At 34.9% G+C, this 72,089-nt stretch overlaps 2 protein-coding genes across 10 annotated transcripts; both read left to right on the forward strand.

Moving 5' to 3' along the window:
* The first annotated feature begins 3,659 nt into the window (after window positions 1–3,659).
* LOC134855671 (uncharacterized) lies at window positions 3,660–35,724 on the forward strand. Of its 3 annotated transcripts, XM_063872242.1 has the most exons (5): window positions 4,475–4,993; window positions 29,206–29,348; window positions 29,915–30,116; window positions 32,185–32,303; window positions 35,312–35,724. In XM_063872242.1, exons 1-5 carry the CDS (start codon window positions 4,891–4,893, stop codon window positions 35,456–35,458), a joined length of 714 nt encoding a protein of 237 aa, XP_063728312.1. In that variant the 5' UTR covers window positions 4,475–4,890; the 3' UTR covers window positions 35,459–35,724. The 3 variants fall into 3 exon arrangements, 1 of the variants encoding a protein (XP_063728312.1); XR_010164531.1 differs by lacking the exons at window positions 29,206–29,348; window positions 32,185–32,303; window positions 35,312–35,724 and having other exon boundaries at window positions 3,660–4,993; window positions 29,915–30,027; XR_010164530.1 differs by lacking the exons at window positions 29,915–30,116; window positions 32,185–32,303; window positions 35,312–35,724 and having other exon boundaries at window positions 3,660–4,993; window positions 29,206–29,317.
* A 1,270-nt stretch (window positions 35,725–36,994) lies between these two features.
* On the forward strand, window positions 36,995–61,577 carry LOC134855625 (uncharacterized). Of its 7 annotated transcripts, XR_010164518.1 has the most exons (26): window positions 36,995–38,382; window positions 39,628–39,786; window positions 40,141–40,333; window positions 43,212–43,481; window positions 44,762–45,018; window positions 45,221–45,758; window positions 45,961–46,102; window positions 46,838–47,011; window positions 47,788–48,000; window positions 48,324–48,631; window positions 49,039–49,152; window positions 49,591–49,751; window positions 49,964–50,074; window positions 50,888–51,133; window positions 51,473–51,604; window positions 51,757–51,833; window positions 52,059–52,282; window positions 52,534–52,845; window positions 53,538–54,038; window positions 55,683–55,809; window positions 56,171–56,344; window positions 57,266–57,571; window positions 58,603–59,037; window positions 59,357–59,472; window positions 59,876–59,967; window positions 60,323–60,436. XR_010164518.1 is itself a non-coding variant. In XM_063872169.1 (25 exons), exons 1-25 carry the CDS (start codon window positions 38,260–38,262, stop codon window positions 60,922–60,924), a joined length of 5,991 nt encoding a protein of 1,996 aa, XP_063728239.1. In that variant the 5' UTR covers window positions 36,995–38,259; the 3' UTR covers window positions 60,925–61,577. The 7 variants fall into 7 exon arrangements, 6 of the variants coding, with proteins under 6 accessions (XP_063728239.1, XP_063728241.1, XP_063728243.1 ...); XM_063872169.1 differs by lacking the exon at window positions 59,357–59,472 and having other exon boundaries at window positions 60,323–61,577; XM_063872171.1 differs by lacking the exons at window positions 49,964–50,074; window positions 59,357–59,472 and adding an exon at window positions 50,401–50,460 and having other exon boundaries at window positions 60,323–61,577.
* The last annotated feature ends 10,512 nt before the right edge of the window (window positions 61,578–72,089 follow it).

Consider the following 72,089-nt stretch of genomic DNA (forward strand, 5'->3'; position numbering starts at 1 on the left):
ATCAGCATTTTATTGGAATCGACATTTCAAGCCCAATCTGCACATGTAAAAACTTGTTCATATGAAAAATTGGTTTCTCATTTTTTACCATTCGACATCGGATAATTTTTGGAGTTTTTGAAGAAAAAGCAAAAATATGTCACTTTTGTTTGAAATTTTAAAAAGTTATGTAAAGCGTTGTAAAGACGAGTAACATTCTTTTTGATTATAAATTACTTAAAGTAATAAGTATTCATGAGAAATTGAGAAAACTAAAACTAACAATCGAAAAAAAGCGAAAAATTGGGTTTGCAAGCTCTGCTTTTGGCTTTTTTTCCTTAAAAAAAGAAGAGAAAAGAGTTCAGGTTTTTTACCATTAGATGTTTTTTGCTTATTTATATTTTAGCGAGGTAAAAAAGTAGCAACATATTTTTTTAAAAATATTTTTTGTAAGTTAGCAAAAAAATCTGTTTATTTTGCGCAAAACCAAAAGGTTTTCATCATGCAGGAGTGCGTGCAGTGTGAATATGTGTAACGGAAATCAAGTCAAAGCATGAAAAAAAGTAACAGTGAGCTTCTATGGAACAATTATATTTTAAGCTAAAAAAAGGCTGCTTATTTCCTTCGAAGTTTGTGAACCTTAAATCGAATTCAGTTCCCCCGATGACAATGCCCCAGATTGTTAAGAAGTGGTGCATAAACCTTGTGTCGAATCGCTGATTTTCATGACCGATATGATATCATTAAATAGAAAATTAGTTTGAGATTATCTATACTTGAAAGATTTCTGAATTAAAAAATTTGCATGAAAAAAATGCTTATGATAAGTATTTTTTGCTCCAAAAAATTAAGATTTTGGTTACCAATAAGATCTTATTTAATTGTAAACGTGGGGGAATTCACAATATCTCCTGGCCGGTATTGCTCGCTGTTTCACCGCCGCAATATGTTCCCTTTGGCAACGAGGTCAGCGGGGCAACCGATTCCCAGTACTGTTCACGTTCCCAAAAGGGTTGATTTGGTGGTTGGCTGCTCTGTAGTGTACTTTGCTGCTCGCCCCGTGATTCGTGCTCTTCCGACTGTATCCCACCCGTCAATCAATAATCGATCGCAACAATAAATCCAATAATAAGAATGAATTAAGAAATGAATATAACCAAATACAGAGTAGCCTATAATTGGCTGAAATATAAATTAATCATTCAATTAAAGAAAGGGGTTCGCGATTACTATTATTTAAACCAACTGCCTCCTGCAGTTCAATTAACACCTTACTACTAACTAACGTTCTCCTCGAGAACTTCTTTCAATATCAATCGTTCAACAGCGATTCTGCTATCCTCTAGATAGCCTGACCATTATTCACTAACTAATCTAGATTCTTATTAACAAGTCTTCCAACTCGTTCTTACTTTACTTTGAGAATCAAGCAACTACCTTAGCTTGTAGCCCAAATTGTTCTCTAACTAACTGAGAACCAACTATTCGATTCGCTGGCAATAATTCTTCTGACTCCTACAGGCTCTCCGGTACCCTCCAATTCCTTATCTTTCTTTACACTTAGTTTTAGTTAAGTCACGTCATTCCCTATCAGTCCTGACATCCGCTTAAATCACTCGTTCGCACATGTTTTAAGATGATATCCCTCCACCTGTCAACTCTGCCACGTGCCAACTTCGGTTTCTTTTATCAATCTTTTCACGCTTATTAGACACCCGGTATGCGGTAGCTGTCACAATTTGACCAAGCAAACAAATGTCATACGATTCTAATCAACCAATTCCTGAACTCTGTCCACTTCAGCTTTCGAATTCAACTCAACCTCCAAACCATGCTATGTCTACTCAGTAATCCTCCCAAGGTCTTTATTTTAATTATCCCGTTAACGTTCCGACCTCCCAAGTGTAGTGGGAGGCCCTTTTCATGGGTAGCTAACCAATTCCAGGCATCCAAATTTTCTATCCGTACTCTAGTCCAATCCCGACCTTCTAGCTATCAGGGGAACGTAATTCGTCTATTAGGGGTCAAATCAAAAAGTCACCTCCGGAGAGCCAAGTAAATTTCCCGTCCGTTCATACTATTTAGGAAACTTAACTCTCATGCTATGCTTCTATTACTACCAATTTCCTCTGGGACTACTTTTCTTTTACACTGATTGGTACTCTCTTAATAGCGCATTCGCCAAGCTAAATTGACCCCATTTTTTACCAAGTCCACTTTGAATTAAATCCACTACTCCAAGGTTGCAATGTAAAAGCTATCTCTATCAGCTTCTGCTCTAGTTCCCGATATATAAGTTTTCCTCCAATTTTTAGCAAGGTGACCAATTCTCATTTCCAGGGATTGGGATGGGTAATACGCCTTTTTCCGGTGTTAATCCCGAGGTTTTCTATACATATTTAATCCTAAACGCCCACCGGGGTCAACTGGGGTCAAACTTCCATATTTGGGTTCAGAATCCCATGGGGGTCCTAACTACCAAGTTTCATTCATATCCCATTAATATTTCACAAGTTATACCATTTCTAAGGTCCATTATCACTTTCTCCGGGAAAAGGCTATTAACACCGGATGGAGTCACCGGAGGGTTTTCACTGGCTAGGGGTCTTTTTTTGGTGTCCGTTGTAGTATCTGATGCCGCCATAAAATCGATATTCCCTCGCTCATTATTTTGCGTAAATTGCCTATTTCAGGTTTAAGGGGTGGTTTTCTAAAGTGCTAATAACTTCCGGTTCAACGGCTGGATTTGGCTCAAATTACAACACAAGACGTATCTTGCCACTACCTAAGGTATCCCAAAGTTTTAGCTTCCTGCGTTCCTTGGAGGCCGAGAAACGACTTCCGGAAGTTGGGGGTGGGTTTGTTTACTTAGGGCATAAAACCGGAAGTGGGGGTCTTAGGGGTCTGGGGTTCCAAACTTGAGCTTCCCTTAACTAGGCCTCCAACATACTAGGATTTGAGTCTATTCCATTCGCTAGTTACCGAGATCTGATAGGGCCATTTACACTTCCGGAGACCGTTGTCACTTGCCCCCCCCCCCCAAGGGTCTGAGGGGTCCCGATTTTTGTATGCCCGAGTCAAATCATCTCTAGTATCGCTCCTCTGAATTTCATAACATTAAATGCTTTCTTATATTCGAATTTGGGTGGGGGGTTTCGCCGATTTTGTCAAATTTTGTTTTTCGGCATAGGAGGGACGATATCTTCGAAGATTGAACTATTTCGAACTTTACCCTTTGTTCGCTCTACTGCTTAACTTAATGACGAATCATTCTTACGCTCAGGTTACTATAGCATGTAATACAGTAGAATCACCAATTCTACATTAATTATAAACTGGAAAAATTATGGAAAAAAATGGGTAGTATCAATTTTGAAATTGTATGATAGGCATTTTCTCCCTTGAATGCTTGCATGGAATTGTTTGTTAAACCTTTTTTGTATGGAGTTGTATGATAAGCATTTTTTGTGTGGATGTCAACCCGGGTACACTTCATGCATGGGTTACATTGCGACAGCTTCAGATCATTAACGTCCAAAGCAAGTAATACAATAAAGTACCGATGTAAAAAACTTGTCATGAGACTTTAACCAAAGCCATTGATTAAATTTTCAAAAACTTTGAAGTTTTTTTTATCTTCAATGGTTTAAAAGCTTAGTTTTTTCTTTTTTTTCAGATTGAAAACATGGATTCTGACGATGACATTGTTGAAGTACAGCCGAAATATGCCACCTCTTCATTAAGTTCAGCAGCCAACATTAAGCCTCAAACGACATTCCAAATCATTTCAACACCAGGTGCAACATCTAGAAATCTAATCTCGGTTTCGAACGCCCAAGGAAATAACATCATATCATCAATTGTGGTTCCAAGTAGAAATATGCCACCAAATGTATCTGTTGCATCACCAAATTTATCGATTGCGTCATCTAGTGGAGCAGTTATATCATCTAATTCCTCGGTTATGCAATCAGGCATCTCTTTGTCGAACAATGTTTCATCATTGACTCCAGTGTCTGGAGCTGGTTTTCCACTGAAACTTAAACCAATCCCAATACCAATGACACTTTCGAATCCAGTACCAGTAATCGGACTCCCGGGATCATCGCAGGACTTGGTCACTGGGAACCCTGGAGCTCCTGGAACTAGTGGATACAAACAAGTAGCGTCCACAAACCAGTACCAAGGGATGTTCGGAAAGGAAATAAGAAGTTTAATGTATGGTTTGGGAGATAGTAAAACGCCTTATATAGAAAGTGTTGAGTTAGTCGAACAACTTGTGATCAAATTTGTAGTTGATTTGCTGAACAAATCACAAGACGTGAGTTCGAGACCGGGTAATAGAGTTGCAATTGAAGATATAGTGTTTGTGCTGAGGAAAGATCGGACAAAGTTTGCGCGTGTGAGGGAATTGTTGACGGTTAACGATGAATTGAAGAAAGCTAAAAAGGCCATCTCAGATTTGGATTCTGTTCCTGCTACCTAGTGTTACTCTATATTTTATTCGGTGGAACTGAGGTGTTGATTACTTATTACAGACTTTCAAAAATGACCATTGTCTTGTTTATTTTGATCACTATAATTTGGTTTAAGCGAAAAGTTGCTTAAAATATTGAAAGGGTACCGGAAAAGCTCATATTCGAAATGATTTAAACATGTTTTATTGTGACTGTTCATAGCTGATTTGCGTTAATTTAATTAATTGGTAAGAAAATCACAGCAGTGGACAATTGTAACCGACTTTAGCCAGCAATGAAAGTTGATCACGCCATGTGATATGCTGGTTTTCATTTTCGTGTTTAAAAATAGTTAAGAAGATCTGTACGTGTTAGCTCTTTCATTGGTAATCTGGTGTAATTTACTTAGTTTTTAATTTTGCTTCATTATTCTTTACACTTCTGCGACTCTGAAATGTCTCAGTTTTATATCTCAAGTGTTACCTCTTATCTTCCCATCTTTGTAGTAGTCTTATTGTCTACCTGGATTTCGAATATATCCTCACAAGATATGACAGGTTTGTAAAAAAATGTGTTTCTAATGTGAATGAATGTGTAGAATTTGAGCTGGTCTTTAGTAGCTTATAAACACTATGTCATTACTTATTGTTTATTTTTGTTCCGACCATTGAAAATGGGGAGGAACTTTGTTTTCAGGTGTTTTTTTTTGTTTTCCACGCAAAATCAGGTACCACAAATAATGATCGGACAGGGTTATGTGGTACGTCATATTAAAGTCCTTACAGTCGTGATTTGAACCTTATAAAAAATTTTTGAAAAAGTTTTCCCGGTGTTGAGACAAACCGGTTTGATGTTTTGATTTTTCGTCTTGTGTCGAGCGAATAAAGCGAGCGAGCAATCTTTCAATGGCTTAAAGCTAACAACGCTTAATTTAAAACGTAAAAACTTAGTTTTACTTGGATAACGTTAGTTTACTTTGAGTATTTTAATGCCATTTTGATGCAAAAGTTTCAATAATTCAAAAAAACTGCAAAAAAAAACGTGAATATTTTTTCGAAGATTTTAAAAAATTTATCCTTTTGTTTTTTCTAGTAATTTGTCTACAAAAATTGTTTTTATATTTGCGTATTTTAGTATGGCTGTCGAATATGCCTAATCCCCAGTTTTTCAGCTCCTTTAATTACACCACGCCTAAAAAAAGACAATAATTTGAAAAAACTATCATTGTTCTTGTTTATTATTGTTTTTTTGGTGACTGGACAAAGTATCTCATACCAGTCTATACCAGTCTTTTTTTGTTAAAAGGTGTAAATGATTCCTTTGTATACGAATGAATGTAAGCAGCTGTCCAATGTTTCCGATCTCCAATTTTGCTTATAAACTGTAGAAGAATTTATTACTCGAAAGGTAAGGTTTTACATTTGCACACATTTTGATTACCCTTGCTCAAAGCAAGAGTATTGCAATCGCGTAATAAACTTTTCCCGTACAGAAGTTGGTGTATAGGAATCATCTCCTGGACTCAATCATCTACTGGGCCTTTCTGTTGCAACAAACATATTTTGAGCATTTTTTAAATATCCGGTCTTATCTAAAATTTTGGTGCAATAGGTTTCGATTTATTTTATATCGACTTAGTGGCCATTTATTGCGTAGTTTGAGGGTGAATTTTTTTTTGCATGCGTATCTTCTCAGGGGAATTGGGACTTGAAATCTTTTCTTTGTTAATTTTTTTTGGGTTTCTGCTTAGTCATTTTCGGCTTTGTTACCGCTTGGTAACTATAAATTCAAACTCAATCCACCATCTGGCGCATATAGCGTAGAGCCAACACAATTGCTTGAGACGGCAAAGTATTGTGGTTTGAATCCGGCCGGGAACGTTTTTTTTATAAACTAGAGTTTGTGCTTTTTCGGACTATCGTTGTCTGCTTATTTTGTCGGCTTAGTTTTTGTAGCCCGACTTGTTTTTGAAGGTTCAGCTCTTTTCCAAGTTGCTGTAACACCCGTGATTGAGACGACAAATCCCAAGTGTTCGATTCCAGTCGAGACCTGTTTTTTGCGAACCGGAAATTTTCGGCTAATGTAGAATATTGTCTGTCTATTGTTGTCGGGTTAATTCTGCAGAAAAAATACGAAATTTTGCCTTGTTTCTGGGATCATAACATAGATCTAAGTTGTTAAAATGGATAGGGTAGGCAAAAGGTACGATAAGTACCCACTTGGAGCGTATCTGGCTATATTAGAATAAAAATTGCACGTAGTTCCTGCGCAAGAGCTCTGAAGATTCCGCGACCACTGGCCAAGTGGGTTAGGCACATGTCTCTCAACACGAGGGACATGCGTTCGAATCCCGTTTTGCAAATGCAACTTCAAAAACGGCTTATTTTATATAGCTTTTTATATGCTGCACTAGCTCGCTATACTCGCTCGAAGTAAAACTATAAATAAATTAAAAGGAAGCTCTTTTTTATTTTTAATCAATCGCTACCTACTGTAACGACTTAAATGCTACACGCTCTTTTTTTAATGATTTTTTTGTGATACCTAAATTTTGGAGGAAACAAGTAAGAAGATAATGAAAATCCACTTTTCTTAATCGGTCGGAACAAAATTAGCATGGGTTTAACAACAGGGTACTAGACGTTTTTTCCCGTAAATAACTTTGTTCAAAAGACTCATGTAAACTCATCTTTTATACGCCCCTGTTAGCAACATAGTTACTGCAACAGACAAATTTGGACATTTTAAACAGCATTTTATATATATTCTGCATTTTAAACATCCGTCTGGAACCTGATCTAAACTACATTTTATGATTGGATAAATTAAATGTTTTACCAATGTAAAGTATTTAATATTAACCAATCACGATCCATCTAACTAACAACCCACTTATTTGTAAGTGCTGAAGTTACTTGTAATTTCAGCACCAGAGAGATTTGAATTTAACTTAGAAATTAGTTGGACTCTCCCGAGCACTTCAGCAGCCGCAATAAACCAGTATACCCTAGATCTATTGAGCCTAGCAGAGACTAGTTAAACAACCTGAGACTAGATAGTATAAGAGTAAGATTAGGATCGGTATTAGACTAAGAAGTTGCACGAATCTATCCGGCCGAAAATAAGATAGCGTGACGAGCAGACGGTGTACCCTATCCGAAATTACTCTATGAGTTATACACTCCAGTCCTAACTCATCTGGTGCGACCATAAGTCTCGAACAAGACCTTACTAGATTAGAATTAACAAAAATTAGATTAGAAATTAGACAAAAACATTTACAAAATGTTATACGACAATAATTTAATTGAAATGTCTCTCCGACTCAATAGATCAGAGCCAATATTCCGAACCATAACAGAACTACCCGGAATTGGAAGAAGACCTCGAACCAAAGACGACATACGACAAAGTAGAAACTTGCCGTATAGTTATATGATAGTTCGGCAAAAGCCAGAACAAACTTTTATATTTCGAATACTACTTGCAATGAATTTAGATTTCCATTTGCAAACATAAAACCTTGAAGTTACTCTTCAAAATCATTTCAGGCGCTAAACAAAATTAATATTATACAATAACGATTGATAAAAAGATCTTAGATCGTTTTCCTAAAACTCTGCAGTATTATACAAAACATGTTTGAAAAATATTTATTGGAAAATAAAAATTAGTAGCATGACAATAAATGGTTAGTAATCATAAATCATCCTGTTGTTCCAGCTTCATCACCTAAAACATAACAGCAATCATCAACTCACTAACATCATAAAACACTGACTCTTTCCTTTACACAAATTTAAAACTTTATTAAAACTTAAAGTCACTTAATTCAAAATCAGATCATCAAGGCTTATCCTTGGATCTTAAATCATTTTCTACTTAATTAAATTTCAAACTTGATCATCAAGGCTTATCCTTGGATCAAACAGAACAACTTTGTTCTCCCCCACCCACTTAATTAGTGTCTAACGACCTCAAACGTCGATTCACTATCCAACCTTCTCTAAAAACCCAGGACTAATAGAAATTTTTAAACAAAACTAATCATTCAAATTAGGATAAATAGTGAAGAACTTCGGTTATTCATCCTTCACTTGACCCCCCCCTCTTACCAGACCCAGGATAAATCTTAGACTTAGTAAGTTTAAAATAGTATCTAACGAACTACTCGCGTTCTAATTATACCTGAACCTTGTGGATCGATTTACTATTCTCCAACCCTTGAACACAATCACTACCCCTAAGTAAGATTAAGTAAGTTAACACCTTAGCTTATACTAGTCACGAGAAAGTAAAAATCATTCTTCGGAATCGATATACTTTTCTCTCCAACCCTGAACAAATAGACCCAGGTTAAGCTAACCAAAAAATCGTAAGGACTAACAGTTTAAGTAATTAGAATTCACTTAACAACTTTTTGCATCCGTCATCCTAAACCTTATGTCATTTAAAAACCTAGGAAATAAACAAACAATCGTTTTACACAATTGTGAAATAGATAACAAAAAATACGATCTTGTAATCACACCTCATACACAAACAGTTGGATACATTCGCACAAAACGACAAACACTAAAGAGGAAAATAATAACTAAACAAAGACAAATAACACGAAAAAGATTTTCAAAAAATCGAAACGCATTTTCAGAATCAGAAACCAACAGTTTAGACGAACTTTACAAACTAAAAGAATCAATAGATAAAAATTGCCCACTTCACGATCAAATATATTTTTCTGACTCAGAAACAACTTCAAATTCATCACAAAGAGGAAAAAGAAGAATAAAAAAACAGTACAAACACAAACCAGTACATTTATACAATTGGAATCAACCAATTCGACACATTAATAATTACATATTAACAGTCATCGAACGGAAAAATGAGTTCAACACACACCCCAGGTGACGAAACTCCAGATGATGATGAAATCTTTCCTTTTATAGTAGATGCAGATACTGATAGAGGACAACACATATTTTGTCAAAATTTACTCGTAAATTTATTTGAACCCGGAATCAGTCCATGTAAAACAGAGTTCCCCGATGTAAAAATCAAAAGACAAATCATAGATCACTATCTAAAAGATATATGCAACATAACACAACAGTATGGAATCTACTCTATAGAATTCACTTCCCCAAACCATAATAATAGAACATATACTATTCAAACAGACGATCTTGATTTAGAATTTTCAAAAGTTTTTTCAGAATATATAAAAAGCATCCAATACCATAACTCACAAAGAGCAAACTCCATTTTCACCAATGAAGTTTTCGCAATAATATATAGTTATATTTCGATATTAGAAAATGAACTCCCATTAACAAATGTCTCACCGACAGAAACATCTAAACATTTAAGAGTACGACATGAAATCACACTACTCTCTAGTTATTTAAACATCATTAAAGAAAATTTCACGAAAGATGACGTTTCACAACATACCAAACACGATTTACAAAAAATTTTGGCATGGTTCATAATAGATTATTTCACACACAATATTGATTTAATTGCACAAGCAAGAAAAAATTTTAGACCCCAAAATTCAAACGATGATACCGCTATCACAGAACAATCAGATTATGTTTGGGACCCCGAATGGTCTCATCCCGCATTTATAAGCTTTCCACAATCAATTTCAAGTCAAGCAATAGGTACAATATCTTACATAAGAGATTATGTAAGAGTAATACCATTAACAATTGATGCAACACCATTAAACTATAATACATTTTTACCCGATACACAAAATAATAGTTTAAACTCTACAGTCATACACAACGAAAACCTCAATGGAACTAGGAATCTTACTCAACAAGATATACAGACACCATCACACTTCATAAATGAAGAAATTGTACACACAACAACTACACAACAAAGTATTTCACCAATACGCCCGAATTTAACAACACCAAGAAATACAAATCTTTCACAAACACAAGTAACCTTACAATCAACCGTTAAACCTTCGGTTGCTCCAAAATATTCACATATGGATTACCAAACATATAGACCCATGACAATACCATCAAAAACACGCAAAACATTCACTAGAAACAACTTTGCAGACCATAATTATAATTATACACATCCGTCAAAAACAAATTATCAACCACAAAGGAATTTTAATCAATATACAAAACCTCGAAACTGGGATAACCCAACGGCCCAATATAATTCCAAAAATTTTCAACCAAATCCTCCACAGGATCGCAGTGAAAATTACCCATTTTTTCAACAAAATAAAAACAAACAAACATCTTATCAAATGGATTATTTATCCTCAGATGATGATTTCTTACAACCAGATATATTTGCACCAAATACTCAAGAATATCGTAGACAAGGAATACAGAGAACACGTACAAATCATAGAAATTTTTCTCCACAACCAATAGATGCACAACATCAACAACCAATTCAACAACAAAATCTAATTAATACACAATCTTTTCAACCAATTCAACAACAAAATCCAATGACTGCACACTCGTATCAAGCATCACAAATGCAAAATGAGATACCACTCCCATATTATCTCCAACAACATGAAATAACAAGAAACCAACTTTCGAATTTTTCTCAAATGCCAAATGCAGCAGAATCATTACAAATGACAATGAATCCATACCTAATGGGTGGATCATCAATAACATCAAACAAACCTTTAATGGTTTTCACAGGAACAGACCCCGAATACTCTGTAGAAGATTATTTAAATGCAGTAACAGCAAACTTGATTTTAAACATTGGACCTGAACCAATTAATACGCCACTACATCAAAATTGGATACATCGACGCACAGCGTTAATACAAACAACCTTAGATGGCGCAGCCCAAAAATGGTTTTCAGTACTACCTCTAGAAATAAAATCAAACTGGAAAAGATTTACACAAGAATTTTCAAAAATGTTTGACTCCGAAAGAAACAAACAACAACAAAGAGTTTTATGTAATGAAATTCGCAGATTACCAAACGAAACCATCAAGCAAATAGCAGTACGAATCGAAACACTAGTTCGAAAAGCATATTCATTAAATACACATGACTATAAAAACACAAAGATGACAGAAATCTTAATGATGACCTTAACACCACAATTAAGGAAAATAGCAATAAAAAAGAGAGCATCCCATCCTTCTTCAATTCGAGAACCCGATTTAGATTTTAGAAAACTAGTAGACAAACTAGAACAAGCAGAAATCACGATGAAACTAGAAGAAACGGAAAATCTGAAATTACAATACGTTAACAAAATTGAAACGACTCCCACTAATATTAATAATATACAGGAATCAGAGACAGACCTCGTTGAAAAAATCACTGAAATACTCAATATTTACGAAAAGAACCCAAACTTTAAAGGCAAACCATCTTTCAAAAAATGGTGTAATTATTGCCGACGATACGGACATAGTATTTCCGAATGTAGACAAAAACAGCAAGATAGTCAAAATAAACCTCAAAAATACAAAGAACCAAATAAATCATTCTATCAATACATGAAAAAAGATCAAAATTTACCGAACAAAACAGTTCACAGCAACAACAGTTCAGGAAAACCACTCCCGAACAATACAAATTATACAAGAAATCAATCCCCATATAACTCAAGTTATAGAGGAAGATCACCAGAACGAAGAAACACGTATAATTCATCACAAAATCACTACAATAGACCAAATAGTCGAAATAACTACTCCAGATCAAATTCAAATACACAACGATTTGTTTCTAGATCTAATTCCCAATCAAGAAATAATTACTATCCAAACAATCAATCACGAAATTCATCATACAATAGGAATAGAAACTACTCCTATAATCGAAATAGAAGTTATTCAAACAACCGAAACCAGAATTATCCGAACAATCGATCAAGGAATAACTCATATAATAGATCGAACTATAACAGACCAAACAATAATTACCAAAACAGATCGCGAAATAATTCACAAAATCGACACCCAAGTTATAATAATCGTTATAGAAATTATTCCCAATCACCACACCGGAATAATAATAACTATAATAACTCTAATAATCGCCACAGAAGTAGTACACCTAAACATCAAAGACAAATCAATCAAGTACAATCTAACCCAGAAACAACATCAGACCCTCCAGGTATTGATGACACAGTAACTGATACGTTACAACTCAATCAAATAAACTGTACATCATCAGATTCAGAAAGTGATACTGAAAACACTCGTTCTATCAATATGATAAAAGTCGAAAATGACTATGAATCTGTCATATATGAACAACCCTTTCCATCACACATATATGAAAATCAATCAGAATTTCTTCAAAATTATTACACTACACCCATAAATTCCACACCAACAACGCAAGAAACAAATGCAAAAAATACTACAGAACAACCCAATCAAAATGTCAAAACAAAATGCTTGAATACAAACCACATCTACCAAAATATACAAAAAGAACAACCCAAAGAAAAAATCTGGACAATACCATTTCTCTTAGAAAGCCCAAGAAACAAAGAATTTCAACCACCAGACCTTGAAATCGATTTTTTAATTGATTCAGGAGCAGAATCAAACATAATAAACATTCCCACATGGAATGAAATAAAAACTTTACACCCAAAGCTAACACCTCTTGAAACCTCCAGTAAGCTAGCAACAGCACAAGGATCAACATTGATAAACTACGGAAAAATCCAATTATTTCTCCTCCCTACCAGAACAATGGAGCAAAGTAAAATTCTAAATAAGCCATTTAAACAAATATTCCATATCACTGATATTAAATATAATATCATTGGAATACCATTTATTTCGAAGTATATACCAACAATTAACATCCTAAATAGTAAAATATTAATCAAAGATAAATATACAAAAACAAAAGAAACATCCTTAACATTTTTTCAAAGATTAAATAAACAACCACCATTTTTTTCAAAATTTTATCCGATATTTAACCAACAAAGAAAACACCTGAAACCACTATCAGGAAACATCTATAATTTTTCAATCAAACAAGTTCACCAATATGATAAAGAACAAAACAAACAAAAATTTTATATGTCAGATTTTGAATTCAAACCTATTCATAAATTTTTCAAAATCACAATCTCTTCAATAAAATATTTAAAAAATTCGAATTCAGATATTATTTCCTTACATGTTTATAACAACACACCTTACCAAGTAACATTACCTTTAGGACTTTTAGGATATTGTGAAACCAACGCTACAATATCACCAATACACGAAAAAGCCTATCGCGTAAATAATATACTCCAATTACTAGATATTTGCCAATCTACAATTCTTAATGAAGAATTATCTATAAATAATATAATAAGTAACGAAAACAGAAATACGGATTATTTCACAAAAACTCCATATTTCAAACCTACATTCAACATAAGTAACTACACAGAAGACCAACAGAAATTTTTAACAATGTTTAATTTCCAACATTCACAAATAACACAAGACGAATTCGAAAAGTTAGCCAAACAGCTAATTAAATATTCATCAGTCTATGCAACATCAAAATTCGATGTTGGCAAAATCAGTTCATCACTACATCTCCCATTAAAACCAGACGCAGTTTTCAAAAAACAGAGAGCAAGTAAAGTACCAATTCACTTACATGATAAAGTAAACAGATTACTCGATATTTTAGAACAGTATAATATTATATCACCAGTTAATAAAGAAGAACAACCAAAAGGCAACACATTCATCAACCCCGTTATCATTCTAGCTAAAGGAGAATCATTAAAAATCGTTCTCGACGCTAGATACCTCAATTCACTCATAGATGAATCAAAATGTAATTGGCCCATCGAACCAATACAAGTTATTTTAACAAAAATAAATGGCAAATACTTCACAACCGCCGACATGAATAGTGCATACAATCAAATGCCACTAGATGAACAATCACGACGTTTAACACAATTTGTTATCGGAAACCAACAATATGAATTTAACCGCTTATTCTATGGAATATCCATAGGACCAGCAGCATTTTCAGCTTTTATGAGCAAAATTTTTAGACCACTAATACTTAAGAAAAACGCAATCACCTATCTAGACGATGTTTTTATGCAATCACAAACAAAAGACGAAATGTTCAATGTTTTAGAAAAATATCACCAAATACTTCAGAACGAAAATCTGAAGGCCGCCCCCGATAAATCACACTTCTTTTTGACAAGAGTTAAATTCTTAGGACATAATATAGAAAGAAAAACAATCACTCCATTGAAATCACGCATTGACGCTATTCAAAAACTTCAACCACCAACAAATAAAAAGAAAATCCAAGAATTCCTTGGAATGTTAAACTTTTTAAGTAAATATGTTTATAAAATGCAATTATATCTACGACCATTTTACAACATCCTTAGACAACAAAATAATTTTGAATGGAATACAGAACATCAAGCACGATTCGAAGAAATAAAGAAACTTTTAACTGAACAACTTTCAAACACAATTCCAGACCCTGATCAACCATTTTATGCAATGTGCGATGCTTCGAACTTTGGCATCGGCGCAGCACTATTACAATCACATAATGGTACAAATAAAATGAACCTGATATCAGCAAATTCCCGATTATTCACTCAAGCAGAGCTACGACTCTCAACTCTAATGAGAGAATGTACAGCCATAATATATACACTGACAGAATATGAATTTCTGATACTTGGATCACAACATCCCACAGTTTTATTCACAGACCACAAACCAATCATTTTTCTTTTCACACAGAAGTCTAACCCAAACCACCGAGTTTACAGATTTCAATTAATTCTAATGAAATTCCCAAACTTACATATAGTTTGGACTGCAGGAAAAAATCTTGCATTACCAGACACCTTAAGTCGAAATACACCACCTGAATTACTTACACGAAAAACAACAGTTGAAATACCCAAAAACATAAAATTCTACCTTGCAGAAAACGAAACATCACCCCGATTAGAATGCAAATATGCAGTTAAAACTGATATTGAACAATCACAAATAAATAATTTACAACATTTCCCACTTTATTTAGATTGTCAAAATAATCATTATGAAGTTGACCTACTTGGAACATCAACTTTCAAACCAATCCCATATTCTCAATGGATAAAAAATAACACCCAACAAAAACGAACAAAACAACACCAAACTAAAAAAGACCATTTTCCACTAATAGAAAAAGAAAATTTAACTGATAAAATAAATTTATCAGGACCACCAACAACCGATTCGAAATACACAATAAATCAAGTTTTTGATCTTCATGACCCATTAGATACAATACCCTTATCTAAATTCGAAATTGAAAACATTTTTCTCCCTCCAACAGAAACGATTACAATTTCAACACTAAAACAATATCAAAATCTTGACCCGATAATTAGACAACTAAAATCATGGCACAAATATAAAACTAAACCTATCAAAGCAGATTCAACCATTCTAGGAAACAAAACACTCCTCCGATACTTTCGCAAATTTAACAACACAACAATTAACGAAAATACAGACCTTTTAGAGTATAACCTAAATGAATCTACAGTTCCATGTCTCCCTTTAAGTATGATTCTTATAGCTTTTAATATTTCACATACACAAAATATTAAAGGACACTCTGGATCAGAAAAAACATATTCAAATTTTATACAAAATTTTTACTTCCCAAATGCACCAATCTGGATAAAAGTACTATGCAATGACTGTATAGTATGTCAACTAAATAAACCTTACCCAAATCAAAAACAAATAGCACAAAAACAAGATTTTAAAGGACAGAGTTTGTACTTTAATCACCGTATCTCATTTGATACTAAAGGCCCAATTTCACCCTCATCAGAAGGAAACTCCTACATTATGGTAATTGTTGACGCATTCACACACTATGTAGCACTTAACCCAGTACCACATTGTAATGCTTATTACGCATATACAACACTTTATGAACACTGGATAGCAAAATTTGGACTACCAGAAATTTTAGTCACAGACAATGGTACAGAATTCATAAATAATGAAATAATAACACTATGTCATTTATACAACATTAAACACAAACCACGTACATCTCATGCACCTTGGACAAACGGCTTAGTCGAAGGTATGAACCGTTCACTACAAGAATATCTTAGATGTATCATCAACGGAAATGATACAAAATATACCGAATGGTCAGCAGATGTAAAATTATTTCCCTTAGCATATAACTCACAAATTACGACAACACTAGGAATGTCACCATATGAAATGGTTTTTAACCAAAAGCCACGCAAACCAATAATGTTTACAGCAAATTCCCATAAAAACGCACAAGGTTATTGTCAACCAAATAAAGACTCAATTTGTTATAACCTACCTTTACATACACACGATGAAGATCATTTTCATCACCCACAAATTCTTAAATTAGCCTCCGGTACACACACCGAATGGATTTTAAATAGAGATAAGAAACACAATGAAATTTACCAAAAAATAACGAAAAAGTTATTACAAAGACAAAACATAAATGAACAAATCAATTCACGTTTTACACCAGCTTCCGATTTAAAAATTGGAACATTTGTTCTCATACCTAATTTTAATACTCAAAAAGGAATTTCTAAAAAATTACAACCCCTCCGAAAAGGACCCTACCAAATAATTGCAAGACCCACTGATGTCACATATAAAATTACCGACTCCAATAAAAAAGAAATCGTTCAGCACCGAAACAACCTATTACCTTACTACCCAAAAGAATACGCACTCCGCGAATTAACCCAATTATATTCCTTCACAGGATTAAAAATAGTTCAAAACGAACCACATCTGAAAAATACAGAACAAAATGATAACCCCACCGAAAATCAAAACACAAACCCAACCGCTACCAAAAACACTACAAAAAATCTAGACCATAAAGAATCCCAAAAGCAAAAAAAAATAGAAAAATGACAGAACAAATAATACCCCAAGAAGAAATAGACAAATCAGAACATAGAAAAACAACAAGACTCCGAAATCAACCACGTAAAAACTACAAAATGTTCATCCCCCAATCTAAAATAATAAAGAAAGTAGAATTTAAAAAGTAATTTTAAGAGTTTATACTTCACAATCTTGAAACCTCCGTAACATTTTTCATTTCAATTTTTCAAAATAACATGCTCACAAGTACGCAATAATTCTAGTTCAAAATAGACCAATAGGATTCATCCAATCCGCCACTTTCTCTAACTTAAACTAAGATCAATTAGACGAATAATCTAGAACTCCAGGCACATCTCTAACTGTAACTTTACAACCTCCAGGTCAAAAATAAGCAAACCACTCCAACTTGACAGCTAAAATAAATATCACCATAATACCGTACCCCTCCCTTATCAAATAACCCAAAGATCAACAATATTTCCCCAACTCAGACCACGAATACCCCCAAAACAAATTTGATAACTTAGCCTAAAGTAACAAAATGAAGATTTTAATTAGCCTAAAGTATAAAAATCTCACCATACCCCGGATCATTTGACAAACAAAAATAAAGAAAAAGACGACCTCCCGATCACCATAAAAATTGCCCCCAACAAATTTTTACAAAACTCAACCCACTTGTCAAAAAACTAATAAATAATTCGACCACACTAGAAAATCGCCTCAAACAGCAAAAAATATTCGACCAAGAGATCATTTCTTAAATGCTCTTCTCTCAAACAGTTGCTCAAATACTTATAAATTTTAAACATTTTTTTTCAATACTTGAAGCCTTTATAATATTTCTTTTTGATATACTTGAATCTTTTCTAATAATCTTAATCATTTTTTGTAACATTTTTTTAATTTTCTACACTATACTCGAACTATTCCTCCAACTTTCCAAAACCCTTGAATATATCCACAGGTACGATTTTAACAACTTGTCTAAATGATACGAACAATTTCCAGTAGAACTGATATTTTTTTATTGTTTGTAATTTTCATAACATTTTTATCATCCCTCATTCTGACCATATGTAAATGTATAAAAAAAGCAATCATCACATTTGCCCTAGCAACAATTTTCCTAATTATTTTTTTGGAAGAATATTATAATAAACACAAATTTTCTCACTAAAGTAATAATTCAAAAAACTATCAAAAATTGCTACTCAACAGTCACAAAGTCAGTCTTCACCGACATCATCCCAAGATAATCCAACACCACCTTCAACTACTCAAAATCCTCAAACATCTACACGAATTTCTTTTCAAGATAATCCATACACTTTTGAAGAACGGCACGCTCGTTTATCTGAACCACTAGAACCAGTTCAACGACAAGCACCTCTAAGTGAACCAACATATAATCTTTACCCAACACTACCACAAGAACTAAGTAGAATACGAAACCTTAGTCAAAACCAAAACACAACAGAAATAAATAGACAAATTATACATCCTCGACGAAATAGAAATTTTCAAACTCCCCGAGTTCATTTCGAAATACCTCAATCACCATCACAAACCACTCCAGAAAACACCACTGGTATCACACCAGAAACTCCTACACTTTTTTCCCAACGAAGCACTTCAAGTCTACCCTCAGATTACTTAGGTTCAACACCAACATCTGAACAAATACGTGAAAATCCCTTTAACCCCCCAAACCAGGCATCACGACTACCATATTGGACTACACATTCATTCACACAAGGTGAACCAAATTTAGTCAATGACCCCATAGACATTTCTACAGATACAACATCTTCATCACTACCCGAAACATTATCACTCCCATCAACACCATCAATTAGTCAAATCTCACCGACACCTTTTAACTTGACATTTCCAAACAACCTCGACGCAAGATACCGAGAACAATCATTAACAAATATCCCTTTAAGATTAGATTGGAATACATTCACAGCACCTCCACCATTATTTGGACAACATCAAGAAAGTAACCGCCTTCATAACTGGGCACTTAATAGATTACAATATCGTCAAGATATTCACAACGATATCCGTGATCACAATATTCAAATACTCCAACAAAACAGTTTACAATTAAAGTTTGAAATCACAGTTAAATTAAACAACATTACTCAACATCCCTACCCATTAAATCCACCTAACATAACAGCTCAATCACTACCACCACCATTTATAACTACTGAAGTAATATATAAATACGACAGATATACCAAAAACACAATTGGTTACATTACATTTTATAACCCATACTCAGGATTATCATACACATGTATATTCTAAACTTATTAATTTTTTTCCAACTCCTTTTTCTAGTAACATCAAATCAAAACATAAGCCCTTCCCCCCGTACAGGACCACAAGATTTATTAGTAACACACTACGATTGCGAAGAAAATGAACAAAAAACACTACACAAATATGCAATAAATCAAGTATCACAATGTGAAACAGAACCACAAGCTATAGAAACCACAAATGTAATAGCAACACTCTATTCAAAAGCCCGAGCAACAACAGTTACAGGTTATAAATTCACAGCGACATTTTCCGAAAAGAAAGTACATTGTTCACAAGTCTCCAACGGCAACAAAAACCGACTTGACCATGAATCATTCTATCAAAGTAATATAGAACGTCTTTTACATCTCAATCCCGACGATTGTAAAAATGAATTACTTAGACTAAACATCACACAAAATAAAAACTCCGCAAGAAAGTTAGTTAACTTTCAAGTTTTTTCAGACCCTGTACATCAATCACAACTTGAAAGACACCAAGGACATATAAAACTAGACGAAAAATACCCGTATAACGGCGCACACGGACGATTAACCTATGACCTACATGATAAACATTGGATACCACACATTGGTATAAATAACCCATCAAACTGCAAAGCAGACACGAAAAATAAAGGATACCAAGAAATAATGTTTTTCGATTGGAAAATACAACTTGAAAAAATACAACTCACACGAGATTTATCTGATAATACAATGATCTATCAAGGAATCCGACTACCTTGTAAAAATGATCAAGGATATTGCGACCCTACAACAAGAACACAAGCAACAATTGTTTGGTTCCCCGAAGATACATGTACAACATTTCAAGTAGCAAAAATACACGCTCGTATGATAAAATTTCACGAAAAATATTTCATACAATCAATTCCTTATGAACAAGTCCATCCATCACGAAAACTAAGTTCTAATTTTAGAAACATTGACAATATAGAAAATAAATTGACACGTTTTCAAATATATCAAGAAACAGAACTTGCATGTAAATACAGGAATCCACTTCACAGAACACAATACTCTGAAATATTAGTTGAATACGAAAAAGGATTCGACATGACCACTGGAAAAGTAAAAATCGACCCATATGCCACAGGTCATCCTCTAAACGAAGGAACATCCTATATACCAGTTAATTTTGAAAAAAGCAACGGACAACCTGGTGGACATCTAAAACCTTATGACACCAGAAGCACACGCTTACAAGAATTATCACTAATGAATACTACATATTTCGGTAATATCCACTATGATATTCATTTGGATATAAAACTAGACTATACAATTAGCCGCATTTTTCAAGAAATGTCACTCTCCGAATTAGAAACACTACACCAACTATGTGAATTGGAACGAACACAAATATTACAATCACTTGCACTAGCAGTATTAAAAATACCCTACGCAGGATACTTATTATCAGGAAATAGATCAAATTTTTTAGACTACGAAGGAAACATCTTATGGTTTTATACTTGTACCAAAAAAGTATCACCACTATACGTTTTTGAAGATAAACGATGTTATAAAAGAATCCCTATCTTTTATAAGAATAAAGTACATTTCGTGGATACACTTTCACGAAGAACCTACTTCTGGGATACCGCAGTCCCATGTGGATCAGAAAACAGCCACAATGTAGTACAACTAAACCCTGATGAAAATAAATATTATCTTCTCACTCCATATCCAACATTAATGCAATCACTCAAAAAATTTTCACCAGAAAGCATTCGCGCTATCGCTCGAAACCCAAATATAGACTTACAATCAATAGGAATCTATTCAAAATCAGATATTCAACATCACATTAGAACACAACAATTCCAAGAATTATTAACACAAATGGACACTATACAAAGACAATCAATTGACCAAAATCTACGCAAACTTGCAGAAACCGCAGGTTTTGCCGATATCTACACACAAGACTATAGCGGATATTTTAAAGACATTAAAGATTATATATATCTAAATGGCGAAAAATACCGTCCCCAAGATATATCACCAATCAACATTTTTAGCTTTGTTACACTCAAAAATGAGATCCTCGATTTTCTAGGATGGCCCTACTACATCTTAGAAAAATTGACTATTTTATACGCAATGTTTAACTTTATTGGATTTCTTTTCTCACTCTTAAAAGGAATCTACAATACATGTGCTATACACACACAAGTAAACAGACAAGCAAGCGTAGCACGCATACTCTTTGCAGGATTTTTTGGAATTTTTTCCACATCTATAAACAAAATTCTTTTAGACGCACAAATAAAAGAATATAACACAAAAATAACAACACGACAAAATACATACGACGAAGAACATAACAATGTCGACACACAGCCAACGGCACCACAATTGCCACCCCTACCAAATAACCATCCACTATCCCTAGTCCCACGAAATTTTCGAAATTTAGCAATCACACATAATCCAAATTTTCGACTCAATACATCGCAAAGTCCCGTCCAACATATAATGACACATCAAACACAAGATGATAATACTTATGAACAAATTATTGAACAGCCCCATACCACCGCTTTTCAATCTCAAAATAATCATTTTTTTAGCCCACGATGAGCCGCCAACTTGGATCACTACACCGATCAAATTCCCATCCAACCAATCTTACCTCTCCCATCCCAATCATACCACTTTTTGCTTTTCCGCCACCCGATTTTCCATCTAGCAATGTAACATCAGGCATGAATTCCGACACTAACTCACATATTTCAGTTTTATACTCCATCTCACAGCTAAATAACCCGAATATTGAAACCCCCGATGAATTTGCCGACTCAGAACCATCCCCATCCAATAATTTTCATAACCCTTCTAATTTTTCTCAACCTCCTTTTCAACCCATATTGTCCAATAACCCTGACCCAATCACTCCGACACCCTCTTATGCTTCCCAAGTTACCCCAACCTACTCCTCATACCATTCTGACCAATCATCTCATTCTCCAGACACCCCCCGAATCTCCCCAGAGCTAGATAATTTTATTACCCTCCAACAACAACCCTACCACCTTAACACCCCGACCATAAACCAAATCTCCTCCACTACAGATTCATCCAATCCCCCTACACCCTCTTCAAATTATACTGAATCATTAACACCATCATCCACATCCACTATATCTTCACTAAACACTAATAGAGCTTACCGCACTTTTAAAAGAAAATTCCCCAACCATCCTTTCCCAGCAAAACCAGGAACAGCCCGTGAATACATCAACCACCCCCAGCATACTAACACTAAAGAATTTTTAGCTATCACTTTACCCTCATTTCCACAATACACCTTAAACACCCCCCACGACACTAACGAAACACGCAACTTTGTAGATGAATACGTTTTAATGCCCACTCTCTCTTGGACCTCATACTATCATTTCACTAACCCTCTTTGCTTACCTTTATCCAGCACTTCCATCGATATAGAACGAAACAAAGACATGCTATATCGACTAACTACACCACTAACCGCTAGACAGTTTACTTACGTTGGATATAAAAAATCACTAAAAATACACACTGCACCTAGAGCTAATGAATATACACTAGAATACTACGATCACAACATCATCAGAGCTTACCAAGATCAATTCTTAGACGACGATCGCTTCGCCAATCCACAAATCACCGAGAAATTTTTCATCAAGACACCATATGTATTTACACTAAACATCTTCGACCGAAAGTTTGATCACATTATTTCAGAAGCACTAACAAACACACAAGCATACGAAAGTTTTAAAGAACGCTTCCAAATCTTTTCACTAACCTTTCATTTCCTTGCACCACACGAAAGAGATTTGCACTGCTCACATGATATTATGTTGCGCACTAAACAAACACATACATACAGTTACTATCGTTTCATCCAAAATCACTTTGACCTCCACACACCCTCTAGACAACCACACCATCGTTTTCAATTCATCAATTCAAAATACACTTCACCGTATTTCCTAAATTTCACATATTGTATTAAAGACACTAACCTCCATGGTATTCTTCGTAATTATGACCCCATAACCCAAATGTACATTTTCTGCCCCATCACCAAGACCTTCAACGCCGAAGAATCCCGACCCTTCCTTATCCCGCACGAGTTTGTACAGCCTATAGAAATCCCAATTTTAGAATTCATCCACAACACTAAATTCAATCACAAATTATATAACTTAATCCAAAACACACCTTATGAGTTTGCAGTAGGCACTGAAGAACTAACCACTATTAAGGCACTTCAATTGCTTTGGCCACTGCTTCAGACTAAAAATATCATCCGCATTCTAGCTAAACTACTAACAACTTCAGAACTAATTCACGACATCTTCCCCCACGGTTTTTTCCCCGACGACTAACAGGTAAGTATGAATTAAATGAATATTACTAACTAATTACAGTATTAAAAACTCACCATTCTTTATTCATGTTTTCATTAGATTTTTAGCTTTCATCCGACAATCACCTACAAAAACCACAAAAGAAACAATAAAAATCACAATTTTCATCAAACAATTTTAAAATTCTATTAATCTCTTACACTTATAAATTTCTAAATTTAATATCAATGCAGTAAATTCATCTCTAATATTTTCCCCCAAAGCAGTAAATCTAATTATGATGAAAATTTGTATCTTAATATTCCCCCATAACTAGCAGTAAATTTCCAAATTCTATGCAGTAAATTAATAAAATGCAATTGCAGTACTAACCTTTTGATATTTTCATTCATTCGCACAAAAATCCTATCCACACTCGCACAGCTCGCCCACGAAGAATTGTTTAAAATAATGAATTTCAGTTTCAAGTTTTCACACTCAACAACTCTAACATATAATAACATGTTTCAAACTTTCCTTTAACCCGGTTGGAAAGGAATCATATACTAAACAAAACTAACCAATGCAGCTCACTAAATACCACAAATCATAGAATAACAGCATGACTAAGAAAAGGAAACCAACGGTACCCAAACCGGATTAACCCAGTTTAAAACTGGATAATTTATTCTTTTGAAGACTATTACAAAGTCTTAGAAAGAAATAATAAAACACAAAAAAGTCGAAAGACAAACCCATACCACAAACAATTTGCTTTTTGGAAAAAGTACATAACCAACAAGACATAAGTAAGACCAACAAACCCAACATAAAACGTTGTCACATAACAGGACCCCTCACAAAAACCGCATGAAATCATACTCCCACTCCTGGCCTAACCCACCAGGAAGGACGTCCTGAGCATGCTCTATAGCCGGCCTAACCCACCGCGCTACATCCACGCTTTGTGACCACACCTCTATTTTTAATAAGAGCTACTCAAGGGTGAGTAACTCTTCAAAATAACCGAACTAAAACAAAAAGCTTTTGTGAAAACAACTAACTAAAATCATTATTAAAAAATATTAAACTAATAAAAGTTTTATAAAATGTAAAATCACATGATGCAATATATAGATCAGAATACAACACCAAGGACGAACATCAAAAGACAAGACGACCCCACTACACTCGAGAGAGAATGACCAACTACAATCGATATGCCGCTCACAACCACAACTCAAAGGATTTAGAGTACGACTTGACCTCGCAGAAAAGGACTTCATTGAACTAGACCAATGACCACCTCGATGTTCAAGTATACGTACAGATCCGAGTAACCAGGCATCCCCTCCACGCACAATCTCCACGCCATTCCCAAGCTAGATCAGACACAAAAGAAGTTCTCCACGAAGAACAGAAAAACCTGACATAGCCAACCATTCTGAAATCAGATTTGAGTTTGTTGCGAAGACTTAGTCGTTGTCACAAGAAGAACACAACGTCTTATGTCTCTAACTCCAGCTTCCTGGAACTTCCTTAACAAAGAAGAAGCGGAAGAAAATTATGATGTTCACCAAATACCAACGTCCATCATCCATCCTTGAATTACAGAAGAACTGTTCTAAAAAACTCTGTAAAACCCGGATGGGTGGAACCTGATCTAAACTACATTTTATGATTGGATAAATTAAATGTTTTACCAATGTAAAGTATTTAATATTAACCAATCACGATCCATCTAACTAACAACCCACTTATTTGTAAGTGCTGAAGTTACTTGTAATTTCAGCACCAGAGAGATTTGAATTTAACTTAGAAATTAGTTGGACTCTCCCGAGCACTTCAGCAGCCGCAATAAACCAGTATACCCTAGATCTATTGAGCCTAGCAGAGACTAGTTAAACAACCTGAGACTAGATAGTATAAGAGTAAGATTAGGATCGGTATTAGACTAAGAAGTTGCACGAATCTATCCGGCCGAAAATAAGATAGCGTGACGAGCAGACGGTGTACCCTATCCGAAATTACTCTATGAGTTATACACTCCAGTCCTAACTCACGTCACATTTTCTGTTATAAATTTTTAACTCAATTAAATAAATTTTCCTTATTTTTCCTCTTTTTGTTTGAGCCTTTGTTAAATCGACTTAGTGGCCTCATGTTGCCTATTTTGAAGAGAGAAAAATTTCTCTTTTATTTGTGTTTTGATGAGGAGGGAGACTGGTTTGTAAGACTTTCGTATGAGAAAATTTTTTGGCTCAAAAGTTTACTGCTTGGCATTTTTTCTCGATGCGAGTACCACATTTTATTATCTTAATATACTTTCTTTATAACCAATCGAGTCAAACAATCAACCGTGTGATAGATTTTGTTTTTTGGCATTTTCGTTTTTTTTTTTGCAATCAGCGGCTTTCGTCTCATTTTAGTCAGCTACTTATGCATGCTTTGTTTTGATCGTGTTGCGAAACTTCGCTTGGCCGCTGTAATAAAACTGATGTAAACATCTTAATATTTTTATGTATTCTTGAGTTTCTTATCAGCTGAAAGAGTAAAAGTTGAATCGACGCTTAAAGCATTAGAGGTGCAATATCAGGACAAATAATAAAACTTCGAGAAGATTTTCCGAATACTTTTCAAAATGACGATTTCACTAAAGGAGTTTTTGGGGGAAATTTTTTCTGACTAGATTTGGAAACATGAAAAATGGCGTCAAAAAATCCTCTGTTTGTCTGCTTTTTTGTCGGCTTAGTTACCGCAGCACCAAATGTGCCTAAAGTTTGGGCATTTTTACGAACTAAAAAACATTTCAGTGTATTCCGGTTTTCGGCAAGTAATTGAGCTCCAAGAAATTAAACGTATTTCTTGCTGTGTTTTATTTTGAAAGTTGTTTTCTTAATGAATTCAAGGGTTGTTCTGTGCCTTTAGTGCATTGTTAACACCCGTGCTTGAGATCACAAACCCCAGAAGTTCGATTTCAGTCGGGGCCTGTTTTTTGTCGAAACAGAAACGTTTCAGCTAATTTTTGTCGGCGCAGGTCCCGCAGAAAGGCTCGGTTTCTTTTTAGCATTTTGAAAGCTCTTTGTAAAGTTTCCAATATTGCAAGTAATTTTTTTTCAGTGTTTTTTCGTCTTTTTGCTTGCTGGTAATCATAGTTACGCACTTTTGTATCGCAAGTGATGCGAAGCTTCGCTTCGCCTCATTGCATAAAACATAATTATTTAGGATAAGAAAACTTGATTAAACTTTGAAAACCTAGTTTTAAGAGCTTAATCTAGCTCTTTCTTCTTAAAAAAATTTCAAAATAGATTTTGAAATTATTGTGCAAAAAGTTGAAAAATCTTCAATTTTTTCTCGTTCATTTCTGCTTTTCATTCGTTTTTGAAGACACGTGTTGTCGATTATGCTTAATTCACTAATTTTCTTCGCGTTGGTTTAATTCTCTCAACACACCATGCACAGACAAAACGACTCTAATTTAAAAAATTGTAATCTGTTTAAGCATGTGCACAGTCACAGGCAATCTTCGTTGCTCATGTTGATGGATCTATTTCAATGTTGCGTGTTTGTTGTGTCCTGTGAAGCTTTCGTCGGGTGTGTCGATTGTTTGACAAATAACAACAGAAATGTATGGGAGATAGGATTGTCAAATTGTTTCTTTTAAGGTTTCTTTTTGCTTTTTGAATGGTTGCAAACCGAAAAAATTGAAAATACTAAGATATATACGCTTGCAATTAGCAAGCTTTTGTCAAACCGGAGTATAGACTTTTCCGGGTTAACAACTTGCTGAACAGAATCATTTGTATTTTGGCTCATATTGAGTTCAAACTCCTGTGCGTTCGCGGCCAACTTAGCCTGGAGGTAGTGAATATGCCTGGGATTTCAAAGGTCTTGGGTTCGAATCTGACCTGAAACTGTTTTTTTTTAAACGGGAAAAATTCTGTTTCAAAGATTTGAAACCTAAAAAGTTTTTTTGGAAAGTTTTTACTGTTGAAGTTTTAAGTTAAATGTCTGTTGACCGTTTTTTAGAACTTTGGCCGTTTTTTAGAAACTGTTTAAATTTTCTTAAAATTTACGCAATCAAATCTGAGATGAAAAATCCAATTGAAAGAACTGGTTGCAAAAATGGCGACTCCTTTTTTGTCAGAGAAATGTTGTCTTCTTAGGAAAATTGATCATCTCAAAATTTTTACACATGCAAACTTCAGTGAGTGTTATTGTGATAGTACGACTATTTCTTTTCTAACATAAGTAGTAAATAATGGTGCCACCTCTGTTATATCTCGCAATTTTTTGAAATGCATAATTTATACATAATTTGTATTAATGCTTTCCAATTTTTTACATGCAAAGTTACTGTGGATGCCTTCAGTTTGTTGTATACCAAATTATTACTTGCAAAATTGTGTCTATTTGTTTTTGGTGCTACCTTTGTTGCATCGCATTGGCAATTTATTAGCATAAGCTGTTTTGTTTGTAACTAAGGTTTGCCGATTGTTAAGCGTTCGTGGCTGAGAGGCCAGGGCTTAAGACTCCAAATCGTAAGGTGGCAGGTTCGAATCCAATACTGCATAATTTATACATAATTTGTATAAATGCTTTCCAATTTTTTACTTGCAAAGTTAGAGTGGATGCCTTCAATTTGTTATATACCAAATTATTACTTGCAAAATTGTGTCTATTTGTTTTTGGTGCTACTTTTGTTGCATCGCATCGGCAATTTATTAGCATGGGCTGTTTTGTTTGTAACTAGAAATTGCCGATTGTTAAGCGTTCGTGGCCGAGAGGGCAGGGCTTAAGACTCAGAATCGTAAGGTCGCAGTTTCGAATCCAATACTAGCAAAGTTATGCTGATTCGAGTTTTAAGTTTTTTTTTGTTATAAAGATGCTTTTTTGTCGTGTTCTGGCTAGTGTTTATCAATTTTTTAAATCTTTTTTTTGTGCAGCATCAGTATAGCAAATTCATTCAATTTCTAACACGTACCTCCAGCTTCAGCTGGGCGGCTAGTTGTTTTGAGACATAAAAATTTTTTTGGATCACCTAGTTTTTTTTTTCGACTTATGTTTGTGTTGTATCGCAAGTGGTGCTGAGCTCGCTTCGCCTCTGTGTTACAAAAATTGATCCGGTGATTTTGTGGCAGGTGCGAGAATAGGTTCAGTGAAGCTGTACGATCCCCCGGCGGCTGATCCGGATGGACTGACTATGGGTCTGGTGCAGGCCACTTTCGTGGTGGGCACGGAGAACCAGTCCAACTGGTGGCCAGTGTGCGAAATGCCTATAGATGTGAGTGAGGACATTCATTCGCACTCTGGCTCATATGGGAGGCTGAAAAAAAGAACATATAACCGTTTTATTATTACCCGTTTAATAAATGACTTTTTTCCTTTCCCCACCAGCGAATATTTACTCAAAAAACTTATGTTAGCCATGTCTGATTACAATAAAAATGGTCATGTTGACTAATTAAGCTATTCTAAACATATTTAGTTTTCAGATGTAACCATAGAAAACCATTCGTTATTCCATAAAAGATTTAATCCCAGATGGGGGGATTGGTTCTATTACTGTTTTTTTTTCTAGCCGATCCTGCAATATTGTATTGCCAAGGTTCAATACGTGATCGCATACGCAATTTCGGGACCATTTCGAAAGTATCGCATCCTTCAGAAATTAACTTTCTATAAGTTTTGATGCGTTCTACTTTGTTTCTACGTGTGATAGTTGTTCTTTTCTGCTGTGATGATCATTTTGGGATTTTCGCATTAATTTTATTCAGTTTCATGTTTTTGGTTCGTGCCTGCGAAGTGCAACTTGGCTTGTTTGATAACGTGTGCTATTGTGATGTTCAGGTGGCGGAGAAAGTGTGTGACATGGTGCTGCCTGCGACCTACAGTGTGTTTGTGGGTGGGTCAACTCTAGTGGCCAGAGACATCCTGGGGGTGGCCTACTGTCTCGACATCACCTGTCCACAGAACGAAACTGTGCCGCTCACTGAGTGTCAAATAAGCTTGTCCGACCAGCAAGTTATGACCAGTTATCTCATATGTCTAGGTAGCCTCTTAAACTATATTTTGTACCACTTAGTTATTATGGTGACCTAATTCGAACTAGATGCAGGTACAGTAGCGGATATATATGGGGGGGGGATGGACGGACGCCCCCTCTAATGGATTTGACCCCCTGCCGACCTAAAGGGTCCCCCTTGGTAATATTTTGAGATATCTATTTTTGGTAAGATGCCCTAAAATTTTTCGAAAGTCGCCTATGGCGCCAATATACGCTAATTTTTGAGGGGAGCGCGCGCCGAAAAAACGCGATTTTTTGGTCAACATTTTTCAAAATTTGCCAAAAAACGCATTTTTTGGCGTGTTTGTATAAAAACTTTATAGTGATTTGGGAGAGCTCAGAGAATCAATTAGGCGCTTTTTTCCAGTTTCCCACGCCCCTCGTAAAATTTAAAAATGAAGCTGTTCAAAAATTGTTCACACGCCATTTTGCATGTAAGAAATGTTGTGAAAGTTTGTTCACCTGTTCACGCTGACACGTTTTGATGCAGTTTATAACATGAAAAGTGGTTTTAAACAAGTTTTCATATAATAAATTTCCGAAAAAATCAAGGGGGAAACTGGAAAAGAGCCCAATTCGGTCGACCTAATACAAGGTCGACAAAATTTTCGATTTTTTTTAAAGTCCGCCCCCCTCGAGAAAATCCTAGATCCGCCCCTGTGCAGGTATAAACAAAATGAGACTATTATTATTGCAAGCTTCGAATTTTTGCAAAGTTTGCAGAAATTAGTGTCCTTTTTAGTAAACAGAGTCAAAAAAGAACTACTAAGTGCGTTTCGCCCAATCTTTTTCTGCATACTGTGGTTGTTTTAGTTTTGTGCATTGCCCATCTTCAGTCAGAGCCAATCCATTTATTCTGTTGTCCGTCCATGATTCATTTTGTTTTCCTTTATTAAAAGTCACGACGCAGTGAATTTATAGGTCTTGATGATTTTTTGGTAGTGATTTTTTGGTTGTTCAGGTAAAAGTTTTATTTGTTCACCTTCTAATTTGATTTTTCGCGGTCTGACTTATTAAGTTCACTTTTTTTCCTTTTTTTTAAAGGAAGGCAAAATCCGCTGTTGAACAGCAACAATTTAAAGGCCACGAAAAACGTGATCGACTTCTAGTTTCGAAAGTGGAATTTAATTTTCAGATTTCCCTGCGAAATAAAAATTTTACCTTTGGATCCAGTTTATGGGCTACTTTTACCAAAAAAAGCAATCATAAATTGTTCTTGAGTCCCAAAAAGCTTTAAGGCCATCTATTTGTTCGTGGAATTTTGAAAATCGAAGTTGTTTCCAAAAACACCAAGTCAGTTTCTTTGGTTTCCTTGCTTTCTTTGGCGAAAATGTTTAAATTAAACATCGAATGTTCATGTCATTGTTGGTTGATTTTTTATGGCTGTAATTTGTATATTGATGTTTTTCCTAATATTGTAAATGAGTTTTGTTTGTTTATTAATGGCTATTTACACAAGCATAGCTTGTGTTATAGTATGAACTTTCTTTTTTCCAACCTAAATCGCAAATATTGCTGCGATGCAATTGTTGCGTTAAAATGTGTTCATTTTGAAAGTGTTTGTTTTGATCAATAACCAGCTATTAAGTACAGTCAATGCTAACCTTATTAACACAGACTATAGCTTCAAGGTATCATGGATCTGTAGCGTAGAGAAAGTGAAGGAGACCCGCAACAAAAAAGAGGGTTCGAACCTCGGAAGGGTCGGATTTTTTAATGAACTTTTTCGTATACTAGTTAAATGTGTCCGCTTTATAAATTGAGGCATGTTAGTTGGTAAATTTCTTTTCAAAAGGACTGGTACTGCTAATGCGTCATAATTGGCTTGCATCACTTAGCACTTATGTAGACTCATATTTGGCGTGCGTCACTTAAGAGATTTTGTAAACTCAAAGTTTTACACGTTAAGTGTTTCCCAGTAGCGTTATCGGTCGTTTTTTTTTGCTTGTGAATGCGCAGTGCCACATCGCCTCTGTGTATGATTGTTAATTGTTATGTAGTGTTATTTGTGATTGTTTTTGTGACTATGATCTATTGTTAGTTGACTGTTCAGATGAGCCTACTAACAGAGAGTGTTGGATCACTGACTCCAACATGCCCATGTACTGTGTGGAGCCTGTGAGGTACGAGAGAGTGAGCAATGTCATGTCCTACTTGGGATTCGCAGTCGCAGTAAGTACTCATCGTCTTTTTTTGTTTGTAACTTCCTTCGCCGGTAATTAGGCACGTGATCAGAAGATGCATGTTGTCAATTCCACGACTGTCCCACTGTTATCGCGGTGAGTCGATACACAAAAAAATCAAAACCAGTGACCAAAGGGATTCGGATCCCGAATTTGGACAGGCCAAGCAGGTCACGATGGTTTTTTTTGTTTCTTTTTTCAGGAATGTATTAAAATTTGTTCAAGCTCAAATTTACTTTTTCGCGTTTGGACTTTTGATTTCACTTAAGTTCAGTTCGTCTCCTTTGTTAAAAGAAGGCAAACTACACTATCAAACAGTGCAAGTGTAAAAGTCACGAGAAACATGATCGACTTCTAACTTCGGAAATGAAATTCAAGTATCAGATTTCCCTGCGAAACTCAATTATAAATTGTTCGAGATTTTCAACAAGCTGTAAGGCCATCTGTTTCTTTCTTCGAAATTCGAAAGTTGAGTTTTTTAAAATAACAAGTCAGTATTGTTTCTGTGTAAGTTCATTGACTCTTTACAATTTGTCTGTTGGATGTTTTTATACTCTGAAATGCTCGTTTTCAATATACATTTTGAACAACAGTTACTTCGAAACTTTTTTCATAGAGGAAGAGCAAATTATCACAACAACCTTCTATGAAGTTACCAAATCTGTTCCTCATCTGCATTAAGTTTTCAATCCGCGTTATAAAGTAAGCACTGCCGAGTTTAGTAAAAATTTCACACCGATTTATTCATTCTTCTCGCTAAGATTGTTTCACTTGGCATGGACAATTTTTTACGCCGCTTATTCGAGAAAGAGTTCGCTCCGATGGCATTTTCAGACCCGTATTTATTTGTTTATGCTTTCCAACAAAGATTTGGAGAATTTCATAGAGAGTAGCTCTGATCATTTGCTCTTGCTCTATATAAAGTTTTTGCTGAAACTCGAAGTAATTAGTGTCCAAATTTGCATTGAAAACAGTAATTTCAGAGAGTAAAAACCTGAATTTGCGCTCGTTTTTGTCCACTACTGTAACAAGATTGCATTGCTCGTCTGAATTATGAAGTCACTTATTAAGTCAATCGTGATGAGACACACACCCCTGAAATGCTGAAAACGATATGCGTTCCGTGAACAATATCCAAATGCGTGATCAACTTTTAAGAAAACGACGAGAAGCGACTGTTAAAAGCTTGATCTTTCAGAGCTTTCGAAAATCGTATATAAATACTGCAACAATCCAAAACTCATCGTTTCACGTCGCTCGTAAATGGAGGTCCTGTCTTTAAGATAACAACCACAAACGCAGCGTTTTCTCTCATTTGGTAATTTCGCTCTCATTTGGTAATCTCGCTCTCAAATGCCACAAACTCCCTAAATGGATGTCGAGTACTCGTGATAATGCTCGGAAACCTGATTTTGTATTCACAAATTGCGTCGAAACCATCAGGCAATTGTTAATCTGAAACTTTGCTTGACCTCCTCTATTGACTTGTCCCGAAGGCTTCTGTGCCACTCGTGAAAAATCTGGCATTGCATGTCTTGAGAAATTGATGTTTAACTGCGACTGAAGTCGTTTTCTCAGCAAATTCACCAAAACACTAGCAGAGAAAGCTTAGAGCAAATTCTGGTTTTTAAGAGTCGATAAACGAAGTTCAGTCTCTTAAATAGGTCACGATGGTTTTTTTTGTTTCTTTTTTCAGGAAAGTATTAAAATTTGTTCAAGCTCAAATTAACTTTTTCGCGTTTGGACTTTTGATTTCACTTAAGTTCAGTTCGTCTCCTTTGTTAAAAGAAGGCAAACTACACTATCAAACAGTGCAAGTGTAAAAGTCACGAGAAACATGATCGACTTCTAACTTCGGAAATGAAATTCAAGTATCAGATTTCCCTGCGAAACTCAATTATAAATTGTTCGAGATTTTCAACAAGCTGTAAGGCCATCTGTTTCTTTCTTCGAAATTCGAAAGTTGAGTTTTTTAAAATAACAAGTCAGTATTGTTTCTGTGTAAGTTCATTGACTCTTTACAATTTGTCTGTTGGATGTTTTTATACTCTGAAATGCTCGTTTTCAATATACATTTTGAACAACAGTTACTTCGAAACTTTTTTCATAGAGGAAGAGCAAATTATCACAACAACCTTCTATGAAGTTACCAAATCTGTTCCTCATCTGCATTAAGTTTTCAATCCGCGTTATAAAGTAAGCACTGCCGAGTTTAGTAAAAATTTCACACCGATTTATTCATTCTTCTCGCTAAGATTGTTTCACTTGGCATGGACAATTTTTTACGCCGCTTATTCGAGAAAGAGTTCGCTCCGATGGCATTTTCAGACCCGTATTTATTTGTTAATGCTTTCCAACAAAGATTTGGAGAATTTCATAGAGAGTAGCTCTGATCATTTGCTCTTGCTCTATATAAAGTTTTTGCTGAAACTCGAAGTAATTAGTGTCCAAATTTGCATTGAAAACAGTAATTTCAGAGTAAAAACCTGAATTTGCGCTCGTTTTTGTCCACTACTGTAACAAGATTGCATTGCTCGTCTGAATTATGAAGTCACTTATTAAGTCAATCGTGATGAGACACACACCCCTGAAATGCTGAAAACGATATGCGTTCCGTGAACAATATCCAAATGCGTGATCAACTTTTAAGAAAACGACGAGAAGCGACTGTTAAAAGCATGATCTTTCAGAGCTAGATAAAAGTTCTTTTAATAACTTTCTCTTTAATACCTTAACTCTTGGAAATGACGGCCGCTTTAAAAGTCTCATAGGTCATAAAACATCCTATAGTTGATTTTCATAAAAAATGGAATGCGTGAGATATTTTCCAAATTATAAAATAATTTCTGGTGGAGGATGGTATAGGAATTTCTTTTAATGTCAGAAAATTTACTGCTCTTCCTGAATCAAGGGTCGTTCGTCACTTGGAAACTTAATTAATGAAAGTATAATTAAGCGTCTTATCGTTTTTGGACTGAGACGTGCTCTGTATTGTAGGTGTTCAGTGTCTTTGCGGTTATGTGCGGCTTCTTGGCTGCAGATGCAAATCGAATCATCCAGCTGAACAAACTGGACTCTTCAGGCGGAAGAAACAAACAGTCACTAATAGGCATGAACAAGCATGGATCCACCACTGCCAACTGAACAAAATGTTGATTCTTTTTTCTTGGAAACGAAAGATACTGTGGACCAAAATCTACGAGATCGGAAAGAAGGAGTTTTATTATAATTGTTGTAGTATAGTCTTTAGAATGTGGAATAGTTAACAAAATGTGGAAAGCTGATAAAAACGGTTGGAAAAAAGCTTTTTTTTGTCGATTGTCTCAATTGATATCTATCAGCAAGATTGATAATGACCATCCATTGTAAGGCCATTTTAAAGTATCAGCATAAACGTTAATTTAAGATTCTGAAAAGTTTTTTCTTAACAGTTAATAAGGATTTTGTTCCAACTTATCAAGTAGATTTAAGACTCTACAGCAATTCTCTGCATTGTATTTTTTGGCTATCGAAGATTTTTCAGTGCCCAAAAAATTGATTAGATCAAAAGATGCATTTAAAAAATTATATAGTTTTATGACATTTGCGAGTACTTCTTGAAAATATAGTTGTATAAATACGCTTTTTATGACAGGTTATTTCAACTACTTCGGTTAATTAATTTTATTACTTTTGAGATGAAATAATGTGCTTAAAGTTCGATGATCTTTGCTAATTGAACATCCCGAATAATTCGAAAAGATAATTTTAAGTGGTGTGTATGAAAATATGATATAAACTGTATGTCGTAAATATTTGGATGTTCATAGATTATTTTGAACACAATTAAAAGATTATCTTCAATTCAGATAAAAGAATAATAATCCCATGATGTATTGTTTGTCAAAAATTGACTTATTAAAAATGTAATAATTGGCTCAAAAGTATTTATTTGTTTGGCATTTTGCTTCAAATAAACAACTTTGGCTGTCGTATTTTACATAAAGCACGTCGAAGCACTTGATATTTTTTGCGCAATTCTCTTTGAAATTTTTCTACGTCCAGAATTTTTGCTGGTCCAGAGACTATTTGTTTTTATCCAGACATTTTTGCGCAGATGTCCCAGGACATGAAGATTTAAAGTGAGGAAATATTAATTTATTTAGATTTTCACTAATTTTGCACGGTTTTATGACCTTATGATCAATCGTACTTGTTTAAACGAAATCCTATCCTGTGTGATTTGTCCAACAATAGAATTTTTTGTGCTTATGTTTGATATTATCAAGGCAAGGCTTTGTCTCAACACGTTATAAGATTCTATCTAAAATTTAAACATTAATAAATTATTTGCTGCTTGAAAATCAACTTTTTGCGTTATATTTGAACGACTTTAACACATGATCGACCTGTATAAAAGTTTTAACAAATATATTTATGGAAAATAAGAAAATTTGACGTAGATTTGCTTTATTATTTTGCAGTTTGACTAAATCAAGTTTTCATGAGAGTTTGATGGTTCATAGAATTAAAATTTAATCAAATTTAAAGTTCAAGCCGCTTTTTTTCTCCGTTTTTCACGCCTCGTAATCGTGTATTCATTATTTATTTTGCTTATTTTCACCAAGTGTTGGATTTAATTCGGAATAATCCATTGTGGTCATTTCATTTACCTTTCAAATCTTGCTGTTTTTCAGAAATTGAATGTAATTCCTAATTCGCAATGATTTGATTTAATAGATTAATTTACCAAACACAGCTCTATTTTTTACCGTATTCTTTTTCTATTTGGAGCAAAATCCTATTCCATAATTTATATCTGTATATTTTGCTGATTCCTATCAACCTATGTTTATTGCCGTTTGATTTGTGACCAAATTACCGCCTCAAGATTTCCAGATGAAAAAAGAAATTTAAAATTGACCAGCGGTTGATTTTATTTTTTTTTCTGGATTATTTTGAGGCGTGCTCGAAACTGAAACTGATCAAATCGAAATACCTGGTTTGGATTATCCGTCTTATTTTGTTATTGCCTCAAATCAGGTTATAAATAAAAATAAACAAGCATAAAGCTCTTAGTTTATGGATGCTTGGATGCCACGATTGTTGACCTTTTTAATTGTTCTGTTCCACTGAGCTTCATTGCACATCTAATGTTTTTTCATATTTGATTGTTCTTTAGATATTTTACCGACGTGAAGTCTTTTTGACGTTAAACTACTGCCTTAAAATGACAAACATATCTTTTAATTTGCCAATTTATTCTATCAGTTTATGTATATTGTGAAAACAGCGAAAAGTTATCAACTTAATTGTTACTTCGAATAGAAATTTTACTTAGTATTCGAAAGAAGTATTTACTTCCTGAATTGTACCACCCAAATTCTCATTATTTGATCATTTAATCATTGCCATCTCGCTTGGAATATCCTTTGTTTCCCTAGATACAAATTATTCCTAGTTATTCTGTTGTTGACTCGGCGTTCCATTGAGTCTTCTATCCACCCGTCTATTTCAAAGTGTTCGCTAAACCGACAAGACGTTAATATTTTTGTTTCGAAACGATAACCAACATCTTCATAAGAGTTGACCCGTAGAGCTGCCATCATGTCAACAGAAGGGTTAAAATTGTTACACTACTTAACAGACATGACCTGAATGCAAAGCTGAAGTTGTGACCTGACCTGAAATTTATAATTCATGCCAATTGCCAGTTAGAACACCAACTGCAAGTTGAACAGCTGCTATTCTTCGGACATTAGTAGTCGATTAGCTAAATCGGGATTTGCGAGCTGTAAAATTTGGCCCGGATTGGTCAATCCGAATTCTACTGTGATTGGTCAATTCCATTTGTGAAGAATTGTCAGATTGGTTGATTTTGTACTGCTCCCTGATTGGTCAACAGCAGTTGTTCATATCTTTGCTGCAGTAGGAGTAGAAGAAAAGAAGAATAGAAGAGAAGGAGAATGAAGGTGTCAGTGGCATTTGGGGAGAAGAGAGTGGTCGTTCCCTGTAGAGATGGATCCCTCACTGTGAAGCAGTTGATAGATGAAGCCACTAGGAGATACAAGAAGGCACACTCCATCAAGGTACCATTCATTGATGTCTCTAGTTTTTAACTATCTCTGAGAGTTGCTAAGGATGGATCATGCGTCTGATTTTTCCCAATTGCAAGTTATTAAGAGTCGATAAACGTAGTGAATACTCTTAAATAGGTCTTGCTGATTTTTTTTCAGGAAAAGTTTTAAGTTTTGTTCAGGCTGAAATTTTGTGTAATTGTGTCTCCTCTGATTTTGTTTCTAGTTTCCAAATTGTAATTTGATTTTCAGATTTCATAGCCAAATATAAAGTTCACCTATTGATCCAGTTTTCTCAAATTAGGTTAATGTTATCGGAAAATCACCGCTCAATAATTGTTCTTGAATTTCAAAAAGCTTTAAGAGCATATATTTTTGTCTTCGAATTCGATTTTTTTCGGTTTCTCTTTTATAGTTTACCAACTGTCTGTTTGCGATATTTATTTTCTTAGAACTGTTTGTTATTGTGTCAAAAAACGTTTTAGGAAAGATTTCGGAACATTACATCAGTTGAGCTAAAAATGATCGATTGAAATTTTAAAATCCGCCCCTTCTCGTAAATCCCAGATCAGCATAAAGTATATCTTATGTTAATGTGGTTGATCGACAGCGATTATTCGCGACGTTTCCAATGCCATAAAGCGTGTTTTTTTCCTTTCAAATTGAAAACTAAATAATGTCCTCATTATGTATTTGTTTTTAATTTTTTTTTCGAAATTCTTCTCTTTTTTTTGAAAAGCTTAGATGCATGCCTTCTTTAATTGAATTTTTAATATAACCATGGACAGTGATGTCCATTTAAAAAATAAAAATTGAAATTTAAATTAAAATTGTTAAAGAAAATTCTAAAAATTGTTGGCATCTATTCAAATTTTTTTGAAACTATTTAAATTTTCCTTTAGAAATTTAAATTTTTCTTCAGTCTGTTTTTTAGCAGTTTTTCTGCCAATTTTGGGAAACCGCCGGAGCAATATAAATTTTTTTCAATTTAAATTGCTCGATTTAAATTAAAATTTGTCATTTAAATTGAGTGGGCTCAGTTTTACGTTTAAATAAATTAAAATTTAAATGAAAATTTCAAGTAATTTAATTTTTTTTAACGGACATCACTGACTATGGAACATTGTTATGTTAGCTTCGATTGCTCGGCAGCTTTCATTGTGAGAAGATGATGAATGCATATTTTTGTCAGTTCTTTTATAGGAAATGATTAAAAATGAAGTATCCTAGCCTTTTCAAACGTATGTTGGTGTTTAGATGGAAGCCTCAGCCGGTTCTCTGCACTCAGTGGATGCATTTAACTCCTCCCTCTCCCCTCCCCCTGAGCTGACAGTAGTGTACATATTAGAGAGCAGAGATGGAGCCATATTCGACATGGACGACAGAGTGTGCGATGTGGCAGATGACAAAGAGACGGTAAGAGATAAACAGCAAACAAGTTCAACTAGCCCAAAATATTGAATTCGTTTTTTTTTTGTGAAGCATTTGCTGGAATTGAGCATCGGAAAGAATTGAGTAGAAATGCTTTGGCATCGAAAGTAATGCAAAATATAGTATAGATGACATGTTCAAGCTATTTTTTTGGGCAGGATTCTTGAACCATTATATTCCGGAATGGTTTTCATCTAGCAAATGCAATCTGCCCGCTGGTTTTTCTGAAAAATCTGATTAGTCATTTTAATTGAGTTTGTGGGATAACATAGCAAAAAAAAAGCTCTTTCTGGTCTGATATTGATTTGAATTGATCGTTTCAACTGTGAATTTTTATAGCTGATTGCTGTCTACCATGAAATAATAGACCCCCTATCGCAGTTGGGAAGTGCAAGTGGGGGCAACGATGGAGGAGGGGGAGGGGGAGGGGACTGTGCCAGTTCAGGCGATGGGGGCAACAGTAGCGAACACTTCACCACCCCACACGAACACATGGAGAGAGAAGACAGCGGGACTGGACATTACTATTCTGGTAAGTTGAGCAAACTTAATCATTACCCTTGCGATAAGCAAGGGTATTGCAATCGGGTACTCGACTTTTGTCCCGTAAACAACTTTGTCCACAGGATTTTCACTTCTAGAGGATCTTTCATCTGACCTGCTTAATTTCCTGAAAATTAAATTAAAATTACTATCACTTAGCTAGTAATTAGTTCAAACACGTTTCAGATTGTAATTATCTTTTCAAATAAAATTCAATTTTTTTTTCGGCTTGCTTCATGGTTTTCGTCCTAGTTTCTGTCGTTTCATTTTCCGGTTTTTTTATATACGCCATTTTTTTGTCTGGGAGGGTTTTTATTGGTTTACTTTTTAAAGCATCGGTTTGGTTCCAATTTAAACAGTTCTCACTATAAATGAAACTTGACAAATTTGTTAATTTACCAAGTCTGAGTTTTTTTCGTTTTTCTAAAGGTTCAACCAGTTTTAGTTTATGTATTATCGACTAAGCCTACTTATTTTGCATAATTTTTAGTTCATAATGTATACGTTTGGGATTATGTGTTTCAGTTTGGATAGGTCGTAAAAAGTTCGATGAAAGTTTTTTTTTGACAACAGTAGTTTTGTTTTCGACTCAATAGGTTTCGACCTAAAGTTTGTCGCCTTTGTTGCCGCTCGGTAAATGATTTCCATTTTTTCAGGGCTATTTATCAACTTCATTTGATACAAATACGATGTTTTTGTAGCTCTAATTTTTTTAAGTTATTTTTTCAAGTCAATTTTTCAAGCATAATTTTTCAGTTTTTTTTACTTCAGTCTTTTTTAACACTATTTTGTAGTGCAATTTGTGTTTTTTTTTCGCATTGCAAGTGTTGTGAAGCTCCGCTTCGCCTCCGTTTTACCTATACATTTTGTAAGTTGTTCGTGTTCATTATTTGCTTTGCATACTCGGTGCGTTAAATGTTTAGTTTTTTGTTGATCTTAGCGGTGTGGTCAATCGTTTTCTGTCGATTGACCGCCCTGTTAATAGCAGAGCTCGAAGGTAAAGCCAGTTGGATTGCTTTCTCATCGGCCATTTTTTGAAGGCTGTTGACGGGTACCTGCTGAGTTTTGATAATTTGCTTCATGTGTTGCACCAACATTCAGGCGCCTGACCAGCCATGGAACACCTTGTGACTCTGGTCATTTCTTCAGTTACCAGGTTTTCTACCGGAGTGATTGCAGTCACCTTGCTTTTGTGATAGCGCGAACGTGACCAATATTTTTTAGCCATTCTTTGCTCATTTCTTTTTCGTGAGTTTGTGTCCCTCCATCTTCATGTAATTAGGTTCATTGTGTATAGCCTGCTATAATTAAATTGATAAAATGTTTCGATTTTTGTGTTGATTTTTGTTGCTGTTATTGTGGATTAAAGCCTGCTAATTGTGTTAAATGCTAATTTTTCGTTCAAAATTTTTAATCGAATCGACAAAGTGCTCGGTTTATTAAATGATTAACACTTCATACATGTCCGTAACACCCAGTGTGAAAGGATAATGTTGGTTAATTTGGCATAGAGTAAGTTGGCTTAGGTTAAATTTGTATGTAGGGTAAAATGGCATAGGCTAGATTGGAATAGTGTAAATTGTCCTGGCTACCCTAAATACATCCTTTATATTTTATTTAAGCGCTTGGAGATAAGTTAGAAGAAAAAATTTTAAAAAAAATTTTTCGGTAATTTCGTCAGTTTCTCAACCAAAAAACTTAATGGCAAAACTCAACCAAAAAACATAATGACATTAACATCAGACGAGCAGTCTTGTTTTTGGTTTTGAATGGTTTTCAAGTTTTAGATTTTCCAGTGGAATAGAAAAATTTGGATCTAAAAAGTGTTAATCATAGAAGATAATCGAAATTCGAAGACCTTTTAAGCCACTTATTTGCTTTGAGAAAGCCTCAAAAATATTCAGATTTTTTGGGCGTCTTGAGTGCTATGACACTTATCGAGCTCTATGATGGCTATATTCAAAAACTTTCAATTGCTTCATATAATTTGCTCAGATTTGCCTGTTAGTAATTCCGCGAAAAATTCTGTAACAGTTTGTCACTCAATTTGAAGGAACGGTGATCTTTGTTTAGATAATGGGGAGCAATTGTTGCAAATTGTCCCGACAGTTGAAACACGTTTGTACTTTCTGTAAACTTTGCAATATTTTTGTTTATATCAAATTGTGCTTTCGGAAGACTGCCATTCGAGGCTATTTGTTGTTAACTAATTGACCAGTTTGTAATATTATTTTGACCAAATTATCATTTTCTGATCAAATTGCTGTTTCGTTCTCGGTTAGTTTGACTTTTCCCTTCTAATACTCTATAATATTATAAACTATAATTATAATAAAAAGGCTACAATTCTTGACCACTACAAATGATTTTTGTCTTAAAACACATAATGAAAAGTGGTCGGATAAGATCATAGAATTAATGTTATGTACCATTATGAAGCTATTCATTAGATGGCGCGAACTCTGATTGCTATTTAACATCTCGCTGCTTTTACAATTTGAAAGCGGCAAAAATCAATTTTTCAATATGTTGAAGTGTTCCTCTTGATACCTATATTTAACAGTTTCTGAAACTGAGAAAAGGTTGGTGGTTTAACTAAACACTTTTTGACCTGCAGTTGCTAAAAAAACATTTGATCTTTTTTAGCTGTAACAAACAATCAAATGAAGTAACATACAAATAAAGTAAAAAATCAGTCAAATGAAATATAGTTTTTTTCTTCAATGATCAAATACTTTGTATACATATAATCGAATACTTTCAATTGAAATACTTGAAATCTCCTGATTGTTGGAAAGCATCTACTTGTATTTCTTTTTTTTTAATTATTTCACAAATTTATTTTTAATTATTTAATTTAATTTTAGAAGCACAGCCGCACGTCTATTCTGAAGTGTTTCGTGCGAAAAGTGAGGAAATTCTGAACAGAAACTCGGCAGTGCCATTTCTAGACGACATCGAAAACCAACTGGGTGCAAACAGAAACTACAACAGCAGAAACAACTACAACTACAGTCACAATAACACATCAAACCCTTCTAAGTCGCCTCATTTGAGTAGGAGAGAAAAAACGAGTGTGGCTCCATCGCGCAATATGGGCTCTTCGTCGCCAGATTTATCAATTACAGAAAATGAAGGTAAATTGGGCAACTGAAAATGAAACCAGCTTTACATTTTCATCACTTCAAAAATATTTATAATTTTTCAAATTAAATTAAGAAAGAATCAGTTTCATTTTTGTGTGTGTGTAGGTTGCAATATTGACGAAATACTCAGTGTTTTATTCTCCACACGAGTTTCGATTTTCTAAGTAGGTATTTTCGACGGGGTTGTTTTTGTAGCATCTGCAAGTGATTTATGCACTGGGCTCAAAATTAAACAAATATTTCACGGATATTTTTCGAAAAGTTGTGGGGCTTTGAAATTTGCAATTCTGCAGATTTTTGGGGAACTTAAGCGCTATTTTTGTTTAAATTCACTAGCGAGCGGAGGTTCAGCGCCGCATTTAGCGATAGTGTTCTTAGTTAGAGATATGTGTTGGTATCTGTAGCTGCATCATTGGTGGCTAGTGTAAGCGAATTATCAAGGGCCAAGCTGCGAGAACGTTGAGATCGCAGGTTCGAGTCCGACAGTTAGCAAACGTTTTTTATTTCAGTTCATAGTGCTGTTTTTTTTTGGGTTTTATTGTTGTGTTTGCAAACCGCAGATTAACCTGGCTCAGAAATTTTCACCAGTTAGATTGAGGCAAGCTGTTTAGTCTTATCAATACGTACTTAGACTGTGATGAAAATGTTGTTTTATATTGTTGCAACCATTGTTGCAAAATATGGAGTAATTTGAAAATATGGAGCTCGTTGGCGTATCCTTGTTGTTCGGAGTTTCGAAGAAAATGACGGAATATTTATGCTCGGTTTGGTTTTTCCCTAGACAAATTTCGACTTTTTAACTAGCAATTTTTGACGAAAGTTTTTTCCTATCATTAGAAGTTTATTGTGGTACGGAGCTCAAATTTTTTATAATTTTTTTTTCGATAAGTTATGGGGCTTAAAGATTGGCAATTTGGGAAAATTAACGCGCGACCAACTTCGTACTATTGATGCGTATTTAATCTGCCTTAGAAATCGTTTCATATTGAATTTAGGATCCTGGTTGTTAAATTTTTGAAAAATTCATCCTAGGATTCATCTTTAATTAAAAGGACGACTAGATATTGAAAGATTTTCAATGCCGTAGATCTTAAAATCTTAATATTTATATTTTAAACAAAATTTGTGCGATAGACAATAAATCCCAGTCGGGAAATTTGCCCTGATACAAGTAGTCGTGTGTTTATTTTAATCTGTCGTTTATTAAATTGCAGTTTCCATGATTTTGGCCATTTTTCAACATCATTGTCAACTGTTAACCTTTAATTTAGACAATACACAAACTACGAATGTAGAAATGAATGAAAAGGACGAGAAATTAGAAAGACTCAGTGAATCCCATTCAGAGGATAACTTTGACGACTCAAGAGACTCGAGACACAGTTCCCAGCTGGGCACAAGAGGCATCAAAAATTCGAGGTCGCACACAGATGGGGACTTGAAACTACTCAGTAATACAACAACAAATGACACATATCAGTATCAGAAGACGAAAGAGAAAGAGGCGGAAGATAATAGATCGAAAAAAGTGAGTGTTTCAAGATCAACTTGTTGGCTTGAGCACGTTTCTCAATTGAGTTCGAAAATATGTCAAATTTTTTTATAAAGTAATACAAATCGATTTTCGAAATTGACCAAATTAGTTTTTTACTGTTCTTAAAGGAAGAAAAGCGTTTTAGCTGTTGATGCCTGAAATTCAAATAGGTGAAAGATCGGTCTTGGGTTTTTAGGCAGCATTAGCCCAACCGCAGAGATTCCGACGAGGCACTTTTGGAATAGATGCTTCTCCTAGACAAACTGCCAACACCAACTCAGAAATGATAGACAGATGGATGACGAAACACATTATCAGAGACCAGTTGGAACAGAAAGCGCCCTCAACACCACACTCGCCCCCTTTTGTGTCCTCGCAGCTGAATAGCAGTTACTACGCGGAGGAGAACAAAATACACGAAAATATCGCCAGTAACAACCAGTTTAATCATAACAGTACTATGGAAAGTTACAAAAGCAATCACTCTTCTTTCCAGAATAACAGTACTGGAACTAATTTCAATAGTTCCAGAAATGTGACTTCTGAAAATGGAAGAAATGCAAGAATGAACTATGAAAACAACGGAAGTATGGAAAGAACGGTTCTTGAAGATCTTGAAGAAAGGCTGAAAGTTGACAATAATGAAAGCGGCGGTGAGGTATCAATACTAACACGTGAGCAGAAGAATAAACAGAAAATGTTCACAGCGCCAGCTACAGCAATCAATACAGGAGGTCAGTATTGTTTCAATCCAAAGAAAATTAAAAAATTAAAAATTCCAATACAAAAAGAATCAGGAAATTAAATTATTTCTCCGGAATTATTCAGAAATTTTACAGAAGCCTAAAAATTGATGTACGAAATTGACGTGAAGAGTTTTTTTATCAATTTGTTTGGCAAATTGTGATAGATTTGAAATGACTTTTTTAAATTCAGGTGTGGCTAATCTCTCTAGTCAAGGGAGTGGGAGTAATATTGGCCAGAGGGTGATTAGGATAGACAATCATGACGAGAACACTCCTCTGGGCATCCAAGTGGTCGCACAGTACGAGAAGAAACGACAGCCTGTGCTTAACAAGTTAGTTGTTTGTTATTTCACACAAAATATTACAATAGCCATCAGCATTATCATTATCATTAACTCGCAAATAAAAGTGCTCATTAATTAAAAGTGTTCACTTATTTCGAAGTTTTACTGTAGCATTGGAAATTGCATAGCATCTCTTTTCTGCTTTAATTGATGCAAGTGTTTGGAACCTAATAAGCATCCGTGGCTGAGTGCTTTTTGAGCTGCTTTTTGTCGTGTTGTCGCTAGTTTTGCGGAGCGAAGCTTCGCCTCTGTGTCAAGTTTTTAAATAAGATTATAAATGGCATCTATTGTGAAATTATCTCTCAAGTGCTAATGAGCGTAGAAAATTTGAACTCACTGAATATTTATACCTACGGTTTCGTTTAAGTCAGTGGTTTTCAATCTCGTAAGTTTCAGTAGACAGGTGTGAGTCAAGCAGCCGTTTTTTAAATATAATAAAGTTGATGTTTGATTGGAATGGCAGTCAACAACTTCCTATGTTTGCTAGTTCTGAAATGCCGCATAAAAAGTTTTTTTTCGCAAATATCAGTATTCAATATGCTTGTTTTCTTACTTTTCAGTATGCTGGACAGAATATTCATCAGGTGTTCATGAAAGAAGTCTAATGATTTTTATTGTATTTTTTGAGAAATTAGCCCTGTTATAGTTTTTTTGAGTTCATAATTTCTTTTTCAATTGTCTCTGTTGATTATGATAATTATGTTTGTTTGGCTGTTGTGTCAGGAATGGAGAGGTGGTTTCTTCGCAGCGTGAACTGAGGGAGCAGAGTGTGGGGGTGGGTCTGATGGTGAGACAGGTGAATGAGGGGGGCAGAGCACACTCGCAGAAACTACTCAGACCACAGGATGTCATCACAGAGATCAACGGACGATCTCTCTATGGACTCACTTTCGACCAGTAAGTACACGAACACAACGTATAGAAAAATAGCGGAGATATTAGGCAACTCTTTTTTTATGTGGTTTCAACCCTTTCCAGCATTTGAATTTTGATTATTTCGTTGCACGTGAATTTCAAGTTTTTCAAAATTTTCTGGTGAGTTTTTTTTTGTTTTAATCCGATTCGATGTCATTTGTCGCAAATGCCACATTACATAACAAATAGATGTTTCCGTGAATGTCTGAAAAAAGTGTAACAATTAAGGGATGTTTCTGGGACTCCTCAAAAACTTTTTTATATCAGAAATCAAAAGCTTATTCATTTATATACTTGAAATATGCGAGGATATCAAAAATCCAGTTGGCCCATTCATTTGATGCATTGAAAAAAACCTCAATATATTTTTATTTTAGTCAAGAGTTAAAATATATGTGGCGTTCAAAGATGAGAGAAAGTATGCTTCCATTTAATTATCTTAAAGGGTCAATAATATATGGATACAAATTTTCTATCTAATACTTAAAGTATAACGTTTCGTCAAGTTCCTTTGATGACGTTTAGTTTGGGAAGCAAGAGAATTCGTGGAGTAAATATTTGTATATACTTTGAGACAGTTGGCTCAGAGCAATACTCCTCCGAGAGCTATCAGCCTTTAAACAATGGGAAAACTTGTTAAGTAGTTATCTATCTGCCATTAGTGTTTTAACTCCTTTATAAGAGGCTGGATAGTCCTTAAGTATGGATAGTCCTTCGTATAGTAGAGTATACAAAAGTGAAGTTCTCCTCAATTTAAGGTCTCAAAGTGTGTTCAAATCAGCACTGCAGGCACCTTCCTTAACACTGAGAATCGTGACTAATCACACTGTGGGGATGAGTGGTGACGTCATAGGTGGAAATGGAGGAGACCTGTCCAGTGCATCTATTTCGATCACGCCTGCGAGTAGTACTGCCACAGATCCGCCAGTGACTGGCGATGGAACGAGGCTGCAACCACCAGCACAGAACAGGTAGATTACAAGGCTTGAATTTGTTGGTAGAAAAAAAACTTGATTCTAAAAATCTTATTTTGAAGATTTTATTTTTTTCCCGAAAAAACCAAAAAATTCTCGAAACCCTTTTTTGTTTCTAATTGAAGATGCAATTACGCTGTCATTTAGCCATATCTCAAGGGTTGATCTGGCAACTTTTTATGTCAGTCAGGCTGCAAGCCCTTGAATCACAATCCAAGTATACACTTTCAATTGTCTGTAATTTTGTTGTGTCTGTAATTTTGCTGTACAGTAACTTAGTCAACTTGCCGGAAATTTTGACAATTTGGTTTTATGTGTAGATTCTTCTTTCCATCACCCGACCGCAACCAGCAAAACAACAACAACAACAACAGCCAAAACCAAACTACAACATCAGCAACATTGAACAACAATCAGCTGACATCCTCAACCCTCCCACGTGCAGCCCAGACTAGAAGGCAGATGCAAATAGAAGCGCAGCAGGCCACGCCCATTGGCCACTCTACCCCTCCCCCTGTGGACCAGCAGCAGCAGAATAGGACATTCCACTTCGACAGTCCACTGTCTCTGATGAGCAGAGCCAACACGAAGAAGATAGGACGCAAGATTAAAGTGCAATTGACTAAAGGTCAGTTCAAGTTACTATTAAATGATGAAAAAAGAAAAAAAAGATATTATTACGAGTACAAACGAGTACCTAACATGCTACCTACAAAATCAAACAAAAACTGTCAACAAAAGATCAAAAGTCATTTATCTAGGGAATATATTTAAGGGATAGTGTATTCCTTAAATTGCTTAAGGGGACTCACCATTAGTTAGTGATAAGAGGGAGAGAGGTTACGATTACCATAAGATTTTAATGACGAGTTTGGCTCAACATAACTCAGTTTTTGTGTTTTTTTTCTCTGTGATTTTTTCTAAAAGTTGAAAGACGGAGCATCAAACAATGACAGATTGACAAACTCGTGTCAGCGGTATTCGATTTGAAAACTTTTATTTGAAAAGTAAGAGTGTATAGTGTGTTTTCTACAGGTGCAGATGGCCTTGGCTTCAGTTTGACAGCGAGAGACAATTCGGGTCCGTCCAATGCCAATTCGCCCGTGTATGTGAAGAAGATACTGCCCAAAGGAGCCGCCATTCAGGATGGTAAGTAGAAATTAATTGTGTGTTTATAGATTAGTTATCATTTCAAATACGGGAGAGAATAATCTCGAAAATTGGGTTCTTGTTTTGCATAATATATTTTGTAACTTTGTCCATTCGAAGTATCACAAAAGATTTTTCATTTCTAAGTGTAAAGTTATAGAAAAGTATTTTTTTTGGTTTCAATGAAAAGTAGAAAACTGAAATTTAGAAGCTAATCGAAATTCTCGAATTCAATGCCGCGGATTCTTTTAGTTAACCAGGAGATCTTTTTCCATGGCTTCATGTGCCCTTTTTGTCGAGCAAACTTTTCTTTTTTCTAGAGATCTATGTTCTGGCGTTTTGTTTGTAGCTTTTATGTGCAGCAAGTTCCCTCCTCTGTGTTCTATGTTGTCTTCTGTTGTGTTGTGTAGTACATGGTGTTAACTGTGTTGTGTGTAGGTCGTCTGGTGGAGGGAGATCGGATGCTGGAGGTGAATGGCACAGTGCTCACTGGCATGAGTCAGAGTGAAGTGGTCTCCTTCCTCAGAAGCATCCCTCAGGGACACACTGCACACATTCTAGTGTCCAGACAGGAGATAGAAGACATGCCCAGACAAATGGTAAGAGGGAGATGAAACTTCTATGTAGCCATACGATACAATTAGGGGACCACGTGAAACTTCTGGACATGCAAAATGACATAGAGTCGCTGAAAAAGCTTCACTTAGCAGATTAACTCTAGATATTGTGGAAATAATACGAACTGGATTATAATTATACGCGTTTTCAATTGTGTTCTGCGAATGGTCATACGAATAAACGAAACTTATAGGATTGCAACAGCGAAAGCTCTTTCATACTCACAAGGGCCTTCCACGCTTTGCTTGACTCCCTTCCAAACTGGGAAAGCTCAGAGAGTAACAGTAGTTGTTGCGAAGACAAGGTTTGCTTAAATAATGCTTAAGTTATGTTTCATTGCATATAACGAATGCCGAGTTGGGTGCATATGTTCTTGTAAGGGTGTAGATATTTTTCATTTTTCTTGGTTACGGTATCTAATGACATTTAACACGCTTTGCTTTCCTGCTGTTCTTGTTTGCTCAATTGATTTTCCTTGTCAAACGATTCAAACCCAGTCCAATTATCGATCAAAATCCCGTCACCTCGCATAAGGTAAAAATGCCGAGCAGTTTAGAATGCGATAAATTGTAAGCTATTGCGACTTGAAGTGTTCCGAAATGTTTCAACTGAAGTGTGTAAGGGTTTCAGAGGCGGTTGAAGAAGGAGGAGGCTAAACCTAGCCGAAGGTTGCCTCTTAATTACAGACGGGTGGGTTCATTGTTAGAAGAACTCAATCATATCCTCCAATTTAATTCACCATAATATATTTTTTTCAATCACGTTCACATTTTTTTGATGACTCATGAAATAATTCAGTGCAAACTGAGAGGCTGTGGTGCATGTATTATTCAATGGGTTTATTGAAAAAGCCACCAGTTTGACTGAAACTGAGAAGCGGTTTGATTTTACACTGTTTATAAATTACACCAACAAGGTTTATAAATTACACCAAGAGTATTAATAAATTACACTGGTTCTGGGATCATTTTCTGTTTAAAATTTTGTGGCATTTTGATCTGTTTTTATTTAAAAAGAAATTAATTCTGATTAATTTTAGTTTTTAGAATAAGGATGGGGTTCATAAGTCATCAAATATAACTTCACTTTGGGTTGATTCGTCATTCCATTGTTCTAGTCTGAATCGGAGTCTCATCGGGATTCGAACCTGCTACCTCAGCACCACTTCACCGACTCAGCTGTGACAGACGACCCAACAATAAGCAGAACAAGGCTCAGCTTCATAATAGCACTGAACGACACAGGAAGTGCTGGCTTGGGAATAAGTGTGAAGGGGAGGGCGCAGAAGGATCTGACCAGCGGGGTGTCCAGTGACACTGGCGTGTTTGTCAAGAATGTCATCAATGGGGGAGCGGCGTGGAAGGTGAGGCTATTTCAGCCCACTAAGTTCATAAAAACACAATTCTATCACTGATATGTGGTAACTTGAAAAAGTCGTTTTCAGCTCCAGATAAATGGAATCAATTGCTTTAATTTTTCTCATTGAATAGCTCTCGGCATAAAAATGAGTGGCATTTTGGCTTAAATGAAATGTTTTCAATCGGGTTAAAAGTTTCAACTACTTAAGTATTTCAACCAAAATGAAAAATGATCAAATTAAAGGATCATGGTATAATTGAAAGAAAGTATGATGAAATTGAATACCTGGTCTTTGTCTTGATTTTTGCGAAATTCTGAAGTAGCGTTTGATGTTTGATTGCAGGATGGGCGACTGAAGGTGCATGACCAGCTGTTAAGTGTGAATGGACAGTCGTTGGAATGTATGGACAACAGGGAGGCCATAGATGTGCTAAAGAATGCACTCCTACAACATGGCAAGAGTGGACAAGCAAGCGTTAGTTAATTTTCTCTCGCAACTCGGCAAATTGCACAAAAATTTTTCAGAATAAGCATCAGTCATAAGATTACCTTAATGTATCTGAGCTTTTAGTCCAGTTGATTCGATTAAAAAACCCTAAGTAATAGTACTAGTATGGTGTGTTCTAGTTGCGCATCACAGTGATGAGACTGGAGAGTACATCAGATGAAATGGATAGACCGAATTCACTTTGGGCCGAAAACAAGTAAGTTGATACATTTTCCGGTAGATTCAAAAATTTGTTTCAAAATGAGATTCTTTTGTACATTTGAGTCTGTTTTCTTAAGAACTGCAGATTTGATGCAGTCTGAATATGATTTTTTATTAGCTGATAACTTAAATCACTACTATTGAATTTTTGACTGATTTTTTAGAGCAGCTTTCAACTCATTTCGATCATTATGGTTTTTATTTCGATTGGTCATTTCAGCCAGCAAGATCCGAACTTGAGTCTAAGTGACCACACAAACACTCCTCGTACCGGAGACGAAGCTGAAGTCATGAATGAAGTGACAGGAAGAGGCGGAGGAGGGTTCTCGAGGGACTCTGCCCACAGACGGAGTCTAAGTGAGAAGAGGACGGGGGGAGGGGGGAAGACGAGGGATGCGAATGAACTGGCATTCTACAGGGAGAGAATCAAACCACTCAAGGATGGTGAGTTGACACTTTTATTGGTGTGACTTTGCAGCATCATAATAGAAATTGAGGAGAACATTTTAGAAAAACTGTAAACGTAGGACTTAGTTGTGATTCTGTGTTTTGAATCTGAAACTCAGGATTTGAGTAAGCCACAAGATTTTTGACAGTATGATATGAAACCTAGTTGTATAAGTGTATGTAAAAATCTGCCGTTAATTGAACGAAGCCGAGAGAATATGTGTATAAATTAACAAATGTCTTACAAGCTGCCCTCGGATCCCTGGCAGTTCCTAAGAGCAGACTGTCTCGCTCTAACTCGTACGACATCCTAACATCCACAAATCCTCTCTTTTTACCCAATGAAGAGAGCAATTATAACAACATAACTAGTGGCACTAGCATGACCATGAATAGAAAAAGGTCCACTAATCCGAAGTGGCCTGGTAGTACTAACGAGAGAGATCATACTGCTTATAACTCCTCTTCGAAGGGTGCTGGGAAAGATAGTAAAGGTGCAGAGAGTGATGCTAAATGGAGGCAGGAGTTCTACAGGAATCACAATCGCATCAGATACTACAGTAGGTTTCGATCGGGCTCCAAAAGCGACTATTATATTGCACGTTTGTTAATATAATCATTTGCATCGGTTGCGATATTTTTGACTTATGTTGACAGCTAAGTTGTTGACAGCTAAGTTTGACTGATGTTGACAGCTAAGTTCAAAAAGTACCCAGTGGCTCTTATCAGTTAGAAAATATGACAGAAGGAATTTAATGAAAAACATCACAGCATTTTCTGCAAAGAGATAAACAGTTTGTTTCGAAACTTTGAATCGTTGATATAAATTAGGATACAGTTGAACTTACTGGGAAGACTGTAAAACTCATCTTAGTTTTTGTGTTCTGCACTTAGCTTTTCCTTTTATGTTTGTTCATCTGAGAAGTTTTGATTTCTATCGGCGTTAGCTTCATTTTTCTGACCTTTTCTTAAGAAGTGGTGTGAGCTTAAGAGGTTGTTCTATGAGTGTTTCAGGGCGTCATCGGAATTTTGGGTAATCTGTTTGAATGCTGTTTTTTGATAAAGATAGATCTCTTGCCTTTGAACGGTTTAGTTTATTCAATTCTATTCTGTTTTCGCCCAGCAAAGTTAAAAGGAAAAGAAGCAACTTTGTTTTGACTTGTCAATGACCGTTCTTAAGTTGTTGTGTAATCGGCGTCTACCAAAGGCACTTTCGATGAAATAAAATCCATTTTTTGATTTTTTTTTCCAGCAGCCTACAAGGCATCAACCAAGAACCACCCAGCGCCTGGCCAGCTATCCAAAATGAAATCGGCCTCTTTAGAAAGCATTGGGGGATTAGTACAGCAGAATCACTACCAACATGACAACTACTACAGAAACCCAACTAAACTAAACACAATGGGTAATGGATCTTCAGTTGTCAGTACTGGGAATCCTCGATTACAGCAACATAACCAACATCAACAAGAGCCTCAGAATATGCAACAACAGTATTACGCCAATGCTAATGAAGTGCACAACAGCAATAGTCAACAACAACAACAACAACAACTGATGAGACGACCTAGCAGTGGGTCCTCAGATTACTACAACGGAATGATGGTGTCCAATATCCCCCCTCCTGTTCCGATGCGCAGACTGAACCCACCGGCGGGGTCAATAGGCAGTGGGGGTGAGTTGACGGTGACGGGTGTTCAAGGACAGACACAACAACAGATGGGATTTGTAGGGGCTTTGAATAGAACAGCCGGTGAGTTTTTGACTTTCTCTCGCCTATTACACTTGCGAAGCAAACTGTATTAGTACGAACTATCTTTTTTCCCAAGCTAAGTTGCAAATAAAAGTGTTACTTTTGGTGGCACTTTTGAATCGGTAGGATGCGGTAGCAGTATTATGGCATAGGTGCTTTGACAACATTTGATTAACTAAAAGTTTATGCATTTTTAATTCATCAAATGAACCGAAAAAAAGTTATTGGTTTCAAACAGCGTTCCAATGATAACAAGCTCAATTTCAGAAGTTTTCCAATTCAATGTATTGCGCAATTTTTTGAAATGCATAATTTATACATAATTTGGCTTTATCCTTTCCAATTTATTACATCCAAAGTTTGTATTTGATGCTACTTTTGCTGCATCGAATTGGCAATTTATTAGCACACGTAGAAGCGTTATGGGCGGCCAGTTTTTGGAGCATCCGCGGCTGAGTAGTCAGTGCGTGAGATTCAAATATGCTAGGTCGAAGATTCGAATCCGACACGTAGCCGAGTTTTTGCTAATTCGAGGCCTATTTCTACTTTTTCTTCTTTCACTTGATAGAGCTGCTTTTGGGTCGTGCTCTCGCAAGTTTTTGCGAAGCGTAGCTTTGCCTCTGTGTAAATCTCTCCGATTCATCTATAAAAAATCACCAGCGGTTTTAGAAGGAGGTGGACTGTAATTTTGGCCTGTTTTTTTTTCTCAAAAACTTGCATGCGGCGCAGAAAATTTGGTTAAAATGGGGTCTTTATAATGATTTGGGAGAGCTCAGAAAATCAATTTGGTCGACCTAAAAAAAGGTCAACAAATTTTTGGACTTTTTTTAAAATTGGGCCCCCAATCTAGAAAATCCTAGATCCGCCCCTGTGAAAGTTTGATATTTAAAGTTCAATGAATAATCTCTATAAATATTGTCATCTTGCTGAAAGTGTAAAACAACGAAGTGATTTTTTTCATTTGTTCTTTTTTGCTGCAAAAAGTCTTTAACTTCTCTAATAATTACAGATTTACATCCATACAGTGATTGTCATTTAAAAAAATAAAGTAGAAGTTAAAATTGTTCAAGAAAATTATTAAGAGTCGTTGAACATAGCTCAGACTCTTACATAAGTCTCTTTTTTTTCAGGAAAAGTCTTAAATTGCTCTAATAACAAACGTTCAAGTTCATTTGCTGGAAGTTAGTTAAGTGCACTCTCCAATTTTGAAAGCCAAATTGGCGCGAAAAAAAACGTGATCGATTTATAGTTTCAAAAGTGGAATTTAATTCTTAGATTTCCCAGCGGATTAAAAACTTTTCCTGAAACTCCAGCTATCTCAAATTTAGTTTGTTGTATCGAAAAAGTGTAGAGAATAAATTGTCCTTGAAATTCAAAGAGCTTTAAGCTGATATTTGTTTCTTCGAAATTTGATAGTTGAAAAAAAAAAGTTGTTTTTCGGGTTCCTTGTTGTTATACAGTGTCCCAACCCTCTGTTGGCTAAGTTTTAGAATTACTTCACGGTTAGCTAAAAGGGGTTATTTTTGCGCAGAAAAAGTTGTCTATTTGTTGTTTCCGGAATTTATTATTATTATGATATAGAATCTTAAAATTCAGTGAAATTCAGAACCTAAGTTAACATGTTAATTACTGAATCTGGTTCAGGAGATGGCGCTGATATATTAAATACTGACCTGGCGAGGACATTCGGGGATCCAACAATGACCTCGAAGGAGCAGAACAAGATGAAGAACAGCAAAAGTGCAACTGGCATCTTCCGAAACCTATTCAGGTTAGTTTGCATTAGAATAGTGTTCACACTTGCAATTTGCGATTGTCTTCTGAGCTGAAACTGAGATATTAACTCTCAATAAATTTTTCTACTCGAACTGATTAGTTTTCTTATCTTTTTGATCGACTCTTAGTTCAAAAATATTGTTTTTCAACAGTCGAACAACAATTATCGACTATTGGGCGACGTTAGATTCATCATGAAGTGACATGGGCAGCTGCCTTGTCTATCAGTAACGTCTGTGGTTAAGTCATAATTTTTTTTCAGTTTCCTCTTTGACACTTTCCAGCTTTCTGTTGGCTATTGATTAACCGCGTATTGTAATAGTATTGTATCTTGACTAACTTCCTCTGGTTATTAGCTCCTCTCCCCCGCCCTACAAGGAGCACAGAAGTGTCTCTAGAGACGAAGTGCTAGCCTTGACTATGTCACCTCAAGTATCTCATGGTCAAGGTCATAATAGAGACCATGACAGGGGTCATAGGTACAGGTCACCCAATAGACCCTCGAGACCACCGCCTGTTGCCGCCCCACGGTAGGTACTAAATAAGTAAATGCGTGTCATGATTGGGTTGTAGCAGAAATTATAAGCAGCTTATGAGCAAGAAATGATTAGCTTATAATTGTAGTTGACCAGTTATACGCATGGCAGATTGACAATCCTGGTTTTCGAAATATGGGGTGGGAAAACTGTGCTTGATCTTATATTTAATCTATATATTGCTTCATACCCAGTTGATATTGTATATATTCATTTCTATTTTGAGATCATGCTCATCGGCAGGGATAGCTATATCATTTCAAAATGCAGGCAATTTTTTTTTGTAAAGTTGAGAAAAACACAGTTTTAGACATTATCTGAAAAAGACCGCCCCAATTCCTAGAATGGGAGTTTATAACCCCTCCCAAACCCCCTCATATGTTACTACTCACGGATTCATTACTAAGCAAATGTAGAGGAATGAATGATTCGAGGAGTATATGGATAATAATCTGCATCAAATGAGTTCGATACAATCTTTTTTGTGCTCTCATTCCGTCCTTTCGTCTTTTTTCTTTCTCTGCTTCACAATCCTTCCTGTGCTTCAAAACTGAGCTTATCTTTCCATATTTATGTATCACTTCTGTTCACATGAAACCAATACACCTAGAATAAAAATATATAAGACTTTCCTGGGAAAGTTAGCTGGCCTCAAATATGCCAGAGTTTCTGCTTTGAAAAATGGATTTCGGAATTAAATATTCCCTGGGATCTAAAATAGTGCAATTGTTTTGAAAGGACTATGAAGCCCTCAGATTCACGTGTTTCCATGTTATCTGACCTTTCTTCATCTCCGACATCGGAATTCAATTACTCAGTGTTTAGAAATGTAGCCACAAGAACTTTTTCCTTTGCCACTTCGATAGTTATATGTGGCTTAGTTGTGACTTTCTAAATGTCTAGTTTGTTTTTTAGAAACCACAAGAAACAGGACAAGGATAAATCTTCTCTTCTAAGCAGTGCAGCCAACGCCAATGGAAACCGATCGACCAGTGCCCCCCTCCGCCCCCAAAGTGCAATGCCCCCCATCACAGCCCCCCACAGATTCAGTACCCAATCTAATACCAGCAGCACCTCCCAGAACAGCCAGCAAGTGGGGATGACCCAAAGCTATGGGGTAAATGGCGCGGCGGGAGTTCAGTATCAGAACAATAATGGCCAGCTTCAGCAGCCACGGCATCAGTTTTATGCCCATCATAACTTGAGTTCAGCTGTGGCTAGGTGGGTAATTTTGGCGATTTTCCTTAGAGTTGTTGTTGAGAAAGATTGGCATTATTCTACTACGCGTGTTTTCGAAATTTTTTATCATCTTGAACACACATTCTACTCTTATTTTGAGAATTTCTTTCAGGTTCTCATACGCTATGCTTTTTTCTTAAATCTTTTCATTTTCTCCTTGGTAAAGTGTCTTTCAATCTGACTGAGTGTTTGTTGTGTTTGTTTCTTCAGCAGAGTGGCGTCCATTGAGGTCTGTTCTGTTTTTATTCTATTCGCTTTCTCTTCTGTCTATCCCAACTATTTTAATGTTCTGCTTTCCTTTTTAATTTATCTTATTAAACTGCACCCACTTGTAGATGGTACATTGCAATCAAACATACATACAGTGATATTGCACAGAAACTGCCTTTCTCTGTAGAATTTCAGATTACATACTGGATATACTGATCTGTTCTTGTCATTGGGTTTCTAAAAAAGAGGAATCGATCGGAATCTTTTGAATATCATCTGTCTAACAAATGATCTAAAGTAGCTGAAGCTTTTCCCTAGCACTTATATCTATACTCAGGGGCGATCTAGGATTTTCTCGAGTGGGCGGATTTTCAAAAAACTTTTAATTGTTTTGTCGAACTTTTTTTAGGTCAGCCAAATTGATTTTCTGAGCTCTCTTAAAGCACTAGAATGACATTGTTTTGGCCATACTTTTAGCGCCGCAGGAAAAACTTTGAAAAAAAAACAGTCCAAAAAGGCGTTTTTTGGCACTTTTTGGAAAATTTCCTGCGCTTTCCCCTCAAAATTAGTAATAGTAAATATTACCCCCCCCCACCAATCCGCCCCTGTCTATACTACTCTGCCCCTGAGTTTCAAAATGATCTTGCTTTCGCTTTTGGCTGTAAAATTTTTATTATTATGATTTTTAAAAATGCGAAAATTGAAATAGCTGATAAAAAACATCTCACTTGGTATCAACTAGACGTTTTTTTTAGCTCAAAATTGTGTAGTAAAATTTCGGTCCATAATTTGATCTGTTTTAGCCATGGAGACGCTAGTCAACACCTCAACACGAACAGTCTGAACAGGAGCCCAAAACAATATCAACAACAACCACCTCGTCATCAGAATATACAACAGGTCAATTTACGAATGCCCTCAACTTCGCCTTCAGACGAACAAAAAAGACATTCAAGCCATGAATTTGAAGAACACTACGGGAATTTTATGAATATGCGCGCAAATAATCAAAGAAATGTTTTCACAACTGCAACCGGAAATCATGCAAATAATGATCGCAAGCAGTTCCCTAATTCTTCGGAGATTTCGAAACAAAGGCTGAGTTTACACAGTGAACAAATGAGTTTTTCAAGATCTGCGTCAACACACGAAAGAGATGATAGTAATGTGTCGTTTAATTTTGACCCGAATGCGCAGTTTAGAACGTCGTCACCACAACAGCAGAATGGCGTTCAGACGTGAGTTAAAGAATTGTGGGGAACTATTGGTGTGGCTCAAAATATTGCTTTTCTGAGCTATGTTAACTGAAACCCCGGTAGTTAAAATTTTTTTTAAAAAATTTTGATTGATATTTCGATTCACGAAAACTGGTTAGATGAATAGATTCTGAAACCGCTAAGCTGAAATATTAAAGTACTTTAGATTAAGAACTTACCCTACAATTTTTTGCTTGCAACTTTTCTGGTTCGGGCAAGGCAGTTTTTTAGCTATTATTATAGGGCAAAATTATAGCATGAATAAGGCATAAAGAGAAGGTAGATGTCTAACACTATTTAGCAATTCTGGTCATTCAGCGCGCTTCTGTTCTGACCATGTCGAAAGCGAAGATAATCTCACAAAACAGACTGGTCAATTAGTCCACAAATTGATTGCCAAAGAGCAGTACAAGTATGGTAGGTTGAACTGAAATATGCTCAATTGGAATACTAATTGCGGCCAATCATAATTCAGAAGGCAGCAAAGCATCAGTAGCTGAATTAAACCGAGTTTAATAATCATAATGCACCAGGTCATATTCAAAATTACTTCACGAACTCACACCAGATAAAAATTATTCAGTTAATTATTCAGCCTCATTTAATTTTCATCATTTTGGCACCAATTTACTGCGTATCAATTGAAATCAAACTGCAGCTGAGTACTCGATACGTCAGTTTTAAAAACGTGTTCTGTGAGCTTTAATAAACAAATATTTAGAATTGTTTTTGGAATATTGAGGATCATTATTTGGGTGACATCATGCGTTTTATTTAAGAATTAAGAGAAATTCCACCTGATATTGATGGACATGTTTAGGTCCAGTGTGGGTGTGAGTTTTTCCAGAGACAACGCACTCTACGCCGGAAGTTATGCAACACTTCCCAGTCATCCCAGAATAGATTACAAAGGTAACTATCTCGTTCGCTTATTGTTTGAAGTAATTACAACTATTGTAGCAGCAAATGTCTTATCTGGAACTATCATTTTGGTCTTCATACTTTTGGGGAAATCTAGTTCCATATATATATATGGTTTTCGAGATTGTTTTGTGAGAATTGCGCTTTGCCTCGGTTTATTTAAGAGATTCTGAATTCCATTTTGATTTCATTTTTAACAAAATCTTCAATTGTAGTCAAAAGCGCGTTTTTTTGCAAGATATACTTATGGGAATGTATTTATGCACTTTGCTTTAGAGATTTTTGAAATGGGAAATTTTTCATGCTTGGGGAATTAATGGAAGCAATAATCAGTTTTGCTATTTAGGAAGCCCGATTAAAAAAGCTCAAATTACCCGATCAACAAACAGAAAGCCCCTGCACATTATCAGACGTTCGGGTAGTCCAGTGACATACGGAACCAAAGACGATGTCATAAATTACGAAACTGATCATAGAAGAATAAATGTAGTCAATTTGAAACACCAGCAGCAAAATACTTCAATGCTCAGCAATGAGGAGAGGATTTCAAATGCAAGCAGTGAGCTAAACAGTGAGTCGCCTTCGAAAGAAGATCCATATGGTGGCAATTTCAACACTGCAGTTGATATGCGATATCCAAATCAGGGATGGAAAAACAGCCAAGCAAATTTACCTGAATCTAATTCGAGGCCAAATAACGTGAACAACGTATGGAATAGAAATATTTCAAGGCAAAACGGAATTTGTGACAACTCGACAAGACATAATTCAAATTTTGATTCAGATGTTGATTCAAGTAAAAATGGGATATTTTATGGAACTCAGAGTTCGCCCGATCCCAAAAATGCGAGAAGATCGAATAATTCAATTGAAGGAAATTATCAAGCATTTGTTGGAAGCATCAATCTGCAAATGCACTCAGGCAAATCAAATGATGTGGTGATCTAAACAGCCCTTTGATTTCACTTTCAAAAGTTGATTTTGTGTGTTAAGTTATTCTTGCGCATGTTGAAAATGCTTTATAATATGAAGCTTCATTAAATGAATCAAGCTATTTGATGCTTTGTTTCAAAAAATAGAAAAGGCGCTAAAATACGTTTATCAACTTCAAACATACCCAATTATGTGCCCGCAATAATCTTGATTTGACCTCATTTCTTTCAGGCGTTTTAAAAACGTATTCAAGATCCCTGAAAGCAAGATTTTGTATAATTGAATTGCCTTCCAAAAAATATCATTCCCAGAACAAATATTTATGCCGATGAAAAACGCAGTATGTGTGTTTCGTTATCATTTTGAGTTTTTAGTTACTATTTAATGATTGATACATAGATTAATCAAATTTGGAAGATCTATTTTTTCCTTCTATTTTTATATTGTCAAATAATAGAATGCAAACCTCTCTACTTTTCCTTTATATTTTAGTTTACCAATTTTTATCTGGCTCTGTGAACATCAATTGAATATATTTTGTCGACGCTGATGTTTGATTTTATGTAATCTTGGATTATGACAACTAATAAATAGTTTTTGTTCCAATATGAACCAATATTGTCGTTCCCTATATATTCTTGCAGAATAATTCAAAATTTCTTCTCCAATCTATTTCAATCGAGTTGCTGAGTCGTATAAGGAACATCAAAATTCACAAATAGTCTGGTTTGCTCCTCACAAGAGTATCTGAATCATGAAATATGGTTGAATTTTCTAGTGCGTTCTTTTGTGATATTTTTGTTCTTCTGATCAGCAAGGATTTTGCAATCGGGTACTAGACATTTTCCCTTAAATAACTTTTTTCACAGAATGGTCAATTTAAGAATTTAGAAATGGTAAAATTACTAATGCACCATCTGCATTCTCCTACATGTGTTCAGCTACCTGTACCGCCCATACCCGTACCTGGCAAACTCCTCAATCTGGTTTATTTTATCGAAAAAGAAGTACCAATCATAATATGTTCGTGAAATTCAAAAATCTTTACGGACATCTCTTTTTTCTGCCAGTCGGCTAGATTTTTTGTCATTTGCTGTCTAGCCTATATTTCTTGCTGATCAAAAGAACAAAAATATCATGAAAGAACGCACTAGAAAATTTAACCATATTTCATGATTCAGATATTCTTGTGAGGAGCAAACCAAACTATTTGTGAATTTTGTTTTTCCTTTGTAAGCCTTTATCCTTGATTAAAAAGCGTTATCTGCTATCATATCAGTAACTACTTTAAAGAAATAGGAGTTTTGCTCACAATTTTGAGATTTTATTGTTATAAAACGTCAAATTTAGTCAATGTTTTCTCGTAGACTTTTTTTTATCGTTCTGAATAGTATATCAACTTTTTGAGTTAATTTTAAGCATTGTAAAAACATTTTACATTTTAAACCTTCTTAACGTTTTCTTAATTGAAGAAAAATATGAAATAGATAACTGTCATTTTTTGGCCCGCGCTTGTTATAAGTAATTTGGCGTCTTAGTTCTCGGTATATCAATATGTTTTCTGTTTTTTGAAATATTCATTTTCGGACTATCGTGTGTCTGCTTATTTAGTTGTCTCAGGCTTCCCAGAATGCTTTTTTCTCGATAAGTAAGCTATTTAAAACATTGAAAACTTTTTTGTGCAGCTTAAGATACTAAATAATTTCAGCTTCATGTTTTTTTTGCATCTAATGTTTTTTTTTCGGTTTATATAGTGTCGAATTACATCAATTTATTTGCCTCCTATTATGTCGTTTGAAAGGCAGAGGTAGATTCTTGTTAGACTCGGGGTAGTTTCAAAAATCAGGATAGCTTCGACTTTTTTCGAACAATTTTTTTGCTGGGTCAACGGGCGTCTAACCAAATTCCGTCTGCATACTTACCTCTCAACAAATTTTGTCTTAATGCATATTTAATTCAGGCTATTGTGTTTCGCGACAGCTCTTTATCGAATTGACTTTTATTTAAGACAAACGTATAATTATTTTGGTTGATTTTTTTCTGTATTTTTCAAATTTTAATGAACGCAGTCAATACAGTTATAAAGGACGTGATTTTTTTTGAAGGGCAATTTGACTTTTCGCGGGATTTCATTTCTGATTTCGTTATACGTTCAGTTCATTTCGCTTCTTAAAAGGCAGGCAAACTTCTATCGAGCTCATCTACCCCCGAAGAAAGCTCATTTAGAGTCGAGTGTGGTATTTTGTTAAAGCCATATTGATCGTGATTCCGATTCCAAAAAAGTTGGTCTCTTTAAATTCAGTTTTCAGACAAAATTATACAAAAGTTGAAATGCTGACTTGCTCCTAAATTTTTAACGTCTTTTTTACCACGTTATTTTTTTGTAAATTGTACCTCTTGTTCCGGCAGCTTTTTATCTGATTCAGTCGACGTTTACTAAAAAAAAAATAACCAGAAATTAAGTTCTCTGTATAGGTCTGACATACAATCCTACTAACAGCACCAGTAGCAAATTGATCGAATTAACTATTTAAATAATCAGATCTGATAGTGCTTATAAGTTGCGCAAATCTGAAAACATAAATGAATTTTATTTTACAATTGGCGAACAAAGTTGCTGAATAAGTTTTAAAATTATTTCATGTTGCAAGTGAGTAAATTGTTAATTATTTTTTGGTTAAATGCTAATTGAATTGTTTTGAGCACAATTTAATCACGCTGTTTTCGTGCATAAAGTTGGATCTCTGAAACTAACTCTAGAAATTTTTGAATGAAATTGTTTGTTGATGCACGAAGTGACTTATTTAGGTAATATTTTTGTGGGTGAACCAACAATACTAGTTTTTTGTGCATTACCAACTCTTCTCGCTATGGTTTTCCTCAGATCCGAAATGACAGTTAAATTAGAGCAAAAAATGAAGCTCGATTTTCTCGAAGCTAATGTTATTTTTATGTCACAGTAAATACGAAAACACTTAAGAATTTTGGCTCTTTTCCCTTTTTCTCCACCTCGCACGAGCATTAATTTAAGGATGTATTTAGTTGTTTTAAAGGGTTGATTATGCAGACCAAATATGTTTACAATGGCTCAGTTAGTTCGATTGTCAATTTTCATTAAATGAATTCTGTGAAGACATTAAGATAGGTCGTGCTAATTTTGTTTTCATTTCTTGTAGGTTCAAATCACTCCAACTTTCATCTTCTGCAGTTTGACTTTTGGTTTCTTTTCATGTTCAACTCAAGTTAATTTAGTAAAGTTGGGAAAACAGCGTTTCCCAATTACGAAAATGGAAATGGGGAAAAATGTGAACGTTCTTGTTTCGAAAATAAATTTGATTTTAAAGATTTCCCAGCGGAATAAAAAAACTTTATCCAACGACTCAGTTGTCTCAGTTTGCGTTAGTTTTATCCAAAAAGTGTCAATCATTAATTGTTCTTGAAATTCAAAGAGCCTTAAGGCAAAATAAATTTCTGGTTTGCCTGGGTGCATTGACACTTTCCAACGGTTTAAGGGCTATGTTTGAGAAATGCAATGCTGTTGCCTTGTGATAAATGCGTTGTCTCTGAAATGTCTCTGCCAACTATCAGGAGTCATTAAATGTTTTTTTGAACGTTTTTCATAAATAACAGTATGCTAATACCGAATGAGATTCAAGAGTGGTTGTTTTATGATTTTTAATTTTCCAAAAACAATTTTTGTTATTGTATATATTTTAGATTGATTTCATTCATTCCGTAATTTTTTTTTTCGTTGCTATTTTTTACCGAGTACTTTCTTGTCGAGGATTTATAAGTACTCGGAATTGAATGTTTTTTGTTTTTCAAGATATTCTTGATATTGCAGATTGTTTGTTCCAAGGGTTTTTTTGAACATATAAAAGTGGTAGTTTTTGGAATATCTTGATAAACAGTCGGTGAACGCAGTGAAGACTCATATCTCTATGTGACTTTTTTGTGGAGAAAAATGTCTTAAAATGCTCGAATAACTAAATAAGTGCATTCATACAATTGCATTTATGAATGCATTTAGGTAGTATGCACTTTTTGAGTACAATTCAAATTCATCTGCTAAAACTTAGGCAATTTGCGGCCTTTAATAACGGAGATGGCGCGAAAAATTGTAAACGAAATGATTTGAAAGCTAATGGGATTTCTCGTGGATTAAAAAATTGCCCATTAAACCAGTTTTCTCAAATTAAATTAATTTTTTCTAGACAGTTTTTTTTCGTATGCTTCCGTTCATTGACTGTGGTATGTTCAAAGATGTTTCGTTTTTGGTTAAGCTATCAATGAATGGCTATAAATAATCAATGAATGGAATATTATAATTACTTTATTATTTTTGATAACTTTGCAGTCAAGGAAGTTCAAATTTATTTTGTAAAACTTTGGTTTTCTAATTTTGATTTTTTTAAAGCTTTGTTATCATTACTTCATTTGTTATTTGAAAACTATAAGTAGAGCCCAAATAGATTTAATGGATGCTGCATAAAAATTAATTGTTTATGCTGCATAAAAGTAATTTAAACGCTTCGATTATGCGTTAAAAATATTACGTTTTGGTTTGTTTTTAACACAGTTTTTTTCCTTTGTCTCTTTCTCCCATATAAGCAATGGTTTAGTTTTATGACGCTCAAAAAGCTCCAAATGGTGTTGCAGTGAGATAACATCTGGGGTTTTGGTAATTATTTTTTTGTAATCTTTAATAGAGTGTATTAACAAGTTTCAAGTTTTATTCCGCTATCCTTTGCGCTATCCTAAAGCTAGTCATTACTGTGATAATACAAATGATATGACAAAGGCTTTTAGAAAAAACTTGGAACTTTGTTCAAAAAAGCGATGTTAAAAATAAATCGAGCTCTTACAAACATTCATCTGGCGAGCTGCCGCATTTTTTTTGCAAATGCCTAATGATTATACAATGTGGCTATTCATTGTAGAAATTATGATTTGAAATATACGATTGTTATTTAAGCGTTTTTTAAGACAAAAACACGAGTGCACCATAGGGTGTAGTTTTTGTGTATGATTTAGAAAAAAAAGCAACTAACACAGTGTTATCAAAAGTTATCGCGGAGAGTAGTTTGTCTATCGTTTTTCAAGTAAAAACATAAAAGCAAAAAACTCATTCGCCTGAAAGTTTTAATTCATCTTTGTCTCTGAGTTTTTCAAATTAGATTGTAGTCTATAATCTAATTTGAACAATTCACAGGCAAATAAGACTGATATGTTGAACCGTTGTTATCACTGTGTATGAGGGATTTCTTTTTCTCAGGATAGTAATGAGTAAAGAAACTTCGGGAATTTTGAAAAATTTACAAAAATAAAACAGAAATTATAAAAAGCTGCTTGGTGCCCTCAGCAGCTGCTTTAAGATTGCCTGACAAATGGTCAAACTCGTTTTATATAATCTCTTGAAGGTTTTTTGTAAGCACTTAACAGGTTCAGCAGTTTTTTGATGCACACTTGGTGCGATTAATCCACCAGTCATTCAAAATTGTTGGTAACCTAAGCATCATTTTGTTGAAAGAACTTCCATTAAAGAGAATTACTTAGTCGAAGTAAGTCTAGAATGCAGATGTGTGTAACTAAAATCGGCAACAGGTTCAAGATAATTAACATGCTCTGAAATTATAAAGCTCTAGATTAATGATCTTAATCTTTTAGGGCGTGTCTGGAAATTTGTGTCCCAGACATCTATGTCCCGGAACAAAGTGTCCAAAATGCAAATATTGTCCAAGACATATGCTTTTCAGACAAAATTGTCCGGGCAATTGCCGTACTAGTTATTGACCGGATTAATTTGTCAAGCTCTCAAATTTGGTAAGTCTTCATTTTGACTCGGATCTTAATGATACGAAGCAAATAATGGTTTTCACCGCTCTAATAGGACTCAATCTTCGTAGTGGGACTGATGACTGATTCTGCCATGTCACCTTTTTTACGACCCCGAGAGAGTTCCTTCAGATATATACCATATACGCATGTGTCGAGGGAGTTCTGATTCCTATTGTGTATGCATTGCTTCCAGACTAGAAAAAGAAATCGATATTCGTCTTTTGAGCTGCTTCGGCATAGATTTCCCAAACGAGCAACCATTGATTTCGAAATAGCGGTCAAAAATGCGTTTACTTTTTATCCGAAAATGTACAAGCTCAATACTGCTATTTCCTTTTGTGCCGAAGCGTCTGACGTCCAATTCAGTCTACTGGAAATACAAACAACTCTAAACTAGATCTAGATCTCCCCGAGCTTGTTTGAATGCTACTAAGTACCGCTTTCCACTCAGCAACTGACGTTACGTTTCTACTGCTTTTGAAACTCGTCAGAAGACAAATCCTAAGACCCAAGTAAGTTTCTAAGATTCCTTAAAGGTGCAGCAGCAACATCAAACTTTTTTGAAAACGAAAAAGAAATCAATTTCGCTAAACAGTTATGGACAATTTTGTCTGGCCTATAAATGTCTGGTACAATTTTCTAATTTCGGACTGTTTTGTCTAGGACACAAATGTCTATGCACCGTTTTCTGGAATTTGCTACACTGAATTAATCAGCCTTCGGAATTAATTTGACTTTGTGCTACTTTGAAGTGTAAAGCTTCAAGAGCCAAGTTGTAAGAATTGTTTACTGAAGTTTGAAAAAAGATACGACCTGAATTTTTTTGTTCATTACAAATGGTAAGTATTTCAATAAGAAAAATCAAACAGAAACACGCTATTCGAAATTGTGCGTTTCTTTTTCTGTTCAGGTGTATAATACCATGCAAAAAAAATGTCTTGTTTCTCCCGCAAGTCTTCAAACGAAAAAACCAAATTAGTGAAATTGGATATTGATCAGCTAAACAATAATGGTTACCGTGAAAAACTATTATGAACAACGTATATGTTCATGTTTGACTGAAGATCTTTTAGTTTGTTTTTGTTAAAAAATTAAATGCCGAAAGAAAATTCAGTCATTTTTTGTTGGTCAATGTTTTTTTTAGTGTTCTCCAGAATCCTCTTCCAGATAAACACACACACACAATTCAACATTGTTTATTCGTTTGAAAACTTAGCAATTTTTTCGTCAGAAACTAATATGTCTGTAAGTGCTTAATTTGAAGATTTGCTCGCAAAGTGGTACCAAGTTTTCTGCATGTTATTCTAAAATGAAAATAAGACGTCAGACCTTCCAACGATGTAGTTCTGTTTGCTTCTGCAAAAATCTGTTGATGAACGAAGTTACTTAGCACGGGTGTTTTAATCTTTTTTTAAATATCAGGATTGAGTTCTTGATTTTTTCGCTTAAGTTATACATCTTAGCTATTGAACTCACGAGTTCTTAGTTACTTCACATCTATCTATCTATCTATCTATCTATCTATATCTATCTATCTATGTATCTATCTATCTATCTATCTATACTATATTTAAATGCAAGAGACAGCTATCTCCCATGTTTAAGCATAATAATTTTGCTTTTTTAACGAAAGAATTTTTTCATGTTTAAGCTATATCATATATTGCAATGCTTAAGAAAACTTTTCATTTAGTTTTCCGCATGGTCATTAATTTTCAGTAATTTTTTGCGAGGCTGTCTGTATACCTGCTTTGATAATTAATTTGATTATGTCTCTACCCGTCTCCTAATTTTTTAAATTTTCATCTATCCATTACATATTTAAATACGGACTTCACTATCTCTCCCGGTATAGGCTTTTTCAACGTATTATTTTTGCATATTTAGCAAAAGAATTTTTTCACGTTTAGGCTATATCGTATATTGCTATGGTTAAGGTTTCTTTTCGATTTTCCAGTTTAATTTCACTGTTTATTTCATCAAGTTTGAAATTAGCAACCTAAAAGTGGGATGTTGTCAGAGTTTTCCCAGGTGTTGCGATTCTGGCTTCCATATATGAATAATCAAATCCTTTTAGTTTACGAGATAGGCAATTTTCGAGATTTTTCAAAAACTTCTAGAAAAATAAATTTTAAAAAATTTCTCCTTTTTTGAAATTCTCACTCTGTAGTTGGGTGCTGTCAGGGTACTCTCAGGGGTTGCGAATCTTGCCTCCAAATCTCCCTTCCAAATCGTTGTAAATTTCGAGATATGACGTTTTTTTAAATGATTTTTTCAAAAAATTTCAAAAACTTGAAGATCTCATTCCTGTTGTTGGATACTGCGAAACTACTCTCAGGGGTTGCGAATCTTGCCTCTGATTATGAAGTTTTTTGATATGTGACGTTTTTTTAAGATTTTTTCAAAGTTTTTCAGAAAAATTACATATAAAAAGTTTCACAAAATTCGATATTCCCATCTCTATGGTGAGGCTGTGTCAATATTTTTTTGTTTTTCCAGATGTTCTTGATATTGCAGACTGTTTGTTGCAAGAGTTTTTTGAACATATAAAAGTGTTAGTTTTTGGAATATCTTGATAAACAGTCGGTGAACGCAGTGAAGACTCATATATCTCTAGCTGATTTTTTTTGTGGAGAAAAATGTCTTAAAATGCTCGAATAACTAAATAAGTGCATTCATAAGTTGAAGATCTCATTCCTGTTGTTGGTTATTGTGAAGCTACTCTCAGGGGTTGCGAATCTGGCCTCTGATTATGACGTTTTTCGAGATTTGACGTTTTTTTTTAGGATTTTTTTTTCAAAATTTTTCAGAAAAATTACATATAAAAAAATTTCACAAAATTCGATATTCGCATCTCTATGGTGAGGCTCTCAATGTTTTTTGTTTTTCCAGATATTCTTGATTTTGCAGATTGTTTGTTCCAAGGGTTTTTTGAACATATAAAAGTGGTAGTTTTTGGAATATCTTGATACACAGTCGGTGAACGCAGTGAAGACTCATATATCTCTAGGTGATTTTTTTGTGGATAAAATGTCTTAAAATGCTCGAATAACTAAATAAGTGCATTCATAAGTTGAAGATCTCATTTCTGTTGTTGGATATTGTGAAGCTACTCTCAGGGGTTGCGAATCTTGCCTCTGATTATGACGTTTTTCGAGATTTGACGTTTTTTTTTCAAAATTTTTCAGAAAAATTACATATAAAAAAATTTCACAAAATTCGATATTCGCATCTCTATGGTGAGGCTCTCAATATTTTTTGTTTTTCCAGATGTTCTTGATATTGCAGACTGTTTGTTGCAAGAGTTTTTTTGAACATACAAAAGTGTTAGTTTTTGGAATATCTTGATAAACAGTCGGTGAACGCAGTGAAGACTCATATATCTCTAGCTGATTTTTTTGTGGAGAAAAATGTCTTAAAATGCTCGAATAACTAAATAAGTGCATTCATAAGTTGAAGATCTCATTCCTGTTGTTGGATATTGTGAAGCTACTCTCAGGGGTTGCGAATCTGGCCTCTGATTATGACGTTTTTCGAGATTTGACGTTTTTTTTAGGATTTTTCTTTCAAAATTTTTTAGAAAATTACATATAAAAAAATTTCACAAAATTCGATATTCGCATCTCTATGGTGAGGCTCTCAATGTTTTTTGTTTTTCCAGATATTCTTGATTTTGCAGATTGTTTGTTCCAAGGGTTTTTTTGAACATATAAAAGTGGTAGTTTTTGGAATATCTTGATAAACAGTCGGTGAACGCAGTGAAGACTCATATATCTCTAGGTGATTTTTTTGTGGATAAAATTGTCTTAAAATGCTCGAATAACTAAATAAGTGCATTCATAAGTTGAAGATCTCATTCCTGTTGTTGGTTATTGTGAAGCTACTCTCAGGGGTTGCGAATCTTGCCTCTGATTATGACGTTTTTCGAGATATGACGTTTTTTTAGGATTTTTTTTTCAAAATTTTTCAGAAAAATTACATATCGCATCTCTATGGTGAGTCTTTTTCAAGGTACTCTCACGAGTTGGAAATTTTGCCTGCAAATATGACTGCTCAAATCCTTGTATGATTTTATGATTTTTTATGACGTTTTTATGATTTTCTCCGAAATTTTCAAAACAAATTAGATGTTAAAAAATTCCAAAGCGTTGAAGATCTCAATCCTGTTATTTGAATCTGTGAGGGTACTCTCAGGAAGTTGCGAATCTTGCCACTGAATGTGGATGCTCAAATACTTGTAATTTTGGAGATATGACGTTTTTAGGTTTTTCTCAAAATTTTTCAGAGATCTTAGATATAAAAACTTTCACAAGACTTGAAATTACTATCTATGTAGTAAGGTTTTGTCAGGTAACTCTCAGGAGTTGCGAAATTTGTCTCCAAATATGACTGCTCAAAAGCTTGCAGTTTTTCAGATATGACGTTTTTGTGATTTTTTCAAAATATTTTCATGAAAATTCAATTATTTTTTTTTTCAAAAATTGAAATTCCTAACCTGTAGTTGAGGGCAGTCAGAGTAGTCTCAGGGGTTATACAATGTAAAATTGGACTCCAAATAAGAATGCCCAAATCTTTGAAGTTTAGGAGATAAGACGATTTGTGTGATTTCCTTGGAACTTTTCAGAAAACTCAAATTACAAAATAATTCACTAAAGTGAAATTCCCATCCCTGTAGTTGTGTGCTGTCAGAGTACTTTCAAAGATTGCGATTATTGCCATAAAATAAGGCTGTTGAATCTTGGTAGTTTTCGAGATGTGAAAATTTTCTGGTTCTCGAAAACTACGATTTTTAGAAAACTTAAGGTGAAGTTTTTAAAAATTTGAATTTTCCATTGTTGTAGTTGTTACTATAAGAGTACCGTCAAAACTTGCAAATATTGTGTCCAAATGCGACTGCTCAATTGCTTTAAGTTTCCCAGATGTGACGTTTTATAGTTCATTTTAAATTTTTCGAAGAACTTCACAAAGTATTATGGTTCTTCAAAATTTGTATGAAAAACTTGAATAATAAACTTTGCTAAGTTTGTAATTACGAACCTTGTAATTGGGTGCTGTCAGAGTACACTCAAAGAATGAAGATCTTTTTTCCAGTATATGCGGTTTATTATGAGTACCGGAGGTGCGTTACACGCTAGTTCTACTTCATTTGGCAAATGGAACGTAAATTTTGCTCTCCGATAAAAAAAAACATTCGAATATTAGACTGTTCAGTGCAATAAATATATCTATTCATCTTAGTTTTCTGGAAGGGGTTAATTTTTTCTGAAGTCAATCAAGAAAGATTCTTGAAATTCAAAGAACGGAGATAGCTTTTACATAATTATATTCGATTTCTCTTGAGA

This window comes from Symsagittifera roscoffensis, chromosome 10, assembly GCF_963678635.1.
Source record: "Symsagittifera roscoffensis chromosome 10, txSymRosc1.1, whole genome shotgun sequence".
Lineage (NCBI taxonomy): Eukaryota > Metazoa > Xenacoelomorpha > Acoela > Convolutidae > Symsagittifera > Symsagittifera roscoffensis.

What these genes read in the sequence shown, in the direction of transcription:
- LOC134855671 (XM_063872242.1), top strand. Translation starts at nt 4,891, where the DNA reads ATGTCTCAGTTTTATATCTCAAGTGTTACCTCTTATCTTCCCATCTTT. An exon ending in ATCCTCACAAGATATGACAG is followed by an intron (nt 4,994 to 29,205) that starts GTTTGTAAAAAA and finishes ATTTTGTGGCAG; the next exon opens with GTGCGAGAATAGGTTCAGTG. An exon ending in CAGTTATCTCATATGTCTAG is followed by an intron (nt 30,117 to 32,184) that starts GTAGCCTCTTAA and finishes TTGACTGTTCAG; the next exon opens with ATGAGCCTACTAACAGAGAG.
- LOC134855625 (XM_063872169.1), top strand. Translation starts at nt 38,260, where the DNA reads ATGAAGGTGTCAGTGGCATTTGGGGAGAAGAGAGTGGTCGTTCCCTGT. An exon ending in AATCAAACCACTCAAGGATG is followed by an intron (nt 52,283 to 52,533) that starts GTGAGTTGACAC and finishes ATGTCTTACAAG; the next exon opens with CTGCCCTCGGATCCCTGGCA. An exon ending in CAGCAGAATGGCGTTCAGAC is followed by an intron (nt 59,038 to 59,875) that starts GTGAGTTAAAGA and finishes GGACATGTTTAG; the next exon opens with GTCCAGTGTGGGTGTGAGTT.